The sequence below is a fragment of the Panthera pardus genome, unplaced genomic scaffold, assembly GCF_024362965.1.
Source record: "Panthera pardus isolate Hobbes unplaced genomic scaffold, ASM2436296v1 HiC_scaffold_256, whole genome shotgun sequence".
NCBI classification, from domain to species: domain Eukaryota; kingdom Metazoa; phylum Chordata; class Mammalia; order Carnivora; family Felidae; genus Panthera; species Panthera pardus.
Genome location: NW_026526828.1, coordinates 1 through 51,569, shown reverse-complemented (window position 1 = coordinate 51,569; position 51,569 = coordinate 1). Strand labels below are relative to the sequence as shown.

The following is a 51,569-nucleotide window of genomic DNA, read 5'->3' as shown; positions in this document are numbered from 1 at the left end:
TTTCAAGAATACTGCAGGACTTAAGGGCACGGGGGTGGGGGTGGGGGACAGAGTGTGAGAAGTAAAGGGTAAAGACTAAATACACATTAGTCTGGGGGTGGATAAGAGTAAAAAAGTCATGAGTTAAAGGGGAAAATGGGGAGGGGGATAATCAGCAATGGCAGAGCTGGATAAAGGCCCAGGACAATTCATGTCCATGCGGTTAAAGCATACAGGGGAGAAGGTGTATCTTTTGTGGGATTTAGGGGTTTGTTTCAGTTTTTTTAAGTTCTGGTTAGTTACTATGTGGTGTAATATTAGTTTAAGAGTAGAATTTAGTGGTTCATCACTTACATACAACACCCAGTGCTCATCCCAACAAGTGCCCTCCTCAATATCTCTCACTCATTTAGCCCATCCCCACCCACCTCCCCTTCATCAACTATCAGTTTGTTCTCTGTAGTTAAGTCTCTTATGGTTTGGGGCACCTGGATGGCTCAGTTAAGCATCTGACTTTGACTCAGGTCATGATCTTGAGATTCATGAGTTTAAGCCCCATGTTGGGCTCTGGGCTGACAGCTTGGAGCCTGGAACCTGGAGCCTGATTCAGATTCTGTATCTCCCTCTGTCTCTCAAAAACAAACATTAAAAAAAAATTTAACAATGGTCTTTTATGGTTTTTCCTTTTTTCCCCTTTCCATATGTTTATCTGTTTTAATTCCACATATGAATAAAATCTTATGGTATTTATCCTTCTCTGACTTAGTTGGCTTAGCATAATATACTCTAGTTCCATCCACATCATTGCAAATGGCAAGATTTCATTCTCTTTTATGGCTGAGTAATATTCTATTTACATATATGACACACATCTTCTTTATCCGTTCATCAGTTGAAGGACATTTAGGCTCTTTCCATAATTTGGCTATTGTTGATAATGCTGGTATAAACATAGGGGTACCGCTTTGAGTCAGTATTTTTGTATCCTTTGGATAAATACCTAGTAGTGCAATTGCTGGGTCATAGGGTAGTTTTATTTTTTAACTTTCAGAGGAACCTCCCTGCTGTTTTCCAGACTGACTGCACCAGTTTGCATTCCTACCAACAGTGCAGTAGAGTTCCCTTTTTTTCCTGAATCCCCAGCAATACCCGTTGTTTCCCGTGTGGCTAAATGTAGCCACTCTGACAGCTGTGTGGCGGTATCTCATTGTCATTTTGATTTGTATTTCCCTGATGATGAGTGATGTTCAAAATCTTTTCATGTATCTGTTAACCATCTGGACAGCTTCTTTGGGAAAATGTCTATTCGTGTCTTCTGTCCATTTCTTTTTTAAGTTTATATATTTGTCTTGAGAGGGAGAAACAGTGACAGTGAGGACACACATGTGAACGGGGTAGGGGCAGAGAGAGGGGGAGAGAGAAAATCCCAAGCAGGCTCAGTCCTGTCAACATGAAGCCCACCCAACGAGGGGCTCGATCTCAGGAACCATGAGGTCATGACCTGGGCCAAAATCAAGAGTCAGACACTTAGCTGACTGAGCCACCCAGGCACCCCTCTTCTACCTACTTCTTACCTGGATTATTTGTTATGTTGAGTTTGACAAATTCTTTCTAGATTTTGGATACTACCTCTTTATCAGATATGTCATTTGCAAATATCTTCTCCCATTACCAAGGTTGCCTTTTACTTGTGTTGATTATTTCTTTCGTGGTGCAGAAGCTTTTTATCTTGATGAAGGCACAATTGTTCATTTCTGCTTTTGTTTCCCTTGTCTGAGGAGACGTGTCTAGTTAAGAAGTTGCTCCAGAGGTCACAGAGGTTGCTGCCTGTATTCTCCTCAAGATTTTGATGGTTTCCGGTCTCACATTTCGGTCTTTCATCCATTTTCAATTTATTTTTGTGTAATGTGTAAGAAAGTGATCCAGTAATCATTCTCCTGCATATTGCTGTTCCGTTTACCCAACACAATTTGTCGAAGAGACTTTTTTCCAATGGATAGTCTTTCCTGTTTTGCCAATGATTAGCTGACCATATAGTTGAGTCCATTTCTGGGTTTTCTATTCAGTTCCATTGATCGAGGTGTCTGTTTTTCTGCCAATACCATACAGCTTTGGTGATTACAGCTTTGTGATATAGCTTGAACTCTGGAATTGTGATGCCTCCAGCCTTGATTTTCTTTTTCAGAGTCTTTTGCTTTGACTATTCAGGATCTTTTGTGGTTCCATACAAATTTTAGGATTGTTTGGTAGCTGGCAGTTTTGATAGGGACTGCATTAAATGTGTAGATTGTTTCGAGGAGTATAGATAGTTCAACCATATTTGATCTTTCACGCATGAACATGGAATATTTTTCCATTTCTTGTTCTCTTCAATTTCTTTCATAAATGTGCTATAGTGTTCAGAGTACTGATCTTTCATTTCTTTCTGCTTGTTTTATTCCTAGGGATCTTATTGTTTTTGGTGCAATTGTAAATGGGATCAATTCCTTGATTTCTCTTTCTGCTGCTTCATTTTTGGTGTACAGAAATGCAACAGATTTCTGTAAGTTGACTCAGTATCCTGCAATTTTACTGAATTTGTGTATCAGTTCCAGCAATTTTTTGGTGGTCTTTTGGGCTTTCTACATAGAGTACCACGTCATCTACAAACAGGGAATGGCTGACTCTTCCTTGCCAGTTTGGATGCCTTTTCTTTCTTTCTGTTGTCTGACTGCTAGGGCTAGGATTTGCAGCACTATGTTAAATAACAAAGGTGAGAGTGGGCATCCTTGTCTTGTTCCTGACCATACAGGAAATGTTCTCAGTTTTCCCCCATTGAAAGTGATATTAGCTGTGAGTCTTTTGTATATAACCTTTATGAGGAATTTAATGGTGGGACACAACACTATGACACTTGGATAGATTGAGGGCAAAACTCTTTATTACCAACAGCTGCAAAGAGCATAAGGCTGTCAGGCTCAGCCACAGTGGGGGATGCACATGGGGACAGGGTAACAAGCTACAGCTGTAGGAGCAGCTTATGTATGGAAACAGAATGAGATGGAATAGTTTCAAGGTTTTCCAATGAACTGCCAGATTATAGTAATTTCACAGGTTCCAAAGCACTAAAGCAGTCCCTTGTTGTCTGGTGCCTGAATCTGGTGCTCAGAGCTGCTGCAAAGTGGCCTGAGTGGAGAACCCAGTTAGGGAAAGGACTGATGCATAGACTTGGTCAGCTCCTCAACAGGAAGAAGTGACTGCCCTGACACTGGATCCTCAAAATAGGGTCAAGATAGTATTAAAAAAAAACCACACACACACACCCCACACACAGACAATCACACTCTGTATTAATGAAGTATGGGTGCACTGGACATGGGTGGCCCAAGACAGAACAGAGGGTGGAAGGAGATCTAAACATTGCTGGGGGGATAATGGTCTCAGGACAGAAAATGGGTGTGAGCAATGAAATCAGCTGGGAAGAGAAGGGGAATGAAAAGTCTAAGGAATTCGGGAAAAGGGAAGATATGGTGGTGTCTATAGGGTACACAGGAAGCTGATTGTGCCCAGTGACTGACGGCTGAACGGGGCTGTAGTCCTTGGCTTCTGCCCTGGATGAAAGCCAATACAGGTCAAAGGGGATGGATGATGTACAGGTGACGGTAGGAGAAAGTTCCCTAGAATCGTGCAGGGGATAGACATGACAGAGAAATGGAATTCAAAGTGGGTGCAAAATAGGGCTGGGGAAGGAAGTCTAGAAGGGTCAGCTGGAAGTGAGCAGGAACACATACGGGTCCAGGAGTTGGAGGCAGAGGCTAAAGTACAGGGATGGACAAAGACCTGTAAAGGGAGGGGGAGTAGAGTTCAAGAGGCTACAGTGGTGGAAAGATGGGCAGTATGGAAATTAAGACCATGTAGGTCACAGAGACAGGTGGAAAGTTACACTTTCATGCCTGCATTCATTCACAACCTCACTCACAGGGGCCTTGCATTTTATTCCCGGAGGTTTCTACAGTGACCTATGGGGGAAAACAATGGTAGTCATGCAAATATCCCTGTAAAACCTTTAACATGCAGGAGGACCACAGGTAGAATGTTGAATGAACACACCATGTCAGTCTTGTCACTGAAATCCAGTTCTTAGAGGGAGTGACCAAAAGAGATTGTCAGGACTGCCTGTGTCCTGTTTCTGGCACTCAGTGTTGGAAAAAGGTACCACGCTCACTCCCTTCCTAAACCTCATGCCTGCCACAATTTTTATGATTCAAGACTGAAGTGATCAGAGACTCTTTTATTACCAAAGTTTTTCACAAAATGACATACATGCTTTATACAGGAAATGAACCTAACAAAGAGAAATGAAAAATGTTAAGCACTTTGTTCCTTGCATGAAATCATCCCAAGATATAACCACTGGGGTCACGCTGAGGTAGGCAGATCTCCATCCCCAGGTGTTACACCCTTGGTTATCTTGCATTACATGGTAAAAGAGACTGTGCAATTATGGTTAATAATCATGTAACTTTATTTTATTTTTCAATATATGAAATTTATTGTCAAATTGGTTTCCATACAACACCCAGTGCTCATCCCAAAAGGTGCCCTCCTCAATACCCATCACCCACGCTCCCCTCCCTCCCACCCCCCATCAACCCTCAGCTTGTTCTCAGTTTTTTAATTTTTTTTTTAACGTTTATTTATTTTTGAGACAGAGAGAGACAGAGCATGAATGGGGGAGGGTCAGAGAGAGAGGAAGACACAGAATCCGAAACAGGCTCCAGGCCCTGAGTGTCAGCACAGAGCCCGACGTGGGGCTCGAACCCACGGACCGTGCGATCATGACCTGAGCCGAAGTCGGACGCCCAACCGACCAAGCCACCCAGGCGCCCCTAGCTTGTTCTCAGTTTTTAAGAGTCTCTTATGCTTTGGCTCTCTCCCACTCTAACCTCTTTTTTTTTTTTCCTTCCCCTCCCCTATGGGTCTCCGTTAAGTTTCTCAGGATCCACATAAGAGTGAAAACATATGGTATCTGTCTTTCTCTGTATGGCTTATTTCACTTAGCATAACACTCTCCAGTTCCATCCACGTTGCTACAAAGGGCCACAATAATCATCTAACTTTAATCACGAACAGAATCCTGGATCATACAGGTGGGTCCAAAAATATCACGTGACCTTTAAAGAACAAGAAGGGAAATGGAGAGATCGAGAACAGGGGAGGCAACCAGTGTGCTGATGCAGGCTTTCAAGGTGGAGGGAGCCACATGGAAATCATTTAAAAATCTTTATTTACTTTTGAGAGAGACAGCATAAGCACGTGAGAGGCAGAGAGAGACAAGGAGACACAGAATCCCAAGCAGGCTCCAGGTTCTGAGCTGTCAGCACAGAGCCCAAGGCAGCGCTCCAACCCACGAAATGTGAGATCATGACCTGAGTCAAAGTTGGAGGCTCAACCTACTGAGCCACCCAGGTGTCCTGCAAATCATTAGGAAAAAATTTTTTTAAATTAAAAACAATTTTTTAATGTTTATTTATTTTAGAGACAGAGAGACAGACCACAAGCAGGGGAGGGACAGAGAGAGCCGGAGACAGATTCTGAAGCACGCTGCAGGCTCTGAGCTGCCAGCAAAGAGTCTGACGCAAGGTTCGAACCCACGAACCATGAGATCATGACCTGAGCTGAAGTCGGGCACCCAACCGACTGAGCCACCAAGATGCCCTGCCCATCATTTTTTTTTAATACTTATTTTTTTTTTTAGCAAGTACTTGTATTTTTAATTTTTTTAATATAATTTATTGTCCCCCACGTCAGGCTCTGTGCTGACAGCTCAGAGCCTGGAGCCTGTTTCAGATTCTGTGTCTCCCTCTCTCTCTGCCCCTCCCCTGTTCATGCTCTCTCTCTGTCTCAAAAATAAATAAACGTTAAAAAAAAATTAAAAAAAAAAAAGGGGGGGGCGCCTGGGTGGCTCAGTCGGTTGAGCGGCGGACTTCGGCTCAGGTCACGATCTCGCGGTCCGTGAGTTTGAGCCCCGCGTCAGGCTCTGTGCTGACAGCTCAGAGCCTGGAGCCTGTTTCAGATTCTGTGTCTCCCTCTCTCTCTGCCCCTCCCCTGTTCATGCTCTGTCTCTCTCTGTCTCAAAAATAAATAAACGTTAAAAAAAATTTTTTTTAAATATAATTTATTGTCAAATCATTTTAAAAACTGAATTCTACTAACATAAATCAACCTAAAAGAAATTTAACCCCAGAAGATCCAGTTAAGAGACCAGGCTTTGATGACATGTAAGAAAATAAATGGGATTTGTTTGAAGCTGGTAAATTCACAACAGAAATCTAATGTATCTATATAACAATATTCTTATGAATTACCCTAAACTGTTATACATTTTTTCTTAGTGTTTATTTTTGAGAGTGAGCAAGCAAGCAAGAGGGGGCAGAGAGAGGGAGACTCAGAATCCAAAGCAGGCTCTGAGCTGTCAGTACAGAGCCGGATGTGGGACTCGAACCCACAAACCTTGGGACCATGACCTGAGCCGAAGTCCCAAGTTTAACCAACTGAGCCATCCTAGTGCCCCAAAACTGATACCATTTTTAATCGAGGTGTAACAATTTACTTTTAGCTTTAGGTTTGTCCTCCTTGTATGTACTTTCCGAGTATATCAGATAGTGTCTGAAATTGCATCAAAGTGCTATGCATACACACCGCATTAACAGCCTGCTAGTTCAACGGTTACATATGTACCATCATACTGGACTGCCTTTCCAAATTGTGCTCTTCAACCGAATCCATCATCCCTTCAAAACCTAGATGCCCTCGAAGGCAGCACATGGATCCTGGAACCCGTCACCGAAGACACACGGATAAAAGCGCCACCAGACTCTAGTGCGAATCTGTCCCTCTCACGCGACCCTGACACACACTCGTCGCGGGCAGGCTCCGGGCAGCCGTGAGCCCAGAGCCGAGCTGCCCTCAGCACGCGGTCCCGTCCCTCCCTGGGGCCCGCAAGCACCCCCAGGCCACCGCCAGCCCACACTCCCTGAGAACTAACCTTCCAGGAGGAGAAGCCGCAGCTCTAAACCAGTTTCTCACCTGGAAGGGCCAAGAGCGTCTGCGGGAGCTCAACGGTCACCTGACCCTGCGGGACATGCGCACAGGCGCAACGAGGCCGTAGCCACGCCCACACGCCCATCCCAGAGCTCGCGCCTGCGCAGAGGCCGCCCAAGAAGGCCAACCCCCTCCTAGGACCTGCCACGTGCAACTGCGCGCTCAGGCTCCCCTGGAGGATCCTCAGACTTTCCCTCTAGCAGCCGCTCCGTCCCCACGGCAATCACCTGTGCTGGTTCTGGTCCTTCCTCTTCATTTGCTACATGTGAGGAACCCACAGCATCTGTGTTGAGATGGGATGTTAGCGAGTAAGAGGGTCAGGTGTGCCCTGCTTGCTCTCTCTAGAGCTACCGAAAGGGGGATTGGGTGGGGGATGCTGTGGAAACCGAGTTCTGGGGAGAGAAGCAGCAGCACCACCAGAGACTGTTGAAAATGGTAATTCATCGGCGGGACCACAGCTGTATCTCAATCTCCTAGAGTAGGGTTCTCCTGCAGACTCTGTTTCATCAGAAATGCAAGAGATTCACATACAACACTTTGAGAGGCAATGTTTGGCCAAGTGGTGCTCATTACTGGCTTCCTGTTACGATCACCAAGGGGGGGGGGGGTTTAAGAGCTATCATCTCCTGTGCCTACTTCCTGATCATAGATGGCCATACTGTCACTGTGTACTCTCATGGTGGAAGGCGCCAATGAGCAATCTGGGATTTTTACAGGTTCAGTGTTCTCATTCATGAGCATACATCCTCATGACATATGCATTGCCACAAAGCATCCCATCTCCAAATGCTAGGGCTTAGATTTCCCCATATGATTTGGGGCTAGGGGGAATAAACGTTTAAGCTCTTCCATTGATGTAACTACTTAGCAGATTTAACAACAAGACACAAATATATTCTGAAACAGTTCTTAGATCAAAAACATGAGGGGCCTTGCCTGGGTACTCTGATTACAGTGTCACCATCTGAATCAAGGGGTCAATCGCCTGGACTTCATTCTCCAGAGCCTGGGGAAGAATCCTCTTCCATCATCTTTTAGGTTATTGGCACAATTCATTTCCTTCTTATGGTTTCCACATGTGCCCCCCTACACTTCAGCTCAAAGACAGCAACAGTCCGTTAAATCCTTCTTAGGCTTCAAATCTCTGATTTCCTCTTCTATCAAATCTCTCTGGCTTCTCTCTCTTTTGAGGGTGCATGGAATCACTTTGAATCCACAGATAATCTGGAATAACGTCTCTTTTTAAAGGTCATCTCATTAGTAACCTTCAACCTCCAAATCCCTTTTACTTGGTATCATAACAAAGGCAAGGGAGTAATCCCAACTGGACATCTGCCTGTAATATTATGAAATCAGTGAAATTTTACAATGAAAAAAATATTTTAGAAATTATCAACACATCCACAACTCTCTCGTCTCTGGTTTCTAGGATGAAAACACATCAGTGAAATAGCTTTCAAATATTCAGGTACCCCATGTTTTATTTTCTTAAAGTAAAGCCCATGCATTAGAGCTCTTAAAGCTCATCTGGTTAAAATAAAGTGTTCGGTTTTAGAAATATCACCACACAAAAAAGAATCTTCCTCAGATCAATGTTGGGGCATAAAATGTCCTTGACCCATAACAGTTCTTCAACAGAGATGCAGAGTTTGGGATGAGACAGCTCTTTCCCACACTTGCAACTCTGGATACCAGTCAACAGCCTCTCCAGCCTGACCTGACCAGGCCACTTCCTGCACCTAATTTCCCAAGGAACGGTTGGCATTTGTGTCCTAAAACTGCATCTTCCCTCCCATACTGTGTGTTCTATTTCACGACGTGAAGGGACATATAACATGAGGAAGAGTTTTGCCTCCTGAGCTGAGATTAGAAACTATCCCTGATGCTTGCAATTGACCATATATTGAGAATGAATGAATGGGTGTCAAACAGTGGCCTCCAATCTGTCCTGTGCCACCACCACCCTCCCAGTTCCCAGGCTCCTCTGCCCCACACTGCATGCCTCTCTCCTACTGTGGTCCTCCACGCCCCCACCCCAAGAGCCCCAGTCACCTGCTAAACCTCCACGCACCCCTCACCTGGACTCAGCCCTATGAGACTTCTGCATCCCACCCCAACTTCTTTCTCCTCACCTTTTTGACATCTGTCACTACGTGTCCACTATTCCAGGGACTCCAAGGTGACCCTCCTGACCTTCCATCTTCCCTGCAAACATCACCCTCTGGACTCTTCTTTTTCTAATATACCACTCCAATTCCATATCTCACCCATTCCCTGGGTCCTCTACACCCACACCATGTGGTGTCCCCACCTCCACTCCTGCGTGAACCCAATCCACACCCAGATGCATTTCCCGAACCCTATCACCCCTGACCCTTTCTCCTGGCTTCTTGGCTCCCTCACTGCCCACTATCCTCCCTGTCTCCCTCACTGCCCTGTGCCTCTTTGCCTCATTCAAGGTCTCCTCCAGGGTCCCTCTCCTCTTCAGACACTCTATCTGGCTTGGACTAAACGGTCTTCTTTCAAATTTCCCCTGCCCCACACTTACTCCTCTTCATCTCTCCCACCATGACTTTAACCCCTCCGAGACCTTGTCTCCTGTGGGTTTCACCAACCAGACTATTAATATCTTCCCTACTAAGTGCCCATCCCCATTATCACCTTCACTCCCGTGAACCATGCATCTTTCTGCAGAACCCAACATGCCTAATACCCTTCACTCCCCTGCACACTTTATCTCCTTGTACTCTCAAATATGGCAATGCCCCTGCGACACTGAGCACACGTTTGTCTTTTGTCCTTCTGCCTTCTTTCTTCTCCTGCACTCTCTTCTCCCCTCACCACAGGACTTCTGCACCACCATCCAGTCCCTATGTCCTTCTTTCCCTGCACCCTCTCTCTCACTTGCTCTGTCACGCACTCCAACTTTCCCACCACAGCCCTAACTAGGGTGGTAATGCTCAAAGCAATAGTTGAGGCTGTATATTGTAAATATTCCCCTTGTGGGTTGTAGTACTCTTGAAAGGATTACAAATGATAAAAGGGCCCCGTTTCTGGCATCCAGACGTCCAGAAATAGACCTCTTCTTTTATACAAGAACATGTCAGCAAGAGACCCACACCCATGATGAAAGTGTATGTTGATTTTATGAAAGTGAACATGAACTGTGAGTTTGTGTAAAAGTGTGGTGAATGTTAATGTTAATGAGGGTGAGTTTTTATGTGTTCAGTATGTGCCTGAGTGTTTCAGAGTTTCAACAGCAACTTGAGTACATAAATGATCATGGATGTGTCTAATAGTATGTGACTATATGCAAGTGGGTACATACATGAATATTTGTGTCTGCGTGTGTGTAAAGGATTTATGTTTGTGTGCAGCCTGGGTTGCCCACCATTATGGCTCTGACTTGAAAATGGCTAGTAACTGCATAGTGAACCTGTATCAAATGTGGATTTGTCTGTAAGAAAAAACAAAGGATCAGTTTCAACTCCTAATATGTGTTTCTTCTTACCAAACAGTAAGTGCTCATTACTGAAAATTCAGCATTAAAACAGAATAGAACAGAACAGAATAGAATGCGTAGAGGAATGTTGTAACCCTTTGATCCTCTTGAATTAAGTAGCCAAGGATTGGGTCATCCAATATTTACAGCAGTGGTAGAATCTTCTGGTTGTGCCATTGGATCCTGCTGTTTCGATCTGTAATAGACTCTTTTAGAAACTTCTCTCTTTATGGATATTGTTAGATCTCTAATTCTTAGCAATGGGGGTCAATAATGGTCAAGCATATTTTCCTACATAATTTTCATATTAATTAGCATTGGGTTAAAGGAGTCCAAATTAATCAACTTTGACCTGTGAAATGATTTCTATAGAATGATTTATAGAATCAAAGTATAGAATAGTGACTTCTATAGTGAGGTGTATATATACATCATGCTCTCCTTTTTACTTGTATTTACTCCTATTGATCCCAGGTATCTTGTCTCATTCCGTTTCTCTACTAATAATCTTAATTGATGGTTCCATTCAGGGGTCTGAAGATTAGGAAAGTTATTAATTTCTGGGTTGACGAACTTCTCTGGGAAGTGAAAAATCCAGTGGGACACACAGCCTTCCCCACCAATCCCTCAGATGTCAGAACACAGTAGTTTGTGCTGTCCTTAATAGGAGAACCCATCTACCTACAGGAATCAAGGGGGGAAAACGAGCCTTCCACAAATACTCCAATAGTGTCCTAGGAGGGTCTAAGTAGAAACTCATAATTGTTTTTCATAATTAACAACTAAGTGGAAAAGTTTCAGACATATCTTCAGCTCCCAAGCCTGTACTCCCAGTGCAGCAACAAATGAAATAATTGTACTTCTGAGAGAGGTGACCTCACAGGATCACAAACCTATATCTCAGAGTCTGGCTGCCTCCGTCCCATATACAGACTGGCTGCCACATCCTTCACACTGAGCCTCTCCCGGCAGCAGGAAGGAGTTGGTGAAGATTTCTATGTCAGTCTGGCAGCCAGTGTCTGTATACAAAAAGGCAAAATGAGAGCCTGGGTGAATGACCATATCAGAGAAGGGCAATCTTGTGTGTGTATTAAATGATTCATTGTGAAAGTCATGCAGGAAGGCGGAATAATTCTGAGGCTTGAGCTGAGCTAGAAGAGATGAAGTCCTAGACCTTCACCAATCCCTGACAGCTCCTAATGCAATGAAGGTAATCTTCACTCATACTGATGGCTGGTGTTCAGTGCAAGTAATAATACACACTGATTTTTAAGTCCTTAAGGACTGAGCTGTAAAATTAATCTGCTGTGCAGTCTACATTATAAGAATCATAGAATGAATTTTCAAGCGCTTGAATTACATGTGTGCCTCCATGCTTGTAGTAAAGAGTATGAAGAATGTACAGGAACCATGTGATCTTGTGCACAAAGTGTATGCAAATGGTAATGGCTTGATTTAAACAGTATTCTAATTCTAGATGTACCATGGAATTATGGGGACAGTAATTAAGTCTTAACTGAAAACAGCCATATCTGTGGATTATAGTGCATCTGCATTCATTCCGAGCAACAGGTAAGGAGCAGCTGACATAAAAATGATGAGTTCCAGATGGCACCTGTCAGGTTCATATCATGTTCTTTCCACCAATTTAAAAATTATTCTGCTATCAATACAAAAACCAAGTACTTTGGTTTCTAACATGTGTAAGAATACATGCCTTGCAGATGCCATTTTGCACTACTGTCTTTCGTATTAATACCAGTCACAAATCTTAGTTCATTGATAATAGTTTTCCTTAACTCAGGAATTAATAAGTAGATAATTGTATCATCTGAAATCCATACCAATTTAGTTTCTTCCTTACACTATTTTATCATGCATTAGTGTTTTATGTCCAAAGTTTATGGAATTATGTGTGGTAATTCAACAATTCCTGTGATTGCTACCATTACACTTGGCTTCCTCACATAAAAGCAAATGAATCTTTCCTCTTGCCATCCTAATATTAACCCCCTTTTGCATCCACTACACATTACTTGTCATGGGACAGGTTCCAGACGTATGCTACTACCAGAATGCATGCATGGTTACTAAGCTATTTAACACTCACCCATAATTGATATTATCCTGTTGAACAAAGCTTTAGAAATTAATGCAAACTGGTAATAAAAATTGCACAATACCACCACTCTAAAATCAACCACAAGGTGTCAAATCGAAACTAACTACAGATCTGGATTATTAGATGGACACAGCTAACTAGCTGTCTAGCAGGCCATGGAGGCTCAGGGCACTGTTTCTAGCCCAACTGGTTCCCAGTCCCCACGCAGCCTGAAGGAGTAGATTTGGACAAATACTTAATCTCTCTGTGTGTCTGTTCTCTTCACCTTTTAACTACAGCCACAGTAGTGCCAACCTCATAGATCGTGGACCATGAAGAAGTTCTCATATGAGTGCCTTCACAGGAGTGATTTTATAATACGGCTCTTTAAAGTTCTGCATTCAGCCCTCGGAAGCTGCTATGAAAAGAAGACCTCAAGTAGGCGTATCCAAGGGGCAAGGAATGGAAAGCAGAACATAGTGGATTTCAGCTGACGTGATACATGTTGCGCATGTCTCATATTTCCATGAAGGAAGTTCTAGCCCAGAAGGCAACGGTCAGTGACTGGGACCAGAGACAATGGTCACAAGGGATCTGGCCATCGGTCTGATCTTCTTCACACAGACTACCGTTGGAATCCTGGGAAATTTCTCACTTCTTTGTCATTATATCATCCTTTCCTTCACTGAGTACAGGTGGAGGTCCACAGATTTCATTCATAAGCACCTGATTATAGCCAACTTCTTAGCCCTACTCTGTAAAGGAGTCCCCCAGACCATGGCAGCATTTGGGCGGAAACATTTCCTCAGTGACACTGGATGCAAACTTCTTCTCTTTCTTCACAGAGTGGGGAGGGGAGTGTCCATTGGTAGCATCTGCATCTTGAGCGTCTACCAGGCCATCACCATCAGCCCTGGGAACTCCAGGTGGGCAGAGCTTAAAGTTAAAGCGCACAAATACATTTTCCCCTCGATTTTCCTGTGTTGGGTCCTGCAAATGCTGGTGAATATCATTTTTCCTATCTACTTAACGAGCACATTGAGCAATAAGAACATCACAGACAAAAAAGATTTTGGATACTGTTCTTCGGTTCGTCATGACAAAACTAGTGACTCACTGTATGGACTGTTGTTATCATTCCCCGATGTGTTATGTCTGGGGCTCATGCTCTGGGCCAGCAGCTCCATGGTTTTCATCCTGTACAGGCACAAGCAGCGAGTCCAACATATTCGAAGAACCAATGCTTCTTCCAGAACCTCCCCGGAGTCCAGAGCCACCAAAACTATCCTTCTCCTGGTGAGCACCTTTGTCTATTTTTACACCCTGTCCTCCATCTTTCAACTTGTTATGAGTCTTTTTGATAATCCCAGCTTGATCCTCGTGAATGTCGCTGCAGTCGTGTCTGTGTGTTTCCCAACTGTCAGCCCCTTTCTGCTCATGAGCCACAACTCCAAGGTACCCAAGGTACCCAAGGTACCCAGGCTCTGCTTTGCCTGGAGAAGGAATATAAGACCTCCTTGTCTTATGAAAAATATGTAGACTGTATGTACTTCTACAATGTACAGCTGCCAATTCATTCACCCCCCTCACAGTCCTAAAAAAAATGTATGAGTCACAAGGAATGGTAAACAGGAAAAGTTGACCATCTTCTTTAATATAAACAATAATTCATAGTAACACTGTAATGAGACATCATTATCTTGTAAATACTCATATAATTGAAGTTTTTCTAATACTTTCAGTAAAGCATTTCAGAATTTATTCAATAATAAACACCAGGTCTTGAAACAATCTGGATATTACAGATAAGTCTTCAAGTGTGTGAATTTCAATCGAAAGCAATACATTTCCAAGAAAAGAACCTGGCTTGAAATCATAAGATATGTGAACATGGCTTAGCGGGTAGCCTTGTCATTCCTCTGAGAAAGTAATGTCCCCACTGCATAAAGAATAGCCTGGCCAGGGGTGGTGGAGAAAAAAATCCGTTTTCGGGCAATGTAGTCTCTGTGAGCCACTTATGAGTTTTGTAGGTAATTCACATCCTTAGAGAGTGGTCCCTAATTTATTTGAAACATGATGTTAGGAAGGGAGATGAGCACGTTGATCATATTTTCATGTAGAAATGAACAGACCGGGTCAAAGAAAGCCACAAAAGGCAAAATATGTTTCTGCTGATATTTAAAGGCCATCAAGTGAGTGTCAACAATGTAAACAGAAACGTGTTGTGATCTGGAGAAAGCAGATTTTTCCCTATTATGTTAAGATGACTTGGCCACATGGGCAAGAACGGGGTTTGGAGGTGCATGCTCCAGTCTCCTTGTGGGCACACACAAGCCTCGGGGTCATTTACACAGGTATTCAGCTGGGAATTCAAATCCCTGAACTCAGCATTTTCTTTTACCTCTTTGCCCAGCAAACAGCGAACGTTATTATGTTTATTTGTTTTCCGAAAATCTTTGCAAGTGTCAAATACATGCTCACCCAGATACTTCTTCAAGTGGCTGATCAGGAGTCTCCAGGGCAGATCTTCTGTGATGGGTTATCAGTGCTCTCTTTAGCAATTTTATTTTTTTTAATGTTTATTTTTTAAATTTATTGTCAAATTGGATTCCATACAACACCCAGTGCTCATCCCAAAAGGTGACCTCCTCAATACCCATCACCCACCCTCCCCTCCTCCTACCCCCATCAGCCCTCAGTTTGTTCTCAGTTTTTAAGAGTCTCTTATGCTTTGGCTCTCTCCCACTCTTTTTTTTTTTCTTTTCCCTCCCCCATGGGTTCCTGTTGTTTCTCAGGATCCACATAAGAGTGAAAACATATGGTATCTGTCTTTCTCTGTATGTCTTATTTCACTTAGCATCACACTCTCCAGTTCCATCCATGCTGCTACAAAGGGCCATATTTCATTCTTTCTCATTGCCACATAGTACTCCACTGTGTATATAAACCACAATTTCTTTATCCATTCATCAGTTGATGGACATTTAGGCTCTTTCCATACTTTGGCTATTGTTGAGAGTGCTGCTATAAACATTGGGGTACAAGTGCCCCTATGCATCAGCACTTCTGTATCCCTTGGGTAAATTCCTAGCAGTGTTACTGCTGGGTCATGGAGTAGGTCTATTTTTAATTTTTTGAAGAACCTCCACACTGCTTTCCAGAGTGGCTGCACCAATTTGCATTCCCACCAACAATGCAAGAGGGTTCCCGTTTCTCCACATCCTCGCCAGCATCTATAGTCTCCTGATTTGTTCATTTTGGCCACTCTGACTGGCATGAGGTGATATTTGAGTGTGGTTTTGATTTGTATTTCCCTGATGAGGAGTGACATTGAGCATCTTTTCATGTGCCTGTTGGCCATCTGGATGTCTTCTTTAGAGAAGTGTCCATTCATGTTTTCTGCCCATTTCTTCACTGGATTATTTGTTCCTCAGGTGTGGAGTTTGGTGCGCTCTTTATAGATTTTGGATACTAGCCCTTTGTCTGATATGTCATTTGCAAATATCTTTTCCCATTCCGTTGGTTGACTTTTAGTTTTGTTGGTTGTTTCCTTTGCTGTACGGAAGCTTCTTATCTTCATGAGGTCCCAGTAGTTCATTTTTGCTTTTAATTCCCTTGCCTTTGGGAATGTGTCAAGTAAGAAATTGCTACAACTGAGGTCAGAGGTCTTTTCCTGCTTTCTCCTCTAGGGTTTTGATGGCTTCCTGTCTCATATTCAGGTCCTTTATCCATTTTGAGTTTATTTTTGTGAATGGTGTGAGAAAGTGGTCTAGTTTCAACCTTCTGCATGTTGCTGTCCAGTTCTCCCAGCACCATTTGTTAAAGAGACTGTCCTTTTTCCATTGGATGTTCTTTCCTGCTTTGTCAAAGATGAGTTGGTCATACGTTTGTGGGTCTAGTTCTGGGGTTTCTATTCTATTCCATTGGTCTATATGTCTGTTTTTGTGCCAATTCCATGCTGTCTTGATGATGACAGCTTTGTAGTAGAGGCTAAAGTCTGGGATTGTGATGCCTCCTGCTTTGGTCTTCTTCAAAATTACTTTGGCTATTCGGGGCCTTTTGTGGTTCCATATGAATTTTAGGATTGCTTGTTCTAGCTTCGAGAAGAATGCTGGTGCAATTTTGATTGGGATTGCATTGAATGTGTAGATAGCTTTGGGTAGTATTGACATTTTGACAATATTTATTCTTCCAATCCATGAGCACGGAATGTTTTTCCATTTCCTTATATCTTCTTCAATTTCCTTCATAAGCTTTCTATAGTTTTCAGCATACAGATCTTTTACATCTTTGGTTAGATTTATTCCTAGGTATTTTATGCTATTTGGTGCAACTGTGAATGGGATCAGTTTTTGTCTTTCTGTTGCTTCATTATTAGTGTATAAGAATGCAACTGATTTCTGTACATTTTGTATCCTGCAACTTTGCTAAATTCATGTATCAGTTCTAGCAGACTTTTGGTGGAGTCTATCGGATTTTCCATGTATAATACCATGTCATCTGCAAAAAGTGAAACCTTAACTTCATCTTTACCAATTTTGATGCCTTTGATTTCCTTTGTTGTCTGATTGCTGATGCTAGAACTTCCAACACTATGTTAAACAACAGCGGTGAGAGTGGACATCCCGGTCATGTTCCTGATCTCAGGGAAAAAGCTCTCAGTTTTTCCCCATTGAGGATGATGTTAGCTGTGGGATTTTCATAAATGGCTTCTATGATGTTCTTTCTATCCTGACTTTCTCGAGGGTTTTTATTAAGAAGGGTTGCTGAATTTTGTCAAATGCCTTTTCTGCATCGATTGACAGGATCGTGTGCTTCTTATCTTTTCTTTTATTAATGTGATGTATCATGTTGATTGATTTGTGAATGTTGAAGCAGCCCTGCATCCCAGGAATGAATCCCACTTGATCATGGTGAGTAATTCTTTTTATATGCTGTTGAATTCGATTTGCTAGTATCGTATTGAGAATTTTTGCATCCATATTCATCAGGGATATTGGCCTGTAGTGTTCTTTTTTTACTGGGTCTCCTTCTGGTTTAGGAATCAAAGTAATACTGGTTTCATAGAATGAGTCTGGAAGTTTTCCTTCCCTTTCTATTGTTTGGAATAGCTTGATAAGGATAGGTATTATCCCCGCTTTAAACGTCTGGTAGAACTCCCCTGGGAAGCCATCTGGTCCTGGACTCTTATTTGTTGGGAGATTTTTGATAACTGATTCAATTCCTTCGCTGGTTATGGGTCTGTTCAAGCTTTCTATTTCCTCCTGATTGAGTTTTGGAAGCGTGTGGGTGTTTAGGAATTTGTCCATTTCTTCCAGGTTGTCCAGTTTGTTGGCATATAATTTTTCATAGTATTCCCTGATAATTGTATCTCTGAGGGATTGGTTGTAATAATTCCATTTTCATTCATGATTTTAACTATTTGGGTCATCTCCCTTTTCTTTTTGAGAAGCCTGGCTAGAGGTTTATCAATTTTGTTTATTTTTTCAAAAAACCAACTCTTGGTTTCATTGATCTGCTCTACAGTTTTTTTAGATTCTATATTGTTTATTTCTGCTCTGATCTTTATTATTTCTCTTCTGCTGCTGGGTTTAGGCTGTCTTTGCTGTTCTCCTTCTAGTTCCTTTAGGTGTGCTGTTAGATTTTGTATTTGGGATTTTTCTTGTTGCTTGAGATAGGCCTGGATTGCAATGTATTTTCACCTCAGGACTGCCTTCGCTGCATCCCAAAGCGTTTGGATTGTTGTATTTTCATTTTTGTTTGTTTCCATATATTTTTCAATTTCTTCTCTAATTGCCTGGTTGACCCATTCATTATTTAGTAGGGTGTTCTTTAACCTCCATGCTTTTGGAGGTTTTCCAGACTTTTTCCTGTGGTTGATTTCAAGCTTCATAGTATTGGGGTCTGAAAGTATGCATGGTATGATCTCAATTCTTGTATACTTCTGAAGGGCTGTTTTGTGATCCAGTATGTGATCTATCTTAGAGAATGTTCCATGTGCACTCGAGAAGAAAGTATATTCTGTTGCTTTGGGATGCAGAGTTCTAAATATGTCTGTCAAGTCCATCTGAACCAATGTATCATTCAGGGCCCTCGTTTCTTTATTGACCGTGTGTCTAGATGACCCATTTCTGTAAGTGGAGTGTTAAAGTCCCCTGCAATTACCACATTCTTATCAATAAGGTTGCTTATGTTTGCGAGTAATTGTTTTATATATTTGGGGGCTCCCATATTCAGTGCATAGACATTTATAATTGTTAGCTCTTCCTGATGGATAGACCCTGTAATTATTATATAATGTCCTTCTTCAACTCTTGTTACAGCCTTTAATTTAAAGTCTAGTTTGTCTGATATAAGTATGGCTACTCCAACTTTCTTTTGACTTCCAGTAGCATGATAGATTTCTGCATCCCCTCACTTTCAATCCAAAGGTGTCCTCAAGTCTAAAATGAGTCTCTTGTAGACAGCAAATAGATGGGTCTTGTTTTTTTATCCATTCTGATACCCTATGTCTTTTGGTTGGAGCATTTAGTCCATTTACGTTCAGTGTTATTATAGAAAGACATGGGTTTAGAGTCACTGTGATGTCTATAGGTTTCATGCTTGTAGCGATGTCTCTGGTACTTTGTCTCACAGGATCCCCCTTAGGATCTCTTGTAGGGCTGCTTTAGTGGTGACGAATTCCTTCAGTTTTTGATTGTTTGGGAAGACCTTTATCTCTCCTTCTATTGTAAATGACAAACTTGCTAGATAAAGGATTCTTGGCTGCGTATTTTTTTCTCTTCATCACATTGAAGATTTCCTGCCATTCCTTTCTGGCCTGCCAAGTTTCAGTAGAGAGATCCATCATGAGTCTTATAGGTCTCCCTTTATATGTTAGAGCACGTTTATCCCTAGCTGCTTTCAGAATTTTCTCTTTATCCTTGTATTTTGCCAGTTTCACTATGATATGTCGTGCAGAAGATCGATTCAAGTTACGTCTGAAGGGAGTTCTCTGTGCCTCTTGGATTTCAATGCATTTTCTTTCCCCAGATCCGGGAAGTTCTCAGCTATTATTTCTTCAAGTATCCCTTCAGCACCTTTCCCTCTCTCTTCCTCCTCTGGAATACCAATTATGCATAGATTATTTCTCTTTAGTGCATCACTTAGTTCTCCAATTTTCCCCTCATACTCCTCGATTTTTTTAATCTTTTTCTCAGCTTCCTCTTTTTCCATAATTTTATCTTCTAGTTCACCTATTCTCTCCTCTGCCTCTTCAATCCGAGCCGTGGTCGTCTCCATTTTATTTTGCAGTTCATTTATAGCATTTTTTAGCTCCTCCTGACTGTTCCTTAGTCCCTTGATCTCTGTAGCAAGAGATTCTCTGCTGTCCTCTATACTGTTTTTAAGCCCAGCGATTAATTTTACGACTATTATTCTAAATTCACTTTCTGTTATATTGTTTAAATCCTTTTTGATCACTTTGTTAGCTGTTGTTATTTCCTGGAGATTCTTTTGAGGGGAATTCTTCCATTTCATCAGTTTGGATAGTCCCTGGAGTGGTGCGGAATTGCGGGGTACTTCCCCTGTGCTGTCTTGAATAACTTGTGTTGGTGGGCGAGGCCGCAGTCAGACGTGATGTCTGCCCCCAGCCCACTGCTGGGGCCACAGACAGACTGGTGTGTACCTTCTCTTCCCCTCTCCTAAGAGTGGGATTCACTGTCGGGTGGCGTGGCCCATCTGGGCTACTTGTACACTGCCAGGCTTGTGGTGCTGGGGATCTGGCTTATTAGCTGGGGTGGATCGGCAAGGTGCACGGCGCGGGAGGGGCAGGCTCAGCTCGCTTTTCCTTTGGTGAACCACTTTGGGAGGGGCCCTGCAGCACGGGGAGGGAGTCAGACCCGCCACCAGAGGGAGGGATCCGCAGAAGCACAGCGTTGGGTATTTGCGTGGTGCAAGCAAGTTCCCTGGCAGGAACCGGTTCCCTTTGGGATTTTGGCTGGGGGATGGGCGAGGGAGATGGCGCTGGTGAGCTCCTTTGTTCCCCGCCAAGCTGCGCTGTATCGTCTGGGGCTCAACAACTCTCCCTCCTGTTTTCCTTCAGCCCTCCCACTCTCTGTGCAGAGCTGTTAACTTATAACCCTCCAGATGTTAAGTCCTGCTCCTTGTTGGAACACACACTGTCCGGCCCCTCTGCTTTTGCTAGCCAAACTCGGAGGCTGTGCTTTGCTGGTGGGCCGCCCCTTCACCCCGGCTTCCTCCCGCCAGTCTGTGTAGCACGCATCGCCTCTCCGCCCTTCCTACCCTCTTCCGTGGACCTCTCGTCTGCGCTTGGCTCCGGAGACTCCGTTCTGCTAGTCTTCTGATGGTTTTCTGGGTTATTTAGGCAGGTGTAAGTGGAATCTAAGTGATCAGCAGGACGCAGTGAGCCAAGCGTCCTCCTACACCGCCATGTTCCTGACCAATCTCTCTCTTTAGCAATTTTAAATCTAGTCAGATTGAAAGCCAATTCCAGAAACCAAAGAACCAATTCAGAAAACTCTTCCTCAAATCTTGTTTCTCTAGACTCACTAACAGCAGAATGAGTAACTGCTTGATACACTCACATGGAATCCTACACAGCAATGCCAGGGGATGACACACAGCAATATGCAGCCATAAAATCCCAAACAACGTAAGAAATGTTAAAAGTCAAACACAACACACTTAATGCTCTATGAATCCTCTTTACATAAAATACAAAACAGGCCAAAACAACCTATGCAGTTAGAGGTCCAGCAGTGTTTCCCTTATGAGTGGTGACAGGGAGGGGCAGAGAACGAGGGCTTCTGGGGGTTGATGATATCTGTGCATTGATGTCTGTGCTGCATACAGAAATGTGATCAGTGTGCATAGTGTTGTTGATCTGTGTACTGTATTAGTGTATCTGTGTTTGTAAAATTTTAAAATACATACCATCAATAAAATCATGAGCTATTGTGAGACTTATGCATAATGTCCTTACATTATCAAGAGGGAGTTTAAACATAGACTAAAAAGACTGTGATTAGTTTTTCAAATCATACTGAACTTTCTAGACTGAGACCTAACAAATACTAAGTGTACACTTCCAAAGAAAAGGGGTCAAATGTATACTTGCTTTTAAAAGCTTTTTCCAAACCTACAGGAATTGAAGTAGGAAGTAAGAATAAAGCCAAAAATAAGAATACAGTCAGAATAAGAATTGGAGAACTTAAAAGTGTTTTTTATGAAATTTAGAACAAACAGCACAGTATATTCATATCAGGTAACATATACTTCACGGTTTGTCTTTATTAGGACTCTCAAAAATGAGTAAAATCTGATAAACGGTCACAGCAAAGAGGAGCTGGAGGAGACATGTCCACCAAATGCAAAGTTTCATCACATACATGATGTGTTCTCTGTTGGCAAGTTAGAGGCCTCAGTCTCAATCGCACTGTCTCATGCACTATCACCTCTGTGCCAGTAGGGGTGGCTGACATAACCCACCAAATTCAGAGCCTGGTCTCCCAGTGAAGTTCACTGGAACTCTGGGCACATCCACAGTGCTCAGTCCCTCCAGGAGTGAAGCAAAGATCCTTGTTTCCTTGGTTTCCCATCACATATAAGGAAGCCCAGCCCTTCCTGGACTCCTGGTGTATGAGAGACAGCACACATCACTGTGAGTCGTTGGAGCCTCTGACAAAGGGAGGCAATCTCCATGGGAAGCCCCACGGGTGTATGAACTTGGGCACTCTGCAATATAACTATATGGTGTACTTTTTAGAATTAGTGATTATCTTGTTAGTGAGCTCTCGTCAAGCAACCCTTAAAAACCTTGGGGTATCTTGGCGTGGTATTCCAATGTTGGGAAGTGTCAACATGGACTCTCCTTCTGACAAGGTTAGAAGGGCACCAAAATTCCATGTCCCATGGAAAGTGCATATTCGCAAATGAAGACATATGGGTCCTAGCAACGTGTCAGCTTGAGAAGAATCAGTGGTACCTACCCCTTTAGAGGAAATTTTAAATTCCACACTATAGCCAAAGTCAATGGCACTAGGAAGCCACAATCATCAGAAAGTGTCCTAAAAGCACGTCCCTGTTCACTGATGGTTTAGGTAGGCTGCACCCTCATGGTGTCCAGTGGGCCACTGGGTCTGGTTAGTGTCAGTGCTGGCTCTGCAGATCTGAAATCAGAGGCAGTTCCTTCCTCCATTGGTCACATCTCAGATTCCTCAGCTGTTGCCAGGGGTCTGGCTGTTAAGTGTACCTCTTGGAAATCTATGGCAGATTACGGACCATCTTGCCTTTCTTGAGGTGTGACCCGTGGAAACCAACTGCAGTGCTGAAATACTTGTCTGGGTTACTCATTCAGATGCCCATGGTGAGGCCTGTTCTTTACACAGTTTGCCCAGAATCAAGCTGCTGACTGAGACTGAGGTATCTGTGCATGGCACACTTGTGACTCCTGGTAAAAGTTGACCCTTCTGTTTTTATGACTCATGAGGCCCGGACCTGTGTGTGGGACCACTGACACCCCCAGCCCCACAATTAACACTGGTGCCTCATCGCAGCTGACACTTTCAATCCACCTGTCAGCTGCCACCAGCTACACCACCTGTGCTCTTGAAAATAACGTGTGTCATATCCTAAACTTTCTGGAGCATTTGCATTCTGAGCACAGTAAGTCTCTTACAGAAAAAACTAGCTCCAAAAAATGAACCAGTAGTCCAACACCACCTCCCTAACCTCTGTCATCTTGATCAGAAATCCCAGCGATGGAATGTCTTGTCCAGAAATGCACACCTCATCTCAGCTTCTCCAAGGTAATGAATAATGGAGGAACCAGGAGGTTGCATGAAAACATTTTCAAACTCCAAGGGCTACTCTGACCCTTTCTTGGGATGATGTGTCTTTCTTTCCCTTTAAGAGCAGCCACAGAACATCCTGGTTGGTCATGTTCTCAAGGGCATCACAGAACAAGGAAGCCTAAGAGATCACTCAGTTAGGTATTGAGAACTGTGGTGGTGTTTCAGTGTTGTTGTTGTTGTTTTAGTAAACTATTTTAGAACAGCTTTAGATGCAAAAATACAAAGATGATACAGATTTCCTACAGATAATTTCATTGAGGACTAATATCTTACATCAGTACCTACACTCGTGATAACTAATGAACCAATATCAATGCATTTTTCTTAACTAAAGTAAAAACTTTATGAGCATTTGCTGAATCTTTACCTAATGTCCTTTTTCTGTTCCAAGAAACCATCCAGATGCTAAATCTTGTTTAGTGCTCATTTCTCCTGAGTTTCCACTTTGCTGTGACAATTTATCAGATTTTTCTCATTTTTGATCATCCTGACAGACTTGAGGAGTACTAGTTGGGAATCCCGAAGGGCCCTCAGTTGCGATGAATGTGATAAATTTCTCATGATTATTGTGGGGTTCTGTTTTAGGGAAGAGGACCGAGGGTATGATATGCCATTTCCAGTACAGTATATCAAGGGTACATTCCACCAACATGACTTATCACTGTTGACATCAACCTACATTCCCTGCATGAGGTCATGTGTATGAGGACTCCTCGGTGAGACCTATGCGACCCCTTTTCATACTGTACTATTTGCAGAGAAGTCACTGTGTGTGACTGACATTTAGGATACGAATGTTATGTTCTGCCTTCTTAAGGATAAAGTTTGTACATAAATTATGTGAAATTCTTCTAAAAAGGAGATCTCATTTCTCTGTTATTTATCGTGAGATTTCTTCATATCAGTTTAGACTCATACACATTTGTTTTATACCCCGAGTTAGAATCCAATACTGCTTCTTCTACTCTTTTTTAAAATCAAAGAGTTAGGGGCACCTGGGTGGCTCAGTCAGTTAAGCAACTGACTCCTGATGTTGGCTCAGGTCATGATCTCACTGTTCATGAGATTGAGCACTTCATGGATCTCTACAGTGAAAGGACAGAGCCTGCGTGGGATTGTGTCTTTCTCCCTCTTTCTCTGCCCCTCCCCCGCTCCCATGTGTTCTCTCTCTCTCAAAATAAATAAACATTTTAAAATATAATAATAAAATGAAGTGAAAGTGTTCCAGTCTGACCATGAGGAGCTCTTTCGGGTGACTCCCGTGTCCCTCTGACATAGCCCATTTTTAGAAACCGAGTTGTTTAGCATGTCCTGACTTATGGCACCGCAGCTCTGTAGGCTGATTTCATACATGTCCTGTCCTAGTCCAGGCTGCACCGTCTCTCCAGGAAGCCCCTGGCTGCTGCTGTGGGAGAACCGTGTCATGGACCAAGGCATGGACACTAGGTATGCTCACTGCTCCTGGGTGTCACTGTGTTCACACCCTCTCAGCTCAAACACCAAGAAAAAGTACGTGTGTGCGCTGAACCGCTCGTGTGCACATAGGTAGAAACGTGTGTGGGGGGCGATTTGTGTCCATACAGAGTCAACATGACTTCAGGCTGATGTCTCCAACTCCAACCCATTCCTCATGGATCATTCTATGGGATGGCCACAAGAAAGCGGAAGTACAGGGAATGACATGGAACATTCCGAGGTAGAGGAGGAGGGACACCTGGATGCCTGGGAAGGGAACACCTTACACAGCAGGAGATACGGGGGGGGGGGGGGGGGAGGGGAGAGGCGGAGTATTAAGGATCATTCATCTTACAGGACTCCCCCTGGACAATGGCATTCTAGGGGGGCTGCACGGCAGGGACACCATCCCGCTAGGCCTGGAGCACAACACTTCCAGACAAAGAACATCACCCTGGGCTTTGAAATCTAAGGGAATTTTCCCTCCTAGATTTTTTACTTACTGGGGACAGGTGACATTTCTTCTTTCCAGTTTCTCTATGCTTGTCTATGCTCTCCCCATCCCACCATTGTATTCAGGAAGCAGGGAATGTGTCTGCATTCATAGGTTGATAGGTGAAGACAGGTTTTTCACAGGATGAATCACATCTCAAGTCTTAATCACACTACTTAGGTGATATTTAGATGAGATTTGGGACTTAGAGTTGCTTCCAAAATAAGTTTACACTTTGGAGCTACTGGAACGGGGAGGAGGGGTGAATGTATTTTGTCAGTGAGGATATGAATTTGGGGGGTCTTGAGGGCTGAATACTATGAACCAACCTGTTTCCCCCTGAATTGATAGGCTGAAGTCCTAAATCCCAGGATCTCATTACTCGATTGTACTCACTCCGACTGATATGCCCATGAGTACACTCCTGGGTAACCACTCCATCTCACTCCGGAGTCAAGACCAAATCCGCTTTTTCCATTAAGCAGCACTGATTAAACTGCCATCTTCAGGATACCAGGCACCACAATGAAACAAAACTGCTTCATTCATCGCCACTTTGTCCACGTATGTCCCAGACTCAACCATTTGATGAAACGTCGGCATGCATCAGTGTCCACCTTTGAAACTCCTCTGGTTCCTTCTTAGAATTTCTATGGACTTTGGGGCACCTGGGGGCTCAGTCGGTAAAGCATCCAACTTCAGCTCAGGTCATGATCTCGTGGTTCATGAGTTTGAGCCCACATAGGGCTCTGTGCTGACAGCTCAGAGCCTGGAGCCTGCTTTGGATTCTGTCTCTCTCTCTCTGCCCCGTCCCCACTCACATGTTCTTTCTCTCTCAAAAATAAATGAAACATTAAAAAAAATTTTTTTAAGTATTCTATGGACTTTTTCAGCAAATGCAGTGAATATAAAACGACACTGTGCACAAACATACTTTATATATCCCCAGTAACACTACAGGATTTTGTGTTTTGTATCCAGGAAAAGCAGCGTCTGGGGAGAGTATAGTCTCGGCTCATAATGAAAAAGGGGCAGACAGTTGGAAAACACACAGAGATCACCACAGCGGTGTTCACCAGCCACAAACTGGGATTATCAATATAAGCAACACTAACATGAAAGATGGAGGAGAGGGAGTGGAAAGACACAAAGGTGCTCACCAGGACAAGGATGCTCTGAGTGGCTCTGGACTCAGCAGAGGATCTGGGGGAGACATTAGTGCTGTGAATGTGCTGGACCCGCTGCTTGTGCCTGTGCAGGAGGAAGACCATGGAGCCACTGGCCCAGATCATGAGAACAGAAAATAAAACCTCAGGGACCACTATCAACACTGCATAGAGTAGGACTGTCACTGCCTCCTGATGGATAGTAAAACAGTACCCCAAATCTCCTTCCTGTGTGATGTTTTTGGTGCTCCATTGGCTAGGCATATATAACACATACAGAGGAAACACTAAATTTATAAATGCATAATGATTCCAGCAGAGGAAAATGGAGAAGCCAACATAGTTTGGGGCTTTGACTTTAAGATCCTTCCAATAGGAGTTCATCGGGCTGATCGTGATGGTCTGGAAGACACTCAAGAGGCAGGTGCTGCTAATGGACAACCCCCTGCCCACTCTCTGAACGTACAAAAAAAGTTTGCATGCAAATGTAGTGAAAAAAGATTTCAATCCCAAAGCTGCCAATGTCTGGGGGACTCCTTCAGAGAGAATGACCAAGGAGTTGGCTATAGTCAAGTGCATGAGAATCAAACGGGTGAACCTCAGCCTGCGTTCAGTGTGGTAAACGGACACGTAATGATAAAGAAGAACGAAATTGCCCACAATTCCAACTGTCGTCTGTGACAAGAAGATTATTCCTACTGTCAAATGCCCTGAAGCTAATCTATCATACATGTTTTCCTTTATATTATGAACAACAATCATTTCTCTGGGCGAAGCCTCACTGAAGGTTTTTTACACCACAAATAACATGAATCGAGGGCTCCGATTTGATTGCCATGACTTCCTGTGATTGGAAGAGATGGAGAGATTTGCAGTCTATTTAACTGAAAAGTCTGCAGGAAGGATGAAGTGCTGTTATCCTGGAGAAGCAATGACAGGTGAGAGCAAATGGAAAGAAAGCACAAGGCAACATTTTCAGAACAACCTGAAATGTGCAAGTTATATTGGAAAAAGGAAAACTTGATCACTATCACTTCCTAAAACGAATTAAGTCTGACTGGATTGCTTACATAAATCTTAAAGGTACAATGGATTCATCCTGAAAAAGAAAAAAAAATGTCTATACCTTAGAACACGATATTATTTCTTGAACAGCACAGGGCACATTAACCATGCCAGTAAAATGATTTTGTATTACATGAATGGGTGGTTCTCATCCAAACATCCCCACCACACACACACAATTTGTAACCAGCAGAAAGAATTCCTGAAGACCACACAAGAGAATAAACAATGGACAAACCGTTCCAACAGAAACTTTAAATAAGAGGGTACTCAATAGATAATACAGGTGTAAAAATGTTCTATGTCTATAGTAGTCACATAATTTCAACCATGACACTACCGCCTGGTGCCATCAAACACGACATAAAAATCTAAAACAAGGAGGACAGGGGTGCCTTGTTGGCTCAGGTGGAAGACCATGAGACTCTTGATCTCAGGGTTGTGAGTTCAGACACATCACTGGGTACAGAGATTACTAAAATAAACAAACTTTAAAAAAAAGAATAAAAGGAGAGTGAGAGAAACAACAAGTCTTTGCAAACTTGTGGATCAACCAAGAATCTTGCAACTACTGGCAAACATTAAAATTTGGAAACTGTGTGGTAGTGTAAACTTTAGCTGTCTTGGATATACTATGTCCCAACAAATATACAGCTATGAATATACTCAACAAAGTGTGTCTGGTATCCCTAAAAGACTGGTTACAGAATTATATACCAGCACTACTCGTTACTCATAGTAGTCCAAACTCAGGAATACCCACTTCCCATTAACAGGACCAGCCATCGGTGAATGTTTTCATAGTCACACCATGGAGTCTTCTACAGCAGATCTAAAATGCTAACAAGACTACGCAAAAATACAAATCAATTTTCAAAAGTCATATGGCATGAGAAATAAGTCATCATTACACATTCAGGCAGTATGACTCCATTTATATCAAGTACAAAATGGGAAAAGTGATCTAATCTTTCCAATCTTGGAGAGTTATGAACTTATTCCCAAACATCACAATCCTACAAAGATAGCCAAGAAAGCTATACCCGTGGGGACAGTGACGTAGAGAGAACACAAGAAGATACCCGGAATTCTGACAACCACCTGTTTCTTCATCTTGGAATTGCACACACCGGTGTGGTCACTTGTGAAATACCAGTGAGTTGCATCATTAAAACGTGTACATCTTCTAGTTTTTTAAATACAAACCATCAAAATAAAATTTCAGGGAGCTGAGAAGATTCTGTGCATGTGTCTGGCTTGCTCAATGAGTCCGTACAGAAAGAAAACTTATGGACCAAAAGGTCCAGATTGGAGGTCAACGATGAAACATCACAGAATAATAATGGTGCTTACAATGAGTCTGAGATTTGGTTTAAAAAAATTCAGGAGAGCAGCATCCTAAAGATTTGTTCCTTCTTGCTATATCTGCCATAGGAGTAACGATATTTACCACCACATACAGGGTCCGCAAAGGACAATGGAAATCCCAATATCCTGGGGAGGCTTTAGCTAATCTCCACCCACCTGGAGGTCTCGGGGCGAAGAGGCAGCTGGTGCCAATGAACACACTCTGCCAGCGTTGTGAGGACAAAAAACAGATGTGCACTCAGAAATGCATCGAAGAATGTTTCAACTCATGGCTGCCAATGTCTTGGGGACACCTGTAAAAGGAAATGACCAAGAAGCAAGTATAATCAGGTGCCTAAGAATTACATCTCAGGATCTCAACCTGGATTCCCTGTAGAAGAGGAAGAGACAGACGATGGTAAAGAAGGGAGAAAATGCCAAGGATTCCAACCATCATCAAAGAAGAGGAAACTGTTCTCATTGCCAAATCCTGGAGTCCATTCTGACAGATCCCAGTGAGTAATAATGGTCTTCAGAATCCGAGTATCCTGCACTGGAACATGTCTTTTCAACTGCATGTATCATATCAGTTGAGACACATTATCTCTGGGAAACATATTTACTTCAGTTTCACTGTGTCAAGGTGCCTCCCACAGGGGAAAAAATCATCTTTATTTTTTTTTAACGTTTTATTTATTTTTGAGACAGGGAGAGACAGAGCATGAACAGGGGAGGGTCAGAGAGAGGGAGACACAGAATCTGAAACAGGCTCCAGGCTGAGCTGTCAGCACAGAGCCTGACGCGGGGCTCAAACTCACAGACCGCGAGATCGTGACCTGAGCCGAAGTCGGCCACTTAACCGACTGAGCCACCCAGGCGCCCCCAAAAAATAACCTTTAAATACCACTTAAAATGCATGAATCACTGCCTACTACCATACATATGGAATCTTTTTTCTTTTCCTAGAGGCATGATGGAGGCACGTACATTATTTCCATGGCAGAGATAAAGACAAGCTAGGCACACAGGGAAGCAATCTAAGTTCACACATTGGTTAGGGGCCGAGTGGAGACTGGAACCTGGCACGTTGGAGCGAAGACAGGGTCTGAACCTCTGTGCTCCAGTAACAATGCACGTCAGCTGTGCCTTCAAATAATCCAGACGCATATTTAATTTTGCATTTATACTTTTCCATCTTCTTTCACACTATATTTTATTTTCTATGTTTGGTGTAAAAAGCATACATTTTTCATGAAGGATATTTTATTTAGGTGAATAACATATGTAAATAAAGTTTTAATATCATAATAAAGTTCAGAGGCATGAATTACAGGCTAATCCTGCAGGACACATCCCTGTGCCCACATTAGATTTCATAAATGCAGTATTTGCTAACAATACTTTGGCAGTAGGAAGAGTCATTTCCCCTCACAGTAAGAACAAAAGTCATGGCTTCCACACACACAACATTACATCATAGTACCTTGTTCTCTAATCAACGGTTTATAAAATCCTACTATAAGATGAAACAGTTATTGATGATTATGTTTTAAATGCTGAGGTATTTAACAAAATGTGCATTGAGTGAAACTATTAGCACTAAAGCAAGATTGTAAAAGAGAGTAAAATACAAGACACACGTAAAATGGTTCTAAGAATATGGAATTGTGTGTGTCACGTAAGTTAAAAATCATTAGAATATTAGTTCTGAGACTGGGATCCTTCTAGAATATTATTAAACCAGAGAGAATGAGCCAAGATTCACATGCCCCAGGCACCTCTTGTCTGGTCCCATAATTACAGTGAACTTTGCCCCAACTGACTCTCGGTTCCTGCTCTGGTATGATGTCATGGTTTTGTGAGTTTGAGCCCCATGTTGGGATCCCCACGGACAGTGCAGAGCCTGATAGGGATTCTCTCTCCCTCTCTCTCTGCCCCTACCCCACTCTGCTATCTCTGTCTCTCTCAAAATAAAGAAATTAACGTATTTTTAAAAAAATTCTAAAAACAGATTCATCTACACGATCTCTGTAAAGGATTAGAAAACTGTTTCTGCTCTACCCTTCTCTGTATTATAAGCAGAAGGCATTGTAAGCACACCTCTACTGACACTGAAAACTCTCACCTCACACCCAAGGAACTAGTCCACCTCCCTCTTTAGCTCTTCCCCTGGTCTGTCCCGACCCTCAGGATCCCTTTCCAGACACGAACACTTACTCACACGTCCTTCCTTACAGGCGCTGCCTCTCCGTCTGACAGAGAAAGAACTCACTGGACTCGTCACGTTGAAGGATGGGGGCGCAGCGTGAAGGTCACAGCAGCCAGTACGTGTGAGGGAGGGAGGCAGCCAGACCAGAGATAAGGCTTTGTGATCTGTGACCTCCCCTCCCGTCAGAACTGCAATTATCATTTCACACGTGGTGGCAATGACAGCACAGCCTTCGGTAGCTGACAATACTTCTGAAAAACTTTCTCCCAGGACTAATTACCAAATCCAATTACAAGTTTGTGAGTATCTCCGAAGAGACTGTTGTCTGCTTTAGGAGGGGCTCTTACTTTTCACGATCCCTGATGGCAGGGAGGGGCTCACAGGGAAGGAGCAGTAAATACTGATGTCAGACAACTAAGGGACTGGCAGTGAGTGTGTGTGTCTCACAGGCGTCCTCAATTCCTGGCGTCCCCGATACCTGGTGGTGCTCTGGTGGGAAGGGCAAATCCCCAGGAGCAGAGTGGGGCCCGGGAGGTTCTTGGGCCACACAGGGAGAAGCGGTTCCACTGCTGGAAGGACACTTGGTAGAGGCTGTGAGGCCACCTGGGCCCAGCAGACCCCAGACAATGGTCGCATTCGCTGGTGCTGAACAAGGTCATTAAGGGTGAAGCCTGGTGCCAGATGTGTGCTGTGATTTTCCATAATCCCTGAAATGCTGCTGCTACACTATCTCGTGAACTTTTTCTGGGGCGGGCTGGCACCTGGCTGCAGTCTCTGGGCATCAGCAGCAGCACAGTCCCACAAACTTTCCTGGGTGGGGCTGGCACCCGGCCATGGCTCGGTGAGACCCTCCAATGAGTCAAAGCCGCAGTACCTCAGAAGTGGGGGGCTGGGGAAGGCAGTCGCATCTGAGACAAAACTCAGGAGAGAGGTACTACCTGGGGCTTGGTCAGGGACAGCATAAAAGTGGGGAGTGAATGAAAGCTGAAGACAAAGGACAGGTGAGCGATTGCTGATCAGGGAGAAGAGAGTTCCAATACTAGAAACTGGGTAGCTGGGTGACGCCATTTTCACCGCTCCTGCACATGCGCATACCCACCTACAAGCGCCACAACAATCCACCCCAACAGGGTGGCAGCACCAACTAGGGGAGAATGGAGCCATTACACTAAGCCCCGCCCAACTGGGCCAAAATCACTCTTCAAGAACAGAAGTCTCAACACCTGCTTAGTTTATGGACTATAAAGCACTTCATAGTCTGACTTCTAGGGGAAAAACGAAGTAATTTCAATCGTATTTCAGTCTGTTAGGAGGCCAATCTATTCAATTTTCTTTTTTTTTTCCCTTTTCTTTTCTCTTTTTTCTCTTTATAATTTCCTTTTTCTTGATTACAATAGGAGAAACAATTCATTTTTATTTTTAATTTTTATTAAAAATATTATTTTTTTTTACTATATTTTTTACTTTTGTGTAAATTGTTCAAATTCTATTTAATTCCATCATTTTATTTTACTCTACTTCACTATATTCATTTCTTCAAATTATAAAACGATTTCCTTTTTTATCTTCTCTTTTTTCTTTTTTCTTGAATACAGAAAGAGAAAGAATTCATTTGTAATTTTTATTAAAAATATTTTAAATTTTTTTCAACTATATTTTTCACTTTTGTGTAAATTGTTTCAAATTCTAGTTTACTTACATCATTTCATTTTAGTCCACTTCAGTGTAATCATTTTTTCAAATTTTCAAACAATTTCTTTTTTCTTCTTTCTCCTTTTTTCTCTAATCCATCAAGCAACTTAAACACCCAGACCAAAACACACCTAGGATCTAGCATCATTCATTCAATTTGTGTGTGTGTGTGTGTTTAATTTTTTAAATGTAATATTTTTTAATTTTAATTTTTTTAATTTTAATTTTTTAACCTCATTGATTCCTCTTCTCCCTTCAAAATGATGAAACAAAGGAATTCACCACAAAATAAAGAGCAGGAAGAAACGACAGCCAGAGACTTAACCAACACAGATACGAGCAAGATGTCTGAACCAGAATTTAGAATCATGACAATAAGAATACTAGCTGCGGTCGAAAATAGATTAGAATCCCTTTCTGTGGAGATAAAAAAAAAAAAAAAGTAAAAACTAGTCAGGATGAAATAATAAAAAGTGCTATAACTGAGCTGCAATCACGAACGGATGCTGTGGTGGCAAGGATGGATGAGGCAGAACAGAGAATCAGTGATACAGAGGACAAACTTATGGAGAATAACGAAGCAGAGAAAAAGAGGGAGATTAAGGCAAAAGAGCACAATTTAAGATTAGAGAAATCAGTGTCTCAATAAAAAGGAACAACATCAGAATCACAGGGGTCCCAGAAGAAGAAGAGAGAGAAATACGGGTAGAAGGGTTATGTGAGCAAACCATAGCTGAAAACTTTCCTAATCTGGGGAAAGACACAGACATCAAAATCCAGGAAGCACAGAGGACTCCCATTAGATTCAACAAAAACCGACCATCAACAAGGCATATCATAGTCAAATTCACAAAATACTTAGGCAAGGAGAGAATCATGAAAGCAGCAAGGGAAAAAAAGTCCTTAACCTACAAGGGAAGACAGATCAGGTTTGAAGCACACCTATCCACAGAAACATGGCAGGCCAGAAAGGAGTGGCAGGATATATTCAGTGTGCTGAATCAGAAAAACATGCAGCCAAGAATTCTCTACCCAGCAAGGTTGTCATTCCAAATAGAAGGAGAGATAAAAAGTTTCCGAGACAAACAAAAATGAAAGGAGTCTGTGACCACTAAACCAGCCCTGCAAGAAATTTTAAGGGGGACTCTGTGATGGGGAAAAAAGATGAAATTAATTAATTTAATTAAATACCAAAAGCAACAAAGACTAGAAAGGACCAGAGAACACCACCAGAAACTCCAACTCTACAAGCAACATAATGGCAATAAATTCGTATCTTTCGGTACTCACTCTAATATCAATGGACTCAATGCTCCAATCAAAAGATACAGGGTAACAGAATGCATAAGAAAACAAGATCCATCTATATGCTGTTTACAAGGGACCCACTTTAGACCTAAGTCCTTTTGTGTCTTTAGACCTAAAGACACCTTCAGATTGAAAGTAAGGAGATGGAGAACCATCTATCATGCTAATGGTCAACAAAAGAAAGCCGGAGCAGGCGTACTTATATCAGACAATCTAGACTTTAAAATAGAAACTGTATCAAGAGATGAAGAAGGGCATTATATCATAATAAAGGGGTCTATCCACCAAGAAGATTTAACAATTGTAAACATTTATGCACCAAACGTGAAAGCACCGAAATATATAAATCAATTAATCACAAACATAAAGAAACTCATTGATAGTAATACCATCACATTAAGAGACTTCAACACCCCACTCACAGCAATGGACAGATCATCTAATTGCAAAATCAACAAGGAAACAATGGCTATGAATGACACACTGGACCAGATGGACTTAACAGTTATATTCAGAACATTTCATCCTAAAGCAGCAGAATATACATTCTTCTCCAGTGCACATGGAACGTTCTCCAGAAGAGACCACATACTGGGACACAAATCAGCCCTCAGCAAGTACAAAAAGATCGTGATCGTACCGTGCATATTTTCAGACCACAATGCTATGAAACTTGAAACCAACCACAAGAAAACATTTGGAAAGGTAACCAATACTTGGAGACTAAAGAACATCCTCCCAAAGAATGAGTGGGCTACGGAAGCAGTTAAAGAGGAAATTAAAAAGAATATAGAAGTCAATGAAAATGATAACACCACAACCCAAAACCTCGGGGATGCAGCAAAGGAGGTCATAAGAGGAAAGTATACAGCAACCCAGGCCTTCCTAAAGAAGGAAGAAAGATCTCAGATACACAACCCAACCTTACACCTTCAAGAGCTGGAAAAAGAACAGCAAATAAAACCAAAAACCAGCAGAAGTCAGGAAACAATAAAGATCAGAGCAGAAATTAATGCGATCGAAACCAAAAAAAACAGAATAGATCAATGAAACCAGAAGCTGGTTCTTTGAAAGAATTGACACAACTGATAAACCACTAGCCAGTTTGATCAAAAAGAAAAAGGAAAGGACCCAAATAAATAAAATCAAGAATGAAAGAGGAGAGATCACAACCAACACAACAGAAATAAAAACAATAAGAGAATATTATGAGCAATTATATGCCAATAAAATAGGCAATCTGGAAAAAATGGACAAATTCCTAGAAACATATACACTACCAAAATTGAAACAGGAATAGAAACTTGAAACAAACCCATAACCAGTAAGGAAATCAAACTAGTAATCAAAAACCTTCCCCAAGGGGTGCCTGGGTGGCTCAGTCTGTTGAGCATCCGACTTCAGCTCAGGTCATGATCTCACAGTCCGTGAGTTCTAGCCCTGTGTTGGGCTCCATACTGTCAGTTCAGAGCCTGGAGCCTGCTTCAGATTCTGAGTCTTCCTCTCTCTCTCTGCCCCTCCCCTGCTCACGCTCCTTCTCTCCATATCAAAAAACTGAATAAACGTTAAAAAAAAATTTTATAATTAAAAAAAAAAAAAACTTCCCCAAAACAAGAGTCCAGGGCCAGATGGCTTTCCAGGGGAATTCTACCAAACATTTAAGAAGAGTTAACACCTATTCTCTTGAAGCTGTTCCAAAAAAATAGAAACGAAAGGAAAACTTTCAAACTCATTCTGTGAAGCCAGCATTACCTTGATTCCAAAACCAGACAGCAACCCCACTAAAAAGAGGAATGACAGACCAATTTCCCTGATGAACAAGGATGCAAAAATCCTCAACAAGATATTAGCCAACTGGCTCCAACAATACATTAAAAAAATTATTCACCATGACCAACTGGGATTTATACCTGGGAGGAAGGGCTGGTTCAATATCTGCAAAACAATTAATGTGATTCATCACATCAATAAAAGAAAGGACAAGAACCGTATGATCCTCTCAATAGATGCAGAGAAAGCATTTGACAAAATACAGCACCCTTTCTTGATAAAAACCCTCAAGAAAGCAGGGATAGAAGGATCATAAATCAAGATCATAAAAGCCATATATGAACGAGCCAATGCTAATATCATCCTCAATGGGGAAAAACTGAGAGCTTTCTCCCTAAGGTCAGGAACAAGAAAGGGATGTCCACTCTCACCACTGTTATTCAACATAGTATTGGAAGTCTTAGCCTCTACAATCAGACAACACAAAGAAATACAAGGCATCCAAATAGGCCAGGAGGAGGTCAAACTTTCACTCTTTGCAGATGACATGATACTCTATATGGAAAACCCTAAAGATTCCACCAAAAAACACTGCTAGAACTGATTCATGAATTCAGCAAAGTGGCAGGATATAAAATCAATGCACAGAAATTGGTTGCATTCCTCTACGCCAACAATGAAGCAACAGAAAGAGAAATCAAGGAATCGACCCCATTTACGGTTGCACCAAAAACAATAAAATACCTAGGAATAAATCTAACCAAAGAGGTGAAAAATATATACACTGAAAACGATAGAAAGCTTATGAAAGAAACTGAAGACACAAAAACATGGAAGAAGATTCCATGCTCCTGGAGAGGAAGAACAAACATTATTAAAGTGTCAATACTACCCAAAGCAATCTATATATTCAATGCAATCTCTATCAAAATAACACCAGCATTCTTCACAGAGCTAGAACAAATAATCCTAAAATTTGTATGGAACCAGAAAAGACCCCGAATAGCCAAAGCAATCTTGAAAAAGAAAACCAAAGCAGGAGGCATCACAATCCCAGACTTTAAGCTACACTACAAAGCTGTAATCATCAAGACAGTATGGTACTGGCACAAGAACAGACACTCAGATCAATGGAACAGAATAGAGAACCCAGAAATGGACCCACAAACGTATGGCCAACTAATCTTTGACAGAGCAGAAAAGAATATCCAATGGAATAAAGACAGTCTCTTCAGCAAGTGGTGCTGGGAACACTGGACAGAGACACGCAGAAGAATGAACCTGGACCACTTTCTTACACCATACACAAAAAGAAACTCAAAATGGATGAAAGACCTCAATGTAAGACAGGAAGCCATCAAAATCCTCGAGCAGAAAGCAGGCAAAAACCTCTTTGATCTTGGCCGCAGCAACTTCTTACACAACACGTCTCCAGAGGCAAGGGAAACAAAAGCAAAAATGAACTACTGGGACCTCATCAAATAAAAACCTTCTGCACAGCAAAGGAAACAATCAGCAAAACTAAAAGGCAACTGACAGAATGGGAGAAGATATCTCCAAACGACATATCAGATAAAGGGTTAGTATCCAAAATCCAAAAAGAACTTACCAAACTCAACACCCAAACAACAAATAATCCAGTGAAGAAATGGGCAAAAGACATGAATAGACACTTCTCCAAGGAAGATATCCAGATGGCCAACCGACACATGAAAAAATGCTCAATATCACTCATCATCAGGGAAATACAGGTCAAAACCACAATGAGATACCACCTTACACCTGTCAGAATGGCTAACATTAACAACTCAGGCAACAACAGATGTCGGCAAGGATGCGGAGAAAGAGGATCTCTTTGGCACTGCTGGTGGAAATGCAAACTGGTGCAGCCACTCTGGAAAACAGTATGGAGGTTCTTCAAAAAATCAAAAACAGAACTACCCTATGACCGTGCAATTGCACTACTAGGAATATATCCAAGGGATACAGGTATGCTGTTTCAAAGGGGCACATGCACCCCTATGTTTATAGCAGTGCTATCGACAAGAGCCAAAGTATGGGAAGAGTCCAGATGTCCATTGACAGCTGAATGGACAAAGAAGATGTGGTGTTTATGTATACAACGGAGTATTACTCGGCAATCACAAATAATGAAATCTTGCCTTTTGCAACTACATGGATGGAACTAGAGGGTATTATGTTAAATGAAATTAGTCAGTGAGAGAAAGACAAAGTTCATATGGCTTCACTCATATGAGGAACTTAGGATACAAAACAGATGAACATAAGGGAAGGAAAGCAAACTATATAATATAAAAACAGGGAGGGCGACAAAACATAAGAGACTCTTAAATATAGAGAACAAACAGAGGGTTGTTGGAGGGGTTGTGGGAGGCGGGATGGGCTAAGTGGGTAAGGTGCAATAAGAAATCTACTGCTGAAATCATTGTTGCACTATATGCTAACTTGGATGTAAATTAAAACTTAATTAGTTAAAAAAATAAAAACTGAATCTCCTATTGGAATTTCCAACTGCAATTCAACCTCACAGGTTTCATCCCTTCTTCCAACAGTTCCACACGTCTGTCTTCCTCCCCCAAAGATAGAACTCTTTGCAATTTCTGAAAAAGCAAATGCATGTACTTCCATGCAAAATCCACCAATATACAAATGAATGAGAATTTTATAGAAGAAAAGTCATCAGACCCTTTGGATCAGTGTTCCCAACCTTGGCACTACTGACCTGTGACCTAGATACCTCTCCGTGGTGGGAGTTGTCCTGTACATAGCAGGATATGTGTCTATATCTCCCACTCCACTATGTGCCAGAAGCAACCCGCACCTCACTCCTCCCCAAACGTAAAGGTCACTCAACACTGCCACATGATCTTGGGCCGGGCAGGGGATGGGGGGGAAACCACAGGAAAATTACCCTAGTTACGGATCAGTGTTAGAGAGGTGTTAAGCAATTCTAACAAAAAAAATCACTTAATGAAAACTTTTGGTACAGAGGCATTAAATTATGTTAATCTTATAACCTAAATATTCAACTTGCCTTATTTTTCTAGATATGATTTCATTGTAATGCTTTGTACACAATGAAACACATTACTACATGTAACATTGTGAACAGATTAAATGTTCTTAAAAAATATGGGAAAAAACTAGGGCTCCTGGCTGGCTCAGCCTATACATCATGTGATTCTTGATCTCTGGGTTGTGAGTCTGAGCTCCACATTCGGTGTGGAGATTCCTTAAATAAACAAACTTTAAAAAGTAAACAAATCTTTAAAAAACTACATGGGAAAACTGAAATGATTATTTTACAATTTTATCTTAACCAATACACTTTATTAACACGAGAAACTATCACTAAATTAAAAAAGAAAAAGCCTGTGGTCCTATAACAGAGTGAAATGCACACTCAAACTTGTGATGTGAATATACGATAACCTTCACACGTTATTTTCCATACTTGACACCCCTAGGATACATATATTGCACTCAAAAGGTGACAATAAGCTGACACTCTCTAAAGGCTGTTTTATCACCGCTTTTATTTATATGGGTTAAAAATATCTTTGTATGTCATCGAATATACATTTAAGGTAACAGTTCCAAAGGCTTCAGTCCCTTACACAAATAATCCAAACATCTATCGTTGCCCGTTTAAAATGTTTCCACTTGTTCGTTTTCAAACAAATCTGTGATGAAAATAGCTTCACGTGTGCGCTGCGAGAATCTCTGCGACAAATCCGACCGCGAGAAGAATCGGCGGGCAACGTGGAGTGCAATTTTCAAGACTTATGCCGGGACATCGCGCCACTGCTCCAGAAGCACGCGGGTCCAGGTGAAGACACGAGTCAAGCGAGGTGGCCGCGTGGAGGCCCTGGAGGTCCGGCCTCTGCACGTGGCTGGCAGCTCGGCTCTCCCCCGGCAGCGTCTGGGCCTGAGCGCTTGCACTTGCCACGTGGATCACGAGTGCTAGAAGCGGCGTGCTCGGCGCTCGGCCCACACTTGCGCCGGCGCCTGGACACCGGGCTGGCTCAGCCCCGCACACAACCAGACCGCAGCTGACGAGGCCTCCCAACAATGCTGGTCCTAACCTACCTCGCATTATGCCCAAGTCTCCGGCCCATCCTGCCCCCGTCACGCTCAGGACCTCCAGTCCACACCCGATCCCCCAACATCTGGACCCCTCGACCACCCCCACAAGATCATTTCAACCCAAGCTCACTGACCAAGGCTCATATTCCGCTCTACCTGCAGCCACAAATGGAAGCACAAAACCCATCTTGGCACTAACACGCGCTCTCTCCTCTCCAGGTGGGTCCTGGAACCCGCTCATTCCACTCCCTTGCAGCCCAGGACCTCGTGCGTGCGCACCAAAGGCCGAACATCGCAACTCCCCTCAACCCCACCCCCACCCGGGAACCCAAATCCTTCCTCCATTCAAACCTAGACGCCCTCGAGGGCAGCACCGGGTACTGGGACCCGTCACCGAAGACACACGGATAAAAGCGCCACCAGACTCTAGTGCGAATCTGTCCCTCTCACGCGACCCTGACACCCGCCTGTCGCGGGCAGGCTCCGGGCAGCCGTGAGCCCAGAGCCGAGCTGCCCTCAGCACGCGGTCCCGTCCCTCCCCGGGGCCCGCAAGCACCCCCAGGCCACCGCCAGCCCACACTCCCTGAGAACTAACCTTCCAGGAGGAGAAGCCGCAGCTCTAAGCCAGTTCCTCACCTGGAAGGGCCAAGGGCGTCTGCGGGAGCTCAACGGTCACCTGACCCTGCCGGACATGCGCGCAGGCGCAACGAGGCCGTAGCCACGCCCACACGCCCATCCCCGAGCTCGCGCCTGCGCAGAGGCCGCCCAAGAAGGCCAACCCCCTCTTAGGACCTGCCACGTGCAACTGCGCGCTCAGGCTTCCCTGGAGGGTCCTCAGACTTTCCCTCTAGCAGCCGCTCCGTCCCCACGGCAATCACCTGTGCTGGTTCTGGTCCTTCCTCTTCATTTGCTACATGTGAGGAACCCACAGCATCTGTGTTGAGATGGGACATTAGCGAGTAAGAGGGTCAGGTGTGCTCTGCTTGCTCTCTCTAGGGCTACCGAAAGGCGGATTGGGTGGGGGATGCTGTGGAAACCGAGTTCTGGGGAGAGAAGCAGCAGCACCACCAGAGACTCTGTTGAAAATGGTAATTCATCGGCGGGACCACAGCTGTATCTCAATCTCCTAGAGTAGGGTTCTCCTGCAGACTCTGTTTCAACAGGAATGCAGATTCGCATACACATAACACTTTAAGAGGCAGCGTTTGGTTAACTGGTCCTCGACGCTAGCTTCTTGTTACCGTCACCTGAGAGATTTTAAGAACTACCATTTCCCGTGCCCACCCACTTCTGGCTCATAGATGGCCATCCTATAGCTGTGTACTCTCCTGGTGGAAGGGGCTAGTGAACTCTGTGGAGTCATTTTTACAAGGTCAATGTTCTTATTCAGGAGAGAGCTCATCCTCATGATTTATGCGTCTCCCAAAGCCCCATCTCCAAATGCCATCACACTGGGGATTCGATTTCACCACGTGATTGGATGGGCACTTTGTACAGAAGTTTAGTGGTCTGCAGTTGGTGGAATTCGCATGAGACAATGTCTCGAAGGGGTTAAAATCATGGTGGGAGAGGAGCAAGGAGATTATTTATATGTGGGGCAGTTGGGCCTTGGAGGAAGACAGTGCGATACAAGCTAGATACAGAATGTTAGGAGAGGAAACCTGGAGGAGACTGTGAAAGAGGTGAAAGAGACACAGGCAGTCGGGGCCAGCGAGGGTAGTGGGAGTGAGGTAGTGGGGAAAGCACATTTTCCTACATAATTTTCATATGAATTGGCACTGAATTATTCGAACAAGTCCAAATTCATTAACTTCGATTGTGAAGTGATTTCAATAATAATTTATTTACATCACGGACTTCCTTTTACTTGTATCCCTGCATGTTCTTCCTAGGTATTTTTGTGTCATTCTGTTTATGTACAAATAACCTTAATTGGTTATTAGTTCAGTGGTCTGAAGATTAGGAAAGTACTAGTTTCTGGGTAGAGGAACTTCCCTGGGAAGTGAAGAACCCAGGGAGATACACATCCTTCCCTACTAATCCCTCACATGTGAGTACTCAGTATTTCCTGATGTCCTTCATAGGACATGCTGTCTACCTACAGGGATCAAGTGGGGAAAAGGCTGCTCACAAATACTCAGTCTCCTTACACAGTTCTAACTAGAAACTCATAACCATTTTTTTTTTTTTGTAATTAACAACTGGGGAAATTTTTGAGAAACATCTTCAGCTCCCAAGACTGTATTCCCAGTGTGGCTGCAAATGAAATAATTGCAGTTGTGAGGGAGGTGACCTCACAGGATCACAAAGCTATATCACAGGGTCTGGCTGCCCCCCTCCCACACATGGACTGTCTGCCATGCCCTTCACACTGAGCCCCTCCTGGAAGCAGGAAGGAGTCGGTGAGGATTTCTCTTTCAGTCTGAGAGGCAGTGTCTGTATCAAGAGTCTGGGTGAGTGATCATATCAGAAATCTTCTTTATATTAGCTGGTTCATTGTGAAAGCCATGCAGGAAGGTGGAATAATTCTGAGGCTTGAGCTGAGCTAGTTAAGAGGAGATGGGGTCCTAGCCCTTCACCAATCGCTGACGGCTCCTGATGCAATAAATGCCATCTCTGTTCATAGTGATTTCTTGGCGTTTAATGCAAGTAATAATACACAGAGATTTTTAAGTCCTTACAGACTGAGTTGTAAAATCAATTTGTTGTGCAGTCTACATTATAGGATTCATAGACTAAAATTTCAGGGTTACTAGAGGTGCATCTGTAACACCTCCATGCTTGCAGTAAAGAGTATGATGAATTTACAGGAATCATATGATCCTGTGCAGAAAGTGTATCCAAATGATAATGGCTTGAACTGAAAGGTTTCCTCTGCCTTTGGATGTACCATGCAATTATTGGGGACAGTAACTGAGTCTCCACTGAAAACATCCATAAGCTGTTGATTATAGTGTAACTACATTCATTCTGAAAGTTAGGAAGTGAACCGGTAAGGAACAGTTGGCATAATTTTAAGTTCCGGGTGGCAGTTCTCAGGTTCATATCATCTTCTTTCCACCCATTTAAAAATTATTCTGCTATCAACACACAAACCTAGTACTTCGATTCATAAACTCCGTAACAATACACACCTTGCAAATGCCATTTTGCGCTAATATCTTTTATGCTAGTATCACTCACAAATCTTAGTTCTTAGTAGTCTTAACTCAGGTACTAAAAATTGTATCATCTGAAATTAATAATTTAGGTTTCTGCCTTACGCTATTTTATCAGGCATTAGTGTTTTATGTTCCAAAGTTTATGGCATCACATGTGATCATTCAACAATTCCTGTGATTGCTGCCATTACACTTGGGTTCGTGACATAAAATCAAATTAGTCTTTCTTCTGCCATCGTAGTATCAACCTCCTCTTACATCCACTACATGTAACTAGTTACGGGACAGGCTCCTGCAGTAAACTACTACCTGCAGTGCATGACATTCACTAAGATATTTAAGGCTTGACCCAGAATTGATAGTGTTCCATCAAATAAATCTTGACAAGTATATGGGAACTTGTTGTAATGAAAATTATATAATACCGCCACTCGAAAATCAACTACAAGGGGTCAAGTCAAAAGTAACTATAGACCTGGATTGTTAGATGGACACAGCTAACTAGCTGTCTAGCAGACCAATATGACAGCCTGAAGGAGCAGATTTGGACAGATCCTTAACCTCTCTGTGTGTCTGTTCTGTTCATCTTTTAATTACAGCCACAGTAATGCCGACCTCATAGATGTGTGGAGCATGAAGAAGTTCTCTCGTGAGTGCCTTCACAGGAGTGATTTTACATTATAAGGGCTCTTGAAAAGTTCTACATTCAGCCCTCAGAAGCTGCTGTGAAAAGAAGACCTCAAGTAGGCGTATCCAAGGGGCAAGGAATGGAAAGCAGAACATAGTGGATTTCAGCTGACGTGATACATGTGGCGCATGTCTCATATTTCCATGAAGGAAGTTCTAGCCCAGAAGGCAACGGTCAGTGACTGGGACCAGAGACAATGGTCACAAGGGATCTGGCCATCGGTCTGATCTTCTTCACACAGACTACCGTTGGAATCCTGGGAAATTTCTCACTTCTTTGTCATTATATCATCCTTTCCTTCACTGAGTACAGGTGGAGGTCCACAGATTTCATTCATAAGCACCTGATTGGAGCCAACTTCTTAGCCCTACTCTGTAAAGGAGTCCCCCAGACCATGGCAGCATTTGGGCGGAAACATTTCCTCAGTGACACTGGATGCAAACTTCTTCTCTTTCTTCACAGAGTGGGGAGGGGAGTGTCCATTGGTAGCATCTGCATCTTGAGCGTCTACCAGGCCATCACCATCAGCCCTGGGAACTCCAGGTGGGCAGAGCTTAAAGTTAAAGCGCCCAAATACATTTTCCCCTCGATTTTCCTGTGTTGGGTCCTGCAAATGCTGGTGAATATCATCTTCCCCATGTACTTAACGAGCACATTGAGTGATAAGAACACCACAAACAAAAAGCATTTTGGATACTGTTCTTCGGTTCGTCATGACAAAGCTAGTGACTCACTGTATGGACTGTTGTTATCGTTCCCCGATGTGTTATGTCTGGGGCTCATGCTCTGGGCCAGCAGCTCCATGGTTTTCATCCTGTACAGGCACAAGCAGCAGGTCCAACATATTCGAAGAACCAACGCCTCTTCCAGATCCTCCCATGAGTCTAGAGCCACCAAAATCATCCTTCTTCTGATGAGCAGCTTTGCCTGTTTTTACACCCTCTCCTCCATCTTTCAAGTTGTTGTGGCTTTTTTTGAAAATCCCAGCTGGATCATCATGAATGTCACTGCATTTGTGTCTGTATGTTTCCCAACTGTCAGCCCCTTTCTGCTCATGAGCCATGACTCCAGGGTACCCAGGCTGTGCTTTGCATGGACAAGGAATATAAAATCCCCTCATCCAGGGCGCCTGGGTGGTTCAGTCCACTGAGCATCTCACTCTTGATTTTAGCTCAGGTCAGGACACCAGGGTCGTGGAATCAGCATGGAGCCTGCTTAAGACTCTCTCTCTTTCAAATAAAAATTCTGTCTCTCTCAAATAAACTTAAACTTTTTTTTAAATAATAAAATCCCCTCATCTTAGGAGAAATATGTAAACTGTGTGTATTTGTATAATGTAGTTGCCAATTAATTCACCCCCTTCAGTGTTCTAAATAACACTACGAGTCAAAAGGGAATGATAAATAGGACATGCCGAGCATTTCTTCAAAATAAACAATAAATCATAATAACATTGTAATGAAATATATTTGTCTTGTAAATACTTATATAATTGAAGTTTTCCTAATACTTTCAGTAGAGGAGTTCAGAATTTATATGCAGTAATAAATGCCTGGTCTGGAAACAATCTGTATATTCCAGAGAAGTCTTCCAGTGTGTGGCTTTCAACCTAATGCAATAAATTTCCAAGAAATGCATCTGGCATGAAATTTGGGGAAAAGTTATACGAATATGGCTTAGCATGTGGCCTTGTCATGCCTTCAACTGAATATAATGTCCCCAGTAAATAATGAATAGCCTGGGTGGAGCTGGAGGAAAAATCCATTCTTGGGCAGTAGTGTCTCTGGGAGCCAGTTAGGAGTTTTGTAGGTAAGTCACACCCTTAGAGGGCACTGATTCATTTGAAACATGATGTTACGAAGGCAGATCACCATGTTTACCATATTTTCATGAGGAAATGGCCAGGATAAAGAGCATCGGGGCAAAGGAAAGTACAAAAACGAAAAACTGTTTCCACTGATATTTGAAGACCGTCAAGTGAGTGTTAACAATGTAAGCAGACATGTGTTGTGATCAGGAAAAAGTGGATTTTTCTCTATTATGTTAAGATGAGCTGGGCACGTTGGCAAGATGGGGTCTGGAAGGAAACGCTTGGGTCTCCTTCGGGGCACATACAGGCCTTGGGGTCATTTATTTACACGGAGCTTCAGCTGGAACCTCAAACTCCCGAGGTCAGCCTTTTCTTTGACCTCTTTGTCCAGCAACATTAAGAGCAACCAGCCAATGTTATCATGTTTATTAGTTTTCCAAAATTCTTTGCAAGTATCAAACGCATGTTCACCCAGATACTTTTTTTTTTTAAGTAGCTGATTAGGAGTGTTGAGGGAAGATATTCCGTGATAGGTTATCAGTGCTCTCTTTTGCATTTTTAAATCTAAAGGGATTTGAAATCTAATTCTTTGGTTTCTACTCAAGAACCCATTCAGAAATCTCTTCCTTAAATCTTGTTTCTCTAGATTCACTCCTGGTAACAGTGGAATGATTAGTTGTTTGATATTCCTAAAATGGAATCCTATACAGCAATGCCAGGGGATGAATAATATGGAAGGATAAATTCCCAAACAACATAAGAAATGAAAAAAGTCAAATACAAAAGAGTTCATGCTCTATTATTCTACTATATAAAATACCAAACAGGCAAAAATAACCTATGCTGGTAGGGGTCCCAGCAGTGTTTACCCTACGAGTGGTGACTGAGAGGGACAGCAGATGGGGGCTTCTGGGGGTCTGATGATATTCTGTGCATTGATGTCTGCGCTGCATGCAGAAATGTGATCAGTGGGCATAGTGTCGTTGATCTCTGTACCGTATTAAAGGGCTGTAGGTATTTCAAAACATATCACCAATAAAATCATGGGCTCTTGTGAGATTTATGCATACTGTCCTTACACTGTCAAGAAACAGTTTAATGTACTAGCCAAAAAGACTGATTAGTTTTTCAAATCATGCTGAAATTTCTAGGTTGAAAAACCAACAAACACTAACGGTACAACTTCCAAAGGAAAGGGGTCAAATGTATGCTTGTTTGTAAGAGGTTTTTCAAGACCTACAGGAATTGAAATAGAAAATAAGAATAGTCAAAAATAAGAATAACATTGAAAATAAGAATTGAAGTAGAAAAGTGAAAAATATTGTATGGAATTTAAAACACTTTAACAATGTAGCACAGCAATTACATATCAGGTAACATATACTTCAAGGTTTGTCTTTATTATGATCGTCAAAAATGAGGAAAATCCGATAAATTGTCACAGCAGAGAGGAGTCAGAGGAGACATGATCACCAAATAAAGTTTCATTATATACATGATGTGCTCTCCGTTGGCAAGTTAGAGGCTTCAGTCTCAATCACCTTGTCTTATGCCAATATGTGTGGCTGTTATAACCCCACCAAATTGAGAGTCCTATTTTCCAGTGAAAATTAAAGTGAAAATCTATGGACAGGTTCACAGTGCTTAATCCGTCCAGGAGTAAAGGGAAAAAATCCTTGTGTCGCTGGCTTCCCACCACATAAAAGGGGGTCTAGCCCCTCCTGCACTCCTGGAGTTTGGGAGATGGCACAAGTCTCTGTGAGTAATGAGTCTGTCATTTGGAACCTCTGCCAAAGGGAGGCAGAGCCCACCTAGAAGCCCCACCGGTATATGAATTTGGTGCCTCCACAACACAACTACACGATGTACTTTTTTTTTTTTTTAGGTAGTGATTAGCTTTTTAGTGAGCTCTCCTCAAAACTCACTCTTAAAAACCAATTTTGGAAAGTGTCCACATGGACTCCATTTCTGACAAGGAAAGAAGGGCACCAAAATTCCATGTCCCCTGGAAAGTGCATATTCACAAATGAAGACAGATGGGTCCCAGCAACATGTCAGCTTGAGAAGAATCCGTGGGACCTATCCCTTTACAGGAAAGTTTAAACTTTCCATGGTGTAGCCAAAGTCACCGGCACTAGGAAGTTTCAATTCTAAGACTGCCCTAAATGTATATCCTTGTTCACTGATGGTTTATGTAGGCTGCACCCTAACAGTGTCCCCTGGGCCACTGGGTCTGGTTAGTCTCAATGCCAGCTCTGCAGATCCGAAATCAGAGGCAGTTGTTTCCTTCATCGGTCGGTCACAGGTCAGATTCCTGGGCTGCTGCCAGGGGTCTAGCTGTTAAGTGTACCTCTTGGAAAACTGTGGCAGACAGATTAAGGACCGCCCTGCCTTTCTTGGGCTGCGATCTGTGGAGGAGGTCATGTGCATGAGGACCCGTTATCGAAACTTAGGTGTCCCCTTTTCATACTGTACTCATTGCAAAGAAGTCACTGTGTGCAGCCCACATTTACAATAAGGATTATCTGTTCTACTTTCTTAAGGATAAAATTTCTACATAAACTATGTGGACTCTTCAGAAAAGGAGATATTTTTTTCTCTTTTATTCAGTGATTTCCTCTTATCAGTGTAGACTCCTGCACATCTGTTTGATACTGAGTGACAACCAATACTGCCTCTTCTGCTCTTGTTTAAATTCAAGGTGTTCCGGGGCGCCTGGGTGGCTCAGGCGGTTGACCATCTGACTTTGGCTGAGGTCATGATCTCGGGTTGTGGGTTCGAGCCCCACGTCAAGCTCTGTGCTGACAGCTCGGAGCCTGGAGCCTGCTTCGGATTCTGTGTCTCCTTCTCGCTGCCCCTCACCCACTCACGCTCTCTGTCTCTCAAAAATGAATAAACATTAAAAAAAATATTTATTCAGTGATTTCCTCTTATCAGTTTTGATTCCTGCACATCTGTTTGATACTGAGTTACAACCAATACCGCCTCTTCTGCTCTTGTTTAAATTCAAGGTGTTCTGGGGCGCCTGGGTGGCTCAGTCGGTTAAGTGTCCGACTTCGGCTCAGGTCATGATCTCGTGGTTTGTGGGTTCGAGCCCCACATCAGGCTCTGTGCTGACAACTCAGAGCTGGAGTCTGCTTCAGATTCTGTGTCTCCCTCTCTCTCTGCCCCTCCCCTGCTTGCACTCTGTCTCTCTCTCTCTCCCTCTCAAAAATAAATAAATATAGGGGCACCTGGGTAGCTCAGTCGGTTAAACATCCGACTTCATGGGGCGCCTGGGTGGCTCAGTCGGTTGAGCGACCGACTTCCGATCAGGTCATGATCTCGCAGTTCGTGAGTTTGAGCCCCAGGACAGGCTCTGTGCTGATGCCTTGGAGCCTGGAACCTGCTTTGGATTCTGTGTCTCCCACTCCCTCTGCCCCTCCCCTGCTCATGCTCTGTCTCTCTCGGTCTCTAAAAAATAAATACATGTTAAAAAAAAATTTTTTTTTCACCCGCTCTTTCGGGTGACTCCTGTGTCCCTCTGACATAGACCATTTTTAGAAACCGAGTTGTTTAGCATGTCCTGACTTACGGCACTGCAGCTCTGCGGGCTGATTTCATACACGTCCTGTCCTAGTCCAGGCTGCACCGTCTTTCCAGGCAGCCCCTGGCTGCTGCTGTGGGGGAACCGTGTCATGGACCAAGGCATGGACACTAGGTATGCTCACTGCTCCTGGGTGTCACTGTGTTCACGCCCTCTCAGCTCAAACACCAAGAAAACGTATGTGTGTGTGCTGAACCGCTCGTGCACATAGGTAGAAACGTGTGTGGGGGGCGATTTGTGTCCATACACAGCCAACATGACTTCAGGCTGATGTCTCCAACTCCAACCCATTCCTCATGGATCATTCTAACTTCCTGCCCTTGCTCATCTGTCACCTGTCTCTCCAACGGTGACAAACGTGGATCTCACCATCTGCACTTGTGAGTCAAATGCATTTCTGGTCCAATTTGTATAGGATACCGGCCCTCTTGTGCCTGGTTCTTCCAGGAAAAACATCTGAGTAAACTATGGGAGGGCTGCAAGAAAGCGGAAGTACAGGTAAGGACATGGAACGTTCTGAGGTAGAGGAGGAGGAACACCTGGATACCTGGGAAGGGAACACCTTACACAGCAGGAGATACTGGGGGGGGGGTGGGAGGGGAGGGGCAGACTATTAAGGATATCAAGGATTATCTGTATTACAGGATTCCCACCTGACAATGGCATTCCGGGGGAAGCTGCATGGCAGGGACACCAGCCCGCTAGGCCCAGAAGACAATGCATCCGGTCAAAGAGCATAACCCTCAAGCCTTTGAAATCTAAGGGAATTTTCCCTCCTAGATTTTTTACCTATTGCGGACAGGTGACCCATTTCCTTTTTTCGATTCCTTCTTTTGGAATGGGACTATCTAAACTCTCCGCATGCCATTGTATTCTGGAAGCAGGGAATGTGTCTGCATTCACAGGTTTATAGCTGGAAGAAAACAGGTTTTCCTCAAGAGGAATCATGTCTCAAATCTCAATTACTCTGGACTTAGATGATAGTAGCTGAGATTTGGGACTTGGAGTGGATTATACAGTGGTTTAGACTTTGGGGCTGTTGGTATGGGGAGGGAAGTGGATTTTCCTGGAGGACATGAGTTTGAGGGGTCCAGCAGGCTGAGTGTTAATGACCAAACTGGATCTTTTCAAATTGATAGGCTGAAGTCCTCAATCCCAGTATCAGAAGGTGACTCTATTTGGAGTTAGAACCTTGAAGGCTCTCGGACTGAAAATGAGTACATGAGGGTAAGCCCTGATCCACTCTCAGTGGTGTCATCATAAGAGGCAATCTGGGACACAGAGAGGCTCCAGACCTCTGCATGCACAGAAGACACACTAAGGGAGGACACAACGAAAGGGTGGCCATTTGTAAGCCAAGGAGATGTCACAAGAAAATACACATTCTGATGTGTCTTGGACCTCCAGCCTCCTGAACTGTGGAAGAAAATACCTGGCTTTTTTTTTTTTTTTAAAGCCACGCTGAACATTGCATTTTGTTATGGCAGCCCAGGAAAACTGACACAAAGTTAAGGGTCTGCCTGATCAATCCTGGGACCTCCAAGGAGCACCCCTAATCTCTTTCAATGGGATCCCAGGTCCCCAGTCTCTGAGATGTCAGCTGCTGTGGCCTGACTCTCTCCGGGAGCAGAGCCCTTACAGGGAGGCCACAGCAGGGAAACAGAGGCTGGGACATGTCTCCCGTACTATGCCTGCCCATCCACGGGAATCAGGAGAAGGGAGTCGGCACAGGCTATTTTCCACTGGGGGAGGATGAGGTTCAGTGGAGGGTGGGGGGACTGCTGGTTGGGTTTGGAAGCGGAACTTTCAGTCCCGACTTTGGACAAATGTTAACTTCCCTGCTTGTCAGATGCCTCCTGGGAGGTGGCATGTTGCCTGCATTCCTCACAGGGATCCTGTGAGTCCCACAGGGGATTCTCCCTGTGAAAGCACCTGTGTGAGCCTTCATGTTATGCTCATAGAACTTCTGTCCTTGCACCCCAGTTCCTGATGCTGTCAGATCCTGAAGGTACTGGACTCCACCCAAAAGGGCATTCTTTTCACCTTCCTATAAAATCTCTTTACCCTCGGGGCACCTGGGTGGCTCAGTTGGTTAGATGACCGACTTTGGCTCAGGTCATGATCTCACAGTTCGTGAGTTGGAGCCCCGCGTCGGGCTCTGTGCTGACAGCTCAGAGCCTGTAGCCTGCTTCAG

The 51,569-nt window shown here is 43.2% G+C and overlaps 3 protein-coding genes across 4 annotated transcripts; 2 read left to right on the top strand and 1 right to left on the bottom strand.

Moving 5' to 3' along the window:
* Positions 1 to 13,229: 13,229 nt before the first annotated feature.
* LOC109252925 (vomeronasal type-1 receptor 4-like) lies at positions 13,230 to 14,237 on the top strand. Its single transcript, XM_053890881.1, has one exon. The coding sequence runs from the start codon at positions 13,245 to 13,247 to the stop codon at positions 14,202 to 14,204; it is 960 nt and encodes a 319-aa protein (XP_053746856.1). The 5' UTR covers positions 13,230 to 13,244; the 3' UTR covers positions 14,205 to 14,237.
* A 12,128-nt stretch (positions 14,238 to 26,365) lies between these two features.
* LOC109252922 (vomeronasal type-1 receptor 4) lies at positions 26,366 to 31,707 on the bottom strand. Of its 2 annotated transcripts, none has more exons than XM_019425411.2 (2): positions 31,266 to 31,707; positions 26,366 to 29,358 (listed from the first exon to the last, which is right to left on the bottom strand). In XM_019425411.2, exon 2 carries the CDS (start codon positions 27,392 to 27,394, stop codon positions 26,402 to 26,404), a length of 993 nt encoding a protein of 330 aa, XP_019280956.2. In that variant the 5' UTR covers positions 27,395 to 29,358; positions 31,266 to 31,707; the 3' UTR covers positions 26,366 to 26,401. The 2 variants fall into 2 exon arrangements, with proteins under 2 accessions (XP_019280956.2, XP_019280955.2); XM_019425410.2 differs by having other exon boundaries at positions 31,262 to 31,706.
* Positions 31,708 to 44,175: 12,468 nt separating this feature from the next.
* Positions 44,176 to 49,873, top strand: LOC128773630 (vomeronasal type-1 receptor 4-like; the record flags this gene model as incomplete). The annotated part of the gene is made up of 2 exons (XM_053890880.1): positions 44,176 to 45,112; positions 49,791 to 49,873. Coding segments are annotated over exons 1-2 (1,020 nt in total), but the record flags the coding sequence as incomplete, so codon positions are not given.
* Between the last annotated feature and the right edge of the window lie 1,696 nt (positions 49,874 to 51,569).

Coding starts and splice junctions, on each gene's coding strand:
- LOC109252922 (XM_019425411.2), bottom strand. CDS start 27,394: ATGATTGTTGTTCATAATATAAAGGAAAACATGTATGATAGATTAGCT.
- LOC109252925 (XM_053890881.1), top strand. CDS start 13,245: ATGGTCACAAGGGATCTGGCCATCGGTCTGATCTTCTTCACACAGACT.